General features: G+C 47.1%; 2 protein-coding genes and 1 pseudogene across 5 annotated transcripts; 1 reads left to right on the top strand and 2 right to left on the bottom strand.

Annotated features, from left to right (window-relative positions):
* Positions 1-16775: 16775 nt before the first annotated feature.
* Positions 16776-22612, bottom strand: LOC134374047 (sialic acid-binding Ig-like lectin 8). 3 transcript variants are annotated; one of them, XM_063092225.1, is made up of 7 exons: positions 22174-22612; positions 21705-21983; positions 21430-21477; positions 20290-20559; positions 19510-19606; positions 19032-19128; positions 16776-16967 (listed from the first exon to the last, which is right to left on the bottom strand). In XM_063092225.1, exons 1-7 carry the CDS (start codon positions 22610-22612, stop codon positions 16776-16778), a joined length of 1422 nt encoding a protein of 473 aa, XP_062948295.1. The 3 variants fall into 3 exon arrangements, with proteins under 3 accessions (XP_062948295.1, XP_062948296.1, XP_062948297.1); XM_063092226.1 differs by having other exon boundaries at positions 19510-19600; positions 20302-20559; XM_063092227.1 differs by lacking the exon at positions 21705-21983.
* Positions 22613-36784: 14172 nt separating this feature from the next.
* On the bottom strand, positions 36785-59337 carry LOC134371854 (sialic acid-binding Ig-like lectin 12; annotated as a pseudogene).
* On the top strand, positions 57675-65295 carry CTU1 (cytosolic thiouridylase subunit 1). 2 transcript variants are annotated; one of them, XM_063092230.1, is made up of 3 exons: positions 57675-57728; positions 60940-61468; positions 64674-65295. In XM_063092230.1, exons 2-3 carry the CDS (start codon positions 60961-60963, stop codon positions 65216-65218), a joined length of 1053 nt encoding a protein of 350 aa, XP_062948300.1. In that variant the 5' UTR covers positions 57675-57728; positions 60940-60960; the 3' UTR covers positions 65219-65295. The 2 variants fall into 2 exon arrangements, with proteins under 2 accessions (XP_062948300.1, XP_062948299.1); XM_063092229.1 differs by having other exon boundaries at positions 57680-57728; positions 60935-61468.
* Positions 65296-70719: the final 5424 nt, after the last annotated feature.

Below are 70719 nucleotides of genomic sequence, written 5' to 3'. Positions count from 1 at the left end.
TGTGCACAGCTCAACTCCCTCCATCGACTCCACCTGCACGGAGCACACGCCCCCTCTGCTCGGAACCCACAGCACTACTCCTAATGGTGAATTTTAGGAATAGTCTAACGCTCCAACAAGGGAACTGGTTATATTAATTTTGGTTCAGACATGTAATAGCATGCCCTGCAGCCATTCAAAATGGCCCTGTGGAAGAATATTTGTGATGTGGGGAAATACACTGTTGAGGGAAAGAACAGCCAGTTGTAAAAAGAGGCAACGCAATTTTGAACTCGGGTGAGGCACTGCGTGGGAAAACCAAGCAAAACGGAAGCGGGGCATCCACTGAAAATTTGTAGGCCTTGTTTTTGTTGTGCTTTTCCATATTTCCTGGTTTTTGCAACAGTGAGCTTGTTTGTGTGTGTTTTAAGCTAACCAGCACAAAATAATGTGAATAAATATAAAATAAGAAAAATAAATAATAAACTAAAAGCAACATAAAACTATAAAGAGGGCTGGCCGATTAGCTCAGTTGGTTAGAACGCAGCCTTGTAACATCAAGGTCATGGGTTCAGATCCCTGTACCACCAGCCACCAAAACAAAAACAAAACCGTAAAGATAAGGACTCCCAAGAGCCCCTCCTCCCCAGGGCCCCAGACACCCTGCTCGTCAGAGTTCATCGGGAGGAGAAAACACGGTGCTGAAAGGATTGCAGAGACAGAGACCAGCAGCTGCTGCGTCCAGAGAGGCAGGCCTGTGAAGAGGTAGAGGATGCTGCCAAGTCTCTGGAAAGACCTCCCATTCTAGAAGACCTGAGGCAGCTCATGGACTTTTCCGGACAAAGATGCAGCCTCTGGAGGGGCCCCTCCTGTGGGTAAGAGAGCTGACCTTGTTTTTCAGGAATGAAGGAAGGGCAGCCGGGGAGCACAGGTGGGAATGGAACTAGAAACATCCCGATCCAGGGACACAGCCAGAAACTCCCAGGGTAAGGGTGGAGGAGAGGTGGAGAAAGGACCCTCACCAGGACTTTCATGAGCTCACACACCTGGGCACACCTCACCCATAGACACAGACCCCACAGACATAGCATTACACTCTCTCAGGCATAGGTGCACACAGCATTCATTTCCATCCACTCTCACCTTCCTGCAACCATCTCCCCTGGGGCACCCCATCTACCCTGATCCACTCCCCCACCTGTCAGGTCAGATTTCTTCCCAACTCCTTATTTTCCCCAGAACCCTCCCTGCCACTTGACATGCACAGCTATGGTGCGCTGTTGGCAGCCACGTGTACTGTTTTGAACAAATCCAGTGTCCACACCCCAGGGTCTGGAGTCAGGGGTCTCAGGCGTCTTTGCCTCTCCCACACAGCCAAGGCTCGAGGTCCACAGAGCAGTGAACACTTGTCTCTGACTTGGGTGGTAATGAGTTCCCACCCCCTAATTCACCTAATGAATTTAGACACAAAATCAAAGATAGTGTAGACAGTCTCCGCTGTGAGGGGTATTTATCCATCCAGTCACTGCTGAGCGCTCTCTTGTGTTCCACCCTGTGCTTGAGAATACTGGGGACTCAGTGGTGACTAAGACAATTCCAGCCTTGCCCTCCTGGAGCTCACAGTCCAGTGCAGGATATAGATCTGTCACCAGACTCTGATAACCCCAAGTGGTCAGAGCTGGGATAAGATGAGGAAAGCCCAAGAGGCTTGGTCTCACCTGACCCAAGCTGGGAAGGAGGAAACATTGGAGCTAAGAACTGAAGGATAAGTAGAAGTGAAACAGCAAGGAGAATGCAGATAGGGAGGAGTGGGGATCAGTGTGTCAGGAATGAGAAACAGCATGTGCAAAGCCTGGAGTTAGGAGTGAGTGTGGTGCATCAAGAGAGCTATGTGTATGACTGGGGCACACAGTATGGGAGCCATGTCTTTTCATAAATAAATACACACAGTAGCAGTCAGGGCCACTCTACAGGTAGCCTGCCACACACTCGACTACACTGATACAAGAGGAGTCACCAGCAGAGCCTGCATATAGAGGAGGAAATCTTTATTTGCACAGCCAACCCCAGAGTAACAGAAGAAGCAAGTGCTCTACCAGGTGACCAAACATCAACAAAAAAATACTAGAACTATAAACAAATAAGAAGATATGACACCACCGAAGGAGTACAGTAATGCTCAAATATCAGACCCCATAGACCAGGAAACCCTTGAAATGTCTGAAAAGGAATTCCAAGCAATGATGCTAAGAAAACTCAAAGAGATAAGAGAAGACTCAATTAGAGAACACAATGAAACAAGAAAAAATATCCGGAATATTAAGGAGGAAATTTACAAAGAGATTAATACCTTAAAAAAGAATGTAATAGAACTCCTAGAAATGACAGATTCACTCAATGAAATAAAAAACACAACAGAGAGCTTGAGTAACAGGCTACAGCAAGCAGAAGAAAGAATTTCAGATCTCAAAGACGGTCTTTTCAAAAAACCCAGGTGGACAAAAAAAAAAAAAAAAAGGAAAAAAAGAATTAAAAATAATGAAAAAAATCTAAGAGAGCTAGAAGACAACCTCAAGCGCTCAAACATCCAAATCATGGGTATCCCAGAAGGGGAGGACATAGGAAAAGGCATTGAAAACCTATTCAAGGAAGTAATAACAGAAAACTTCCCAGGTGTAGGAAGAGATGCAGACCTTCAGATCTAGGAAGCCCACAGATCCCCAAACAGATTCAATCCAAAAAGATCCTCTCCAAGACATATTATAGCCAAATTTGAAAAGCTCCAAGACAAAGAGAGAATTCTAAAAGCAGCAACAGAAAAGTGTCACATCACCTATAAGTCATCAGACTTATCAACTGAAACCCTACAGGTCAGAAGAAAGTGCGATGATATATTCAAATTACTACAAGAAAAAAATTGCCAGCCAAGAATTCTATACCCAGCATGGCTCACCTTCAGAAATGAGGGGAAAAGAGTGTTTTCCAGACAAACAAAACTTGTGAGAGCTCACCATCACAGCACCAGCCCTGCAAGAAATTCTCAGGGGAGTCCTGCATCTAGAATTTGAACAATGATAATCATCATCACAGATACACAAGAAAGAGCAAAACTCACCATTAAAACAAAAATGCAAATGAGAGAGAGAAAGAAGCTAAATCATGCCACCCCAAATTTCCAACTAACATTGAAGACGAGAAATAAAAGGGGAAGAAGTGAAGAAAAGATATTTAATATATCTAAACAAAAGCAATAAAATGATAGGAGTAAAACAATACCTGTCAATAACAACCCTAAATGTAAATAGATTAAATTCCCCATTCAAAAGACTCAGACTGACCGATTGGATTGAAAAGCTAGACCCGAGTATATGCTGTCTTCAAAAGACTCACCTCACCTGTAAAGAAACACACAGATTAAAAGTGAAGGAATGTAAAAACATATGCCACACAAATGGAAACCAAAAATGAGCAGGAGTAGAGTAGCTATCCTTATACTGGATAAAATGGACTTTAAACCAAAAACCATAAAAAGAGACAAAGAAGACAACTATATAATGATAAAAGGATCTATCCAGCTAGAAGACATAACAATCATAAATATGTATGTTCCTAACACTGGAGCACCCAGATATATAAAGCAAACAATCTTAGACCTAAAGAAAGAAATGGACCCTGATACAATAACAGTGGGTGACCTGAACACCCCTCTCTCAGCATGGGACAGGTCTTCCAGGCAACAAATCAACAAAGACTCAGCCTGTAACTTTTCTGCATTGGTTTAAGTTTAACCATTGGTAAGAAATAAACCTAAAATCTCTTCTAAAAAAAAAAAATCAACAAAGAGACACAGGATCTAAACTACATATTAGACCAAATGGACTTGACCAATATCTACAGAACATTTCATCCAACAACTACAGAATATACATTCTTCTCATCAGCACATGGAACATTCTCCAGGAGAGACTACATGTTAGGTCACAAATCTAGTTTCAGAGCAAATTTTTAAAAAATTGAAATCACTCAAAGTATCTTTTCAGACGACAATGGACTAAAACTGGAAATCAATAACAAGCAAAATGCTGGACATTATACAAATGCATGGAAATTAAACAATAGGCTCCTGAACGATCTATGGGTCTAAGAAGACATTAAATGAGAAATCAAAAAATTTCTTGAAACTAATGAAAATAAAGATACATCATACCAAAACCTGTGGGATATTGCAAAAGCAGTACTAAGAGGGAAGTTTATTGCAATAAATGCTTACATTGAAAGAATAGAAAGACTTCAAATAAATGACCAAACATTACACCTCAAAGAACTAGAAAAACAACAATCCAATCCTTAAAAAGTAGTAGATTGAAAGAAATAATTAAGACTAGAGCAGAACTAAATGAAAGAGACCCCAAAAATGATACAAAAGATAAATGAAATAAAAAGTTGGTTTTTTTGAGATGATAAATAAAATAGACAAACCATTAGCTAGCTTAACAAAAAAAAAGAGAGAGAGAGAGAGAGAGAAGAAAAGACCCAAATAATGAAAATCAGAAATAAAAAGGGAGACACTACAACCAATACCACAAAAATATGAAGACTCATTAGAGACTATTATAAACAACTGTATGCCAAAAATATGAAAACCTGGAGGAAATGAATAAATTTCTGGACACATACAAACTACCCAGACTGGATCAAGAAGAAATATAAAACCTGAACAGACCAATAACAAGCAACAAGATTGAAGCAGTAATCAGCAATCTTCTAACAAAGAAGAGTCCAGGACTGTATGGCTTTACAGCTAAATTCTATCAAACCATTAAAGAGGAATTAGTACCAATTCTCTGCAAACTACTCCAAAAAACTGAAACAGAAGCAATTCTCCCAAACTCATTCTATGAGGCCAGCATCACCCTAATACCAAAACCAGACAAAGATACAACAAAAAAAGAAAATTACAGGCCAATATCTCTGAAGAACATGGATGGAAAAATCCTCAATATTAAAATATTAGCCATACAGCAACACACCAAAAAAATTATACATCACGATAATGGGAGATTCATCCCAAGGATGGTTCAAAATATGAAAGTCAATAACTGTGATACATCACACCAACAAAATCAAGGACAAAAGCTATGTGATTATCTCAATTGGTGCAGAAAAAGCATTTGACCAAATACAATATCCTTCATGATAGACTCTCAACAAATTAGGTATAAAAGGAAAGCATCTCCACACAATAAAAACTATCTATGACAAGCCCACTGCCAATATCATCCTGAATGGAGAAAAACTGAAGGCTCTTCCCTTAAGAACAGGAACAAGACAAGTATGCCCACTCTCACCACTTCTATTTAACATAGTACTGGAGGTGCTAGCCAGAGCAATCAGGCAAGAGAAAGAAATAAAGAGCATCAGATTGGAAAAGATGAAGTCAAACTATCCCTATTTGAAGATGACATAATAATATATATAGAAACATAAAGACTCTGTAAAAAAAACTCTTAGCACTGGTTAATAATTTCAGTAACGTTGCAGGATACAAAATCAGCACCCCCAAATTAGTTGCATTTAAATTCTCCAATAATGAACTAACAGAAAGAGAAGTCAAGAAAGTAAGCCTATTTACAATTGTCATACACACAAAAAAAATACCTAAGAATCAATTTAACCAAGGATGTGAAAGATTTCTACAATGAGAACTACAAAACCACTATTGAAAGAAATTAAAGAAGACACAAAAAGATGGCAAAACATTCCATGCTCTTGGATTGGAAGAATTAACATTGTGAAAATGGCCATACTACCCAAAGCAATCTACAGGTTCAATGCAATCCTCATCAAACTACCAATCATGATATTCTTCACAGAAATGGAAAAAACAACCTTAATATTCATATGGAACAACAAAAGACCCCAAATAGCCAAAGGAATCCTGAGCGCAAAAAAAAAAAAAGAGCCAGAGGCATAACACTACCTGACTTCAAATTTTACTACAAAGCTGTAGTAACCAAAACAGCATGGTACTGGCATAAAAATCAACACTCAGACCAGTGGAGCAGCATAGAGAACCCAGAAATCACGCCACAGACTTACAGCCAATTGATATTTGACAAGGGCAACAAAAACATACACTGGGGAAAAGACAGCCTCTTCTATAAGTAGTGCTGGGCAAATTGGATATCCATATGCAAAAGAATAAGATCAGAGATGCACCTCTCACCACATGCCAAAATCAACTCAAAATGGATTAAAGACTTAAGTATAAGACCTAAAACTGTAAAACTACGAGGGGAAAATATAGGAGAAACACTTCAGGAACTAGGCCTGGATACAGACTTTATGAACAAGAGCCCCAAAACACAAGCAACAACAACAACAAATAAACAAATGGGACTATATCAAACTAAAAAGCTTCTGTATAACAAAGGAAACAATCAAAAGAGCAAAACGGTAACTTTGCTACAGAGCAGGAGAAAATTTTTACAATTATACATAAGATGAGGGATTAATATCCAGAATATACAAGGAACTCAAGCAATTATACAGTAAAAAAACCAAATAACCCAATTAAAAATTGGGCAAAGGAGCTCAATAGACATTTTTCTCAGGAAGACATATAAATAGCCAACAGGTACATGAAAAATGCTCAATATCACTAATCATCAGGGAAATGCAAATTATTTTTTAAAATATTTTATTTTATTTTATTTTGTCGAAATACAATGTGGTTGATTATTGTGGCCAATTACCGAAACTTCCCTCCCTCCTCCCTTCTCCCCCTCCCTCCCAACAATGTCCTTTCTGTTCGCTTGTCGTATCAATTTCAAGGAATTGCAATTGTTATATCTTCTTCCCCCTCCCCCCCAGTTTTGTGTGGTGTGTGTGTGTGTGTGTGTGTCTGTCTGTGTGTGTGTATTTATTTATTTTTAGCTCCCACCAATAAGTGAGAACATGTGATATTTCTCTTTCTGTGCCTGACTTGTTTCACTTCATATAATTCTCTCTAGGTCCATCCATGTCATTGCAAATGGCAGCATTTCATTCTTTCTTATAGCTGAGTAGTATTCCATTGTGTAGATGTACCACATTTTCCATATCCACTCATCTGATGATGGATATTTGGGCTGGTTCCAACTCTTGGCTATTGTAAAGAGTGCTGTGATGAACATTGGGAAACAGGTATACTTCGACTTGATGATTTCCATTCCTCTGTGTATATTCCCAGCAGTGGGATAGCTGGGTCATATGGTAGATCTATCTGCAATTGTTTGAGGAACCTCCATACCATTTTCCATAGAGGCTGCACCATTTTACAGTCCCACCAACGATGTATGAGAGTTCCTTTTACTCTGCAACCTCGCCAGCATTTATCGTTCAGAGTCTTTTGGATTTTAGCCATCCTAACTGGGGTTAGATGGTATCTCAGTGTGGTTTTGATTTGCATTTCCTGAATGCTGAGTGATGTTGAGCATTTTTCCATATGTCTGTTGGCCATTTGTATATCTTCCTTAGAGAAATGCCTATTTAGCTCTTTTGCCCATTATTTAATTGGGTTGCTTGTTATTTTTCTTGTAAAATTGTTTGAGTTCCTTGTATGTTCTGGATATTAATCCTTTATCAGATGTATATTTTGCAAATATTTTCTCCCACTCTGTCTGTTGTCTTTTAACTCTGTTAATTGTTTCTTTTGCTGTGCAGAAGCTCTTTAGTTGGATATAATCCCATTAGTTTATTTTTCCTTTGGTTGCCTGTGCTTTTGGGGTCATATTCATGAAGTCTGTGTCCAATCCTACTTCCTGAAGTGTTTCTCCCATGTTTTCTTTAAGAAGTTTTATTGTTCCAGGTTGTATATTTAATTCTTTAATCCATTTTGAGTTGACTTTAGTGTATGGTGAAAGGTATGGGTCTAGTTTCATTCTCCTGCATATTGATATCCAGTTCTTCCAGCACAATTTGCTGAAGAGGCAGTCTCTTCCCTGGTGTATAGGCTTGGTGCCTTTGTCAAAGAACAGATGGCTGTAGGTGTGTGGGTTGATTTCTGGATTCTCCATTCTATTCCATTGATCAGTATGTCTGTTTTTATGCCAGTACCATACTGTTTTGGTTATTATAGCTTTGTAGTATAGTTTAAAGTCAGGTAGTGTTATGCCTCCAGCTTTATTTTTTTTGCTCAGCGTTGCTTTGGCTATGTGTGGTCTTTTGTCATTCCATATAAATGTCTGGATAGTTCTTTCCATTTCTGAGAAAAATGTCATTGGAATTTTGATGGGGATTGCATTGAATTTGTATATCACTTTGGGTAGAATGGACATTTTCACTATGTTGATTCTTCCAATCCAAGAGCATGGGATATCTTTCCATCTTCCTGTATCCTTTCTAATTTCTCTCAGCAGTGGTTTGTAGTTCTCATTATAGAGATTTTTCACATCCTTGTTTAACTCAATTCCTAAGTATTTTATTTTTTGGTGCCTATTGTAAATGGGCAGGCTTTCTTGATTTCCCTTTCAGCATGTTCACTATTGGAGAATAGAAATGCTACTGATTTTTGTGTGTTAATTTGTATGCTGTTTCTGTACTTAAATCATTTATCAACTCCAAGAGATTTTTGGAGAGACTTTAGGCTGTTCGATATATAGGATCATGTCATCTGCAAACAGGGACAGTTTGACTTCATCTTTTCCAATCTGGATGCCATTTATTTCCTTCTCTTCTCTGATTGCTCTGGCTAGTACTTCCAACACTATGTTAAATAGGAGTGGTGAGAGTGGGCATCCTTGTCTAGTTCCTGTTCTTAAAGGAATAGCTTTCAGCTTTTCCCCATTCAGGAAGATATTGGCAGTGGGTTTATCATAAATGGCTTTAATTATGTTGAGGTAATTTCCATCTATACCTAACTTATAGAGGGTCTTTGTCATGAATAAATGTTGAATTTTATCAAATGCTTTTTCAGCATCTATAGAGATGACCATACAGTCCTTGTGTTTGATTTTATTAATATGGTGTATCACATTTATTGATTTCCATATGTTGAACCAACCTTGCATCCCTGGGATGAATCCCACTTGATCGTGGTGAATAATTTTATGTATGTGTTGTTATATTCTGTCTGCTAGTATTTTAGTGAGGATTTTTGCATCTATATTCATCAAGGATATCGGCCTGTAGTTTTCTTTTTTGATTGTATCTTTACCTGGTTTGGGCATCAGGATGATGTTTGCTTCATAGAATGAGTCTGGGAGATTTGCGTCTGTTTCGATCTTTTGGAATCATTTGAAAAGAATTGCTGTCAATTCCTTTTTGAATGTTTGGTAAAATTCTGCTATGAATCAATCTGGTCCTGGGCTATTCTTTGTTGGGAGCCTTTTGATAACAGTCTCCTTTATTGTTATTGGTCTGTTCAGATTTTCTACGTCTTCATGGCTCAGTTTTGGGAGCTTGTGTGTGTCCAGAAACTTGTCCATTTCCTCCAGATTTTCAAATTTGTTGGCGTATCATTGTTTATAGTAGTCTCGAATGATTCCTTGTATTTCAGATGAATCAGTTGTAATATCACCTTTTTTGTTTCTAATTTTTGTTATTTGAATCTTCTCTCTTCTTTTTTTTTTTTTTTTTTTTTTTTGTTAGCCATGGTCATGGTTTGTCAATTTTATTTATCTTTTCAAAAAACCAACTTTTTGATTCGTTGATCTTTTGTATTGTTTTTTGGGTTTCAATTTCATTAAGTTCTGCTCTGATCTTAATGATTTCTTTCCATCTGCTAACTTTAGGTTTGGATTGTTCTTGTTTTTCTAGTTCTTTAAGGTGAAGTGTTAGGTTGTTCACTTGCCATCTTTCCATTCTTTTGAAGTGAGCATTTAATGCAATAAATTTCCCCCTTCGTACTGTTTTTGCAGTATCCCACAGGTTTTGGTATGATGTATCATTATTTTCATTAGTTTCAATAAATTTTTTGATTTCCTGTTTGATTTCTTCTTCTTGGACCCATATGTCATTAAGTAGAATGCTGTTTAATTTCCATGTGTTTGTATAGTTTCCACTATTTCGTTTCTTATTGATTTCTAATTTTAATCCATTGTGGTCTGAGAAAATACATGGGATAATTCCAATTATTTTGAATTTGTTGAGACTTGATTTGTGACCTAATATGTGATCTATCCTGGAGAATGATCCATATGCTGATGAGAAGAATGAATATTCTGAGGTCATTGGATGGAATGTTCTGTAGATATGTACCAAGTCCAATTGGTCTAGAGTATTGTTTAGATCTTGTGTTTCTCTGCTGATTCTTTGCCTAGATGATCTGTCCAATATTGACAGTGGGGTGTTCAGGTCCCCTGCTATTATTGTATTAGTGTCTATTTCCTTCTTTAGGTCTAATAGAGTTTGTTTTATAAATCTGGCTGCTCCAACATTGGGTGCGTACATATTTATGATTGTTATGTCTTCTTGATGGATCAATCCTTTTAAAATTACATAGTGTCCCTCATTGTCTCTTTTTATGGTTTTTAATTTATAGTCTATTTTATCAGATATAAGAATAGCTACTCCAGCATGTTTTTCTTTTCTGTTTGCATGGTAAATCTTCTTCCATCCTTTTACTCTTAGTGTATGTGAGTCTTTATGGGTGAGGTGGGTCTCTTGAAGGCAGCATATTGTTGGTTCCTCCTTTTTAATCCAGTCAGCCAGTCTGTGTCTTTTGATGGGGAATTTAAGCCTTTTACATTAAGAGTTGTTATTGAAAGGTGTTGATTTATTCCTAGCATCTTATTGGTTGTTTGGTTGTCTTAGGTCTCTTTTGTTCCTTGCTTTCTGATTTACTGTTTGTTTTCTGTGTTTGTTGGTTCCTTAGGTTGTAGATAGCATTTTTGTTTGTTTGTTTTCTCTTCATGAATGCCATTTTTATTATACTAGTGGGTTTAGATTTTTCTTGGATTTTTACGGCAGTGGTAGTTATTTCTCAGGAACCAAACCCAGTACTCCTTTGAGAATTTCTTGTAAGGGTGTTCGTGTGGTGGTGAACTCCTGCAGTTTTTGTTTGTCTGAGAAATATACTATTTGCCCTTCATTTCAGAAGAATAGCCTTGCAGGGTAGAGTATTCTTGGCTGACAATCTCTGTCTTTTAGTATTTTGAATATATCATCACATTCCTTTCTGGCTTTTAGGGTTTGTGATGAAAAGTCTGATGTTAGCCTGATTGGGGCTCCCTTATAGGTGATTTGATGCTTCTCTCTTGCAGCTTTTAAGATTCTCTCTTTGTCTCTGAGTTTTGCCAATTTGTCTATAACATGTCTTGGAGAAGACCTTTTTGGGTTGAATATGTTTGGAGATCATTGAGTTTCCTGGATCTGAAGATCTGTGACTTTTCCTATACCCAGGAAGTTTTCTGCCACTATTTTGTTGAATATGTTTTCAATGGAATCTCCATTTTCCTCCCCTTCTGGAATACCCATGACTTGGATATTCGATCACTTAAGGTTGTCTGATATCTCTCTCAGATTTTCTTCAATGCCTTTGATTCATTTTTCTTTTTCTTTTGTCTGCCTGTGTTATTTCAAACAGCCCATCTTCAAGTTCAGAGGTTCTCTCTTCAACTTCTGCAAGCCTGCTTGTTAAACTCTCCTTTGTGTTTTTTATTTCGCTGAATGAATTCTTCAGTTCGGCAAGCTCTGCTACATTTTTTTTCAGGGTGCTGATTTCCTTGTACATTTCTTCTTTCAGGTCCTGTATACTTTTCCTCATTTCATCACATTGTCTAGCTGAGTTTTCTTGTATCTCCCTTAGTTTCCTTAGAATTATCACTTGAAATTCCTTGTCAGACATTTCAAGGGCTTCTTGTTCTATAGGATCTAGTGCTTGAAAGTTATTACCCTTTGGTGGTGTACTTTCTTGATTTTTCATATTTCTGGTATCTTTTCTTTGATGTTTATTCATCGTGGCAGGGGGTTTCACAGTCCACAGGTTTGACACTATTGTCTGACTAAGATGTTGCTGGTGTTGCCAATTTGGTATGGCTACCTCAGTGTCTGCTCAGTTGGCCTCTAGTGCCTTGCATGTGTGGTTGCCTTGGGTCTTGGGCCTCTCTGGGGAGCCACTTCTCTAATCAGCATGGACTTGGCCAGGCAGCTGGGTCACGGGGCAGTACTGCAGGGTGTGTGGTCTCTGCCGAGCTTCCACCTCCCCTGCTGGACATCTCCCTGTTCCGTGTGCACTGGGCCGGGCTGCTGGGATGCATGGAGGCACCGCAGAGTGTGTGGTCTCTGTGGAGCTTCCGCCTCCCCTGCTGGACGTCTCTCTGCTCCATACACACTGGGCCAGACTGCTGGATCACGTGGCAGTGGTGTGGTCTCTGCGGAGTTTCCACCTCCCCTGCTGGACATCTCCCCACTCCACATGCACTGGGCCGGGCTGCTGGGTCACGCGCGGTGGTGTGGTCCCCATGGAGCTCCCACCTCCCCTGCCAGATGTCCCCCTGCTCGATGCACACTGGGCCGGGCTGGGTATGGAGCCAGGTGGCAGCAGTGAAGCCTACCTGCTGGATCATGCGGTGGTGGCTCCACAGGGTGTGTGGTTTCTGCGGAGCCTCCGCCTCCCTTGCTGGATGTCTTCCCACTCCGTGCGTACTGGTCCAGACTGGGAATGGAGTTAGGTGGTGGCAGTGAAGCCTATCTGCTAGATCGCATGACAGCAGCCCCTCAGGGCATGTGGTCTCCATGGAGCTTCCACCTCCCCCACTGGATGTCTCCCCATTCTGTACGCACTTGATGTTATGTTTTTATAGTTGTAAATCAGTTGATTTGTGGGAGAGAGTGATGCTGGGGCCCGTCTATTCTGCCAGAGTTTCTGAGGCTGGGAAGTCCAAAGTCCATCTGGTGGTGGCAACAGTGACCCAGGGGTCAGCAGCAGAGACATGGGAGCAAAATAGTCCCAGTGGCCACTTGCCTCTTGCAGCTAGAGTCTTCTCTGGTGCCCAAAGCTTTCCAGTTTTTGCCAGTGACTAAATTAGGCTCTTGGATTCCAAAGTCACAGAAACGAACCATGTACCCAGCAGTAAAGCAAGCCACGCTTTATTAAAAGAGTAGATAGACTTATCGGAAATGCAAATTAAAACCACATTGAGATATCGTCTCACCCCAGTCAGACTAGCTATAATCAAAAAGATGGAGAATAACAAATGCTGACAAGGATGTGGAGAGAAGGGAACGCTCCCACACTGTTGGTGGGACTGTACAACCACTATGGAAAACAGTATGGAGGTTTCTCAAACAACTACAGATAGACCTACCATATGATCCAGCAATCCCACTTCTGGGTATATGCCCAAAGGAATGGAAGTCATCATGTTGAAGCAATACCTGCACTCCCATGTTCAACGCAGCTCTATTTACAATAGTCAAGATATGGAACCAACCTAAATGTCCATTGATGGATGACTGGATAAGGAAAATATGGTATATATACACCATGAAATACTACTCTGTCATGAAAAAGAATGAAATTCTGCCATTGGCAACAACATGGATGAGCTTGGAGAAACTTATATTGAGTGAAATGAGCCAAGCACAAAGGAATAAGTAACGCATGTGCTCACTCATATGTGGCAGCAAAGAGAGAAAGAAGAAAGGAAAGGAAAACCACAGTGGTGCATTAAACTTACAGAGGGAGAGAGCAGACCTAGGGTTGCAGAGTGGGGTGGAGGAGGGAGGTCAGGGATTAATTGGGTGAGAGACAATGTTAATAATCACAACTTGTGGTGATGGGCATGCTTCTAGCATTGCCCTGGCCATCACGTTTTGGGCACAAGTGATGACGGTCAGCTTTGTACTCCATGAATTTTCATAACCAATAAAAAAATTAAAATGTAAAAAAAAGAAAGAAAGACCACACTGGCGAAGGATGATTCCTAGTGGAAAATGCTTTCAACTTGTTACTAAGTTAGAAATGTATAATGCAAAGCTGCAACTGATAGAATCAGGGCTATGAAAAATATAGATTAATGGATTTATAGATATAATATGTACAGTATGTATATATGTATTTTCTACAGTTTTATGTGTATATATACAGCTGTAAAAATTGTGGGAAATGTTAAATATTAACTATTTCTATTTTAATTTCCTTCTTTATGCATTAGTATATGTTCTAAAGTGTTTTTTTTTTCTCACAAAGTGCCTAAATTGATTTTATAATAAAAATCAATAGTTAAAACAATATGAAGTTAGTTCAGAGTCCATAATTCCACTTCTGGAACTTTTTTCTAAGCTGTCTTCATAAATGTTCCCCAAAATACCTAAACAATTTTGTTCACCAGCTTGGTACTTACAATAAACAATAAAAAGAAATAAAGAGGTTGGAGAGAGGGGGAGAGAGAGAGAAGAGTAGGGAGAAAAATAGAGAAGGGGCAGAAAAGGGAGAGGAGAAGGAGAGGAGAGAGGAGAAAAAGAATCTATGGAAGTGTGAATTTCAAGCCTAGCCGGTGTGATAGTCACTGCTCTTAGGATCTACTTGACTGGCTGACACCCTTCTCATAGGACTGTTGTGAGAAAGCAGTGAGTAACTGTTCATAAAGCAGTTCAGACAGTGCCTGGCACAAGTTAGATGCACCTCCTCGGCCCACTGATTAAGACCCCCTTTGTGACATTGGGGCCGGCTGCCTGGATTCATCCCAGGCCCTCCACTTGCTGGCCTGAATGGCTTTGAGCAGCTCACTTGAGCCTGCTCTGTGATGCAGAATAGAGCCGACCCTCTCAAGAGTCACTACGAGGACTGAAGGAGAAAGGGCAGGAAAAGGATCTGACACACAGTAAGTCCCACACAGCTGTATTGGCCTCTCATAGCTGCCATAAAAAATTAGCACAACCAAGGTGGCGGCAACGCATTCTCTCACAGTTCTGAAGGTCAAATGTCCAAAATCAAGGTGTTGACAGAGCCATGCTTCCTTGGAAGCCTCTAGGAAGGAATTCTCCCACGCCTCTTCTAGCTTGTGGTGGTTGCTGGCAATTGTCGGCATTCCGTGGGGTAGGGCAGGGTGACTCCAATCTCTGCCTTTGTTGTCACACGGCCTTCTTACCCCTATGTGTCTCTGTGTCCAAATTTCCCTCTTTACAGTACGACACTAGTTACTGGATTTAGGGCCCACCCTTATCTGGTGTGACCCCATATTAACTCGAGTATATCTGCAAAGACCCTATTTCCAGATAAAGTCACATTCACAGGTATTGAGAGTGTGAATTTCAACATCTCTCTTTGGCAGACAAGATTCAACCCACAACAGCAGGTGCTAATGATCGGGAATATTGGACCCTCTGATGTTTCCCAATGTCCATCTTCACCCCTACAACCCTCTTGAGCTGCTGGGTGCCTGCTGGACACTAGTCTCCGCAGGGACATCCTGGAGGCCCTTAAGCACCAAACGTGTGCGTCTGACCTCATTGATTTCATCACGATCCTGCCATCAACACCCAAGAGAAATGAAAACATACCTTGACACAGTCTTGTACCTATGTCCACAGCAGCCGTATTTATAACAATGAGTAAATAAACTGACATACTCATACAATGGAATCCTGCTCAGCAGTAATAGGAACAGAACGCTGACACCCGTGATAGTGAAGATGAATCTCCAAAAACACAATGCTTAGTGAAAAAGAGACATAGACACAAGAAAAAGATTGTTCGATGTCAATTATATAAAGCTCAATGACATGGGAAAGTCATCTTTGGTGACAGGAATCAGGAAGTGGTGGCTCAGAGTTGAGAATTGACTGGAAACGGGCATCAGAATCTTTCTAGAGTGATGGAAAATTTCTATATCCTTGATTGGGATGTTGGTTACACAGGTGTACGCATTTGGCAAAACTCTGAATTGGATACTTAAGATCTATGTATTTCATTGTAGATAAATTTTACCTCAATTGATAATAAAAAGCTACTTTTAAATGTCAAGAAAAAACAAACAACTTGGAATTTTAAAAAACGACTGTATTTTTTAAATGTGGGGGAAAACATACAAATAAATAGAAATCTGTCCAAAAGGAAGGTCAAGGGTCCCCAGCCTTCATCTCCTCAACTGCACCTGTCTTGTCCCTGAGACCCTGAGCCATTTAATGACCCCTCTTCAGTAAAAATCAGAGTCCCTCCAAGAATAACATTTCCTGCAAACATATGGCCAAGGGCTGCCCAGTCTGCTGTTCACTTGACTCATTGTTGGATGAGAAAAGACACCCAGAAACAGAAGGGGTTTCAACTCCAGTCCTGTCCTCAGTCACTGAGTGACCCTGAGACAGACATAGTGACCTTTCAATACATGGATACACTCTGGGATCATCACGTCAGGCCATTTACCATACGTATCACCTCAAATATTTATCATGTCTTTGTGGTGAGAACATTTAAAATTCCCTTTACCTGTTTTTGAACTACAAAATACATTTTTCTGTCGCTTGCAGCAGCATAGATGAACCTAGAGGGCAGTATGTTAAGAAACATGATCCAGGCACAGAGAGGCAAATACCATAGGACCTCACTTCTGTGTGGAAGCTAAAAACGTCGAACTCATAGAAGTAGACGGTAGAATGGCGGTTACAGAGGCTTAGCAGGAGGGTGGACACAGAAGGGGAGATGCTTGTCAATGGGTACCAAGTTTCATTTAGACAGGAGGAATCAATTCTGTGTCCTGTTGCACAGCACAGTGGCCTAGGCAGCTTCTAACTCTACAGGAACCGGCCTCTGACTTTTCCTTCGCCCCAGAGGGCCGCCATCCCTGAAGCCAGGGCCACGTCTCTGCAGTTTCTCATTTGTGGACCTTGATCTCTGAGTACTCACTGCTGGTGGCCTCCTGTCTCTCTGGGTCTCTCGGCTTCATCCCCTCAAAGCTGAGGGATGCATAATGGATCTCGTTATCCCCTTCTGAGGAGGGGGCGGCCACCGCTGGGGACAGCTGGAACCGGGGGCTGTCATACTCCTGGGATTCAGTCAGGAAACCCTAAGTGGGCACAGAGAGAAGAAAAACAGACTAGGACAGTACAGACAGGATAAGGCAGACAGAATTCATGTGGGGAGACCCATGAATTCCTTTATCCATTCTTCCCACACACGCTCTTGTTGAAATCTCCCTCATTCATGATTTCCTCAAATGTTTAATATTCAGTGAACACCTTGTTGGTGTTTACTAATCTCATTAACTTCCCACCACAACCCCAAGAGGAAGATATTATTATTTTCTCTATTTTATAGATATGAAAACTAAGGTTGAAACAGGCTACTAGCATGCCTGAATTCCCTGGTAAAGCCGTAATTCAACACAGTTCTTTCTGACCCCCAAAATCTGGTGTCCTACCGAGGCTTCCTGTGTGTACGGTCATAAGCTGGGTTGTGGAAATATTGCGGTGGGCACAATAGACATGGGGCCTGGCTTCTTTCAGCTCACTCTTTAATTAAGGGAGATGGCAATAAATGACTTGTCAAACAAGTAAATATCTAATTGGGAATTATGATATGATGGGCAGGAGCAGAGTAAGTGAGAGAGAAGTAAAGGACCTTGATTCAGATATGGCACCTGTCCTTGGAAAGATCACAGATTGGGGGAGGAGAGGTTGGGGGGAGGCCAGACAAAGAAATTATATCCCTCTGATAAAAGAAACTCATCCCCCAAAAATGTCCACTCCCTAATCGCATGAAACCTGTAAATATGTTACCTTACATAGAAAAAAATAAATGGACTTTGCAGATGAAATTAAGGTTATTGAGATGGGGAGATGATCTGGGATTATTCGGGTGGTTCTAATGTAATAGCAAATGTTTTTACAAGTGAAAGAAGGGCAGAGAGAGATTGGAAGATACTCCCCTGATGGCTTTGCAGGTAGAAGAAGGGACCTTGAACCAAGGAATGCAGGCACCTTCTAGAGGCCGGAAAAGGCAAGAACTTGCATTCTCACCTGCAGCCTCCAGAAGGAACCAGCCCCGCCTGCCAAAACCTTGCAGTGAAACCCATTTTGGATTTGTGAGCTCCAGAACTGTAAGATGATACATTTATGTTATTTGAAGCCACTACGTGTGCAGTCATTTGTTACAGCAGCAATAGGAAACTAACACAGACTGGCACGATGGAGAGTGAGAGAGGGAGGCATCTCCACTCATGTCAGCCCTTCTCGGCTGCTTCCGAACAGCAGATGCCTCCACAGAATTGTCAGTGATTTCGTTCCTCCCTTTCTTTCTTGACTAATCAAATTGAGATTCACACACACACACACACACACACACACACACACACCACTTCTTAGCACTGCTATGATCAACACACCAGTGATCTCCACTTGGCTAAACACAAAAGAGCACGGTTCAGTCTTCACCTTCCCGGACCTTGCAGCAGCAGAGGACTCAGCTGCACACCTTCCCTAAACGGAAGACTTTCTTCACTTAAGTACAGGTCATGACACTTTCCTGGGTCCATCCACCTCCTTGGCAGACCCTCTGCTAGTTGCTACACATCTCTCTGACCTCCAAATATTAGAGCACCCAGAGGCTCATTTCTTCTTTAACTTTGTCAGAAATATTTACTATCTGGCTCTTTATGAAAAAAGTTTGCTCTAGACAAGGGTGGGGGCAAACGTATGTTCAAATGCACAGGAACTGGACAGAGATGGCTTTCAGATATCACTCTAACCAGGGAAGGAGGGGAGAGGCAGGGAGGTGACATGGTCCAAGAACTAGATCCTGAGGCCTCAGCAATGACGGGATCAAGATGCAGGGGACTAAGAACTGATGGTAGCTCTTCTTAGGGAGGGAAATGAACAAGACATGGTGATTGGGGGGCTGCAGAACAAAAGAGGAAAGAGAATAAGAAGTAACTCCTCCCCCATACGTGATCTGGGAGAAAGTAGGGGAGAGGGGACTATCATGCTGTCAGCAAATAGGGAGTCCAGCAGAAGAGGCTGGCTTGGACATAAGGAGAGTGACTTTGGCCATGCCCAAGGTAGAAGTCCTGGAGGCCATCCTGTTGGAGGTGTCCAGAGTAGATGCTGGATGTAGAGATGCCCACATCACTCACCAGAGAGGCTGAGCCCCTGACAGCATTTGCATCCTCCTTGTCTGTATCCCCCGTGCTAGCTGCTGGCCTTGCCAATTTCTTCCTGCAGGACCGCACCCTGAGTGAAAAGACCAGAGAGCCTTTTGGTCTGGCCAGATCTGGGTACAGTGGGCAAACTGGCCCCCTGCCCCCTGCTTTCTCTTAAGGGTCTGAATGGGTCAACAAGGTGGAAGAGGGATAGTTCAGTCTCAGAGACTCAAACTCAAAACCCAGAGATTGAGAACCCCAGCTTCCCCCTCCAGGACAGAGGGTCCAGAGGTTGGAAACAGATTCAAAGCCCCACAAACATGGGCACATGTGGAATTCTCCCCCGTGTGCAGTGACCTCCTTCTTGCCCTTGCTTCAAGCTCTTGACCCATCCAGGTCCCTCCAGCTCTAGGTTCAGGGATTTTGTCTCCTGCTCTTCCCTTCCCCCACCCTCCCCAGGATCAAAGCTCACGTGATGAAGATGATGCAAAAGGACAGGAAGAGCACGGCCATAGCACCAGCTGCCGCAACTGCCCCCAGCATCACTCCTGATGCGAGCAGAGCTTGGCCTGGGAACAGATTGAGGTTGTTTTAATGATTCACCTTCTGGAAGCCTTCTCTCCCCTCGCACTCCCCATAGGGCCCTAGACCCCTGTTTTCCCACCCTGCTTTCTGTTGCAGAGAACAGGGAAGGGCAGAGAACAGGGAGAGGGAGAGCGGGGCAGGACGACGGTGAGGAGAGCCAGGCATGCAAGTGCTGGGTTACAGCCTGTTTTTAAATTTTTGATACTTTGCTTTGCATTTTTTCTCATTTTTTAGAAACATTATCGCATCACCATATTATTTCTCTTCCTTGCTAAGTTGTTTTTTTTGTTTGTTTGTTTGTTTGTTTGTTTTGTTTTTTTGACTTCTTAAGTTTTGTGCCCAAGGAGAGTGACTCACTTGCCTCACCCTAGTGCCAGTCCTGCAAAGCAAGGACCTTGTCTCAGCAAACCCAACTGTCCAAGCCCCAGACCCTTCTCTCCATGACCTGCTACCTCCCCCAGGGCTTCTCCCACTCAGCCCTACCTCACCTCACACCCTGGTCCTGCAGGAAAACAGTGATGCTCTGGGCCACAGGATAATTCTAAGGTTCACAGGTGAGAACAGATCAGAGCTGAGCTCCACTTTAAAGCTCAGAGGCTGCTGGCTGGACTGTGACCAGGCGTAGGGGCAGCTACTGTTTTCCTCCTCCAGCCCCTCCCTCATCCACCCCAGCACTCACTCTGCAGGGAAAGGCTCAGGGAGACATGCTGGGAGCCCAGAGGGTTCTGAGCATGGCAGGTGAATTCTCCTTCATCCCTCAGGTGCACTCCAGGAATCTCTAGCACCGCAGGGCTCAAGGGCTGCAAGGGGCACATAGTCAGGCTCCCCCTCGTCCAGCTCAGCCTGGCAGGGGGGTTACTGTCAACAGCACAGACCAGGTGCAGAGATTCGCCCTCCTGGAGGGACAGAGATGAGCCATTCTCCAGGGCTGTGGATGCTGAATAGAAAGAGACAGAGGATTAAAATGACAAAGAGGTCAAGAGAGAGGGAAGGGGTACAGAAGGAGTCCAGATGAGGGGCACAGACATGAAGACACAGCCCAAAGTGCAGAAAAACAAACACTTTTATTCCTCACTGGCAGGAGTGTAAACTTGTCCACCATCAATGCAGAACAACTTGTCCTATCTCTAAAATTTAGAAAGAATATATGAACCCACTATATTTTGCTTTTAGGAACTTATCCCACAGCTGTACACACACTCTTCTGATTTTCCACTCATAGAAGTTGCACACGGATTCAGAATCCACCCGTGCAGTGGCACACCGCACAGTCATAGAGTGGACTGAGGGCAGTCTGTACTGCTGATCCCCAGTGACCTCTTAGATCCTTTAGGTAAACAAACCAAGACTCAGAGCAGCCTATGCAGACACTAGTCACTTCTAGGGGGAAGGATGGACATCTGAGGATAGACTCTGCTCTGCATTTTGAACTTTTGCTCATGTGACTATGTCACCAAAATATCAAAAGTACTTAGATCAAAACTATTGTGGAAATAAAAAGACAAGGCTGGAGGAATATTCAGGAAATGGATGAGAAGGAGCCTCAGAGGTGGGTTCTGCTATTTGAATGTTTTTTTGTCATTGTGGGGCTGAGGGCTGTGTGTGCAGGAGTCCGAGGGGAGTGAGGGGTGGATGGGGACAGATGCTTAAAGTAGCCATGAGGACTGAGGATGGGAGGGGACAGTGGGTTCACCAACAAGGGGGTCTCTCCTCACCGGGTGAGTCCAGGATGAGGAGAGACCCAGGCTTGCCCTGATCTGGAAGAGACCCTGCTCCCCACAGCCCCAGGGAGGGGGCTCCTGCCTACCTGTGCCATCTCCTCGGGAGGCAGTTACAGTCAAGTTCTGGGGAGAGTCTGAACAGAAAGACACGGCAGATCTCATCAGTGGTGAGGGCTGGGTGGACATTGGCCCCTGTCCCCAGGAGTTGCATAAATGGGGAAGGGTAGAGGCAGCATCCTCCTGACCCCCCCTCCAGCCCAGATCCCAGGACCCAGCACCCAGAGTTCAGTCCAGGACCCCTCATCTTGTTACCCTCAGCGACTCCCCATCAAAGACCCGGGGGTCCTAGCCCAGCTCTCACAGGACACGTTGAGACTGATGGTTCTTGTTGTGGTCACACTGGCCCCAGGCAAGGTCACCTGACAGGTGAGGTTGGTGCCGTGGTCCTGGGGCTTCGGGATGAAGGTGAGCATCGAGGAGCCGTTGATGGTGAGGCCTGAAGGGGACACAGAGTCCCCCATCCAGGAGAATGTAGGAAGTGTCCCCTGCTCACAGGCCCAGGGTGCAGAGCAGATCAGGTTCCTGGGGTGGCCAGACTCCAAGGTCACCGGGATGACAATGTTGGGCACATGGGTCAGGGCTGGTAAGAAGAGGGGGACATGCAGGATCAGGAGGGAGGGTTCGAGATGTGGCCCTGAGAGAAACTCAGGCTCTGGCCCAGCTCCTCCCCAAACTCTACACCCTTTACTCCTGACCCCCTCCCAGGCCAAGGGTCCCATCCCAGCCCTGCCCTGTGGCCCCTGTGGCCTCTCCGGAAGCCTGTTCCTTACCTGTCACATTCACAGAGAGCTTGTTGGACATGTAGCTCCATTTCATATTTCCTCTCTCCACCCTAAAGAAGTATGTCCCTGTGTCCCTCCTCCTGGCATCTCTGATGCTCAAGGAGCAGTTTTGGGTCTGTGGGTCCCCGAGGAGATGGAATCGGCCCTGGGTTTCCCTTTGCTCTTTTTGCTTTGGGTCGTTTGTGGCTACTGGAAGATCCCGGTTTGTGTTGGCTCCATCCCTGAACCAGTAGCCGCGAGCTGGCTCAGAGTCAGTCCCGCTGTCCTGGGGGTAGAAAACACTGCAGGGCACAAAGATACACAGGCCCTCCTCCACCATCACCAAACTCTGTACTTGCAGCCTGTAATCACTCCAGTAATAATTCCAGTCCTCTCCCTCCACACCCTCTGTCCCCCAGAGCAGAGGCAGCAGCAGCAGCTGCAGCATGTCTGGGGTTGGAGGTCCCACGTGGGAAGATCAGTTTCTCAGGGTTCTCTCGGGAACTAGGAGCTGCAAGACTTAGAGGTGGCCCCACAGGAAGACGGGGTGAGGTCAGAACAGTGACTCTCCTCAGCGGAGGAACTTCAGACCCAGGCACTGTCAGGGCCGGGTCAGCCTTGTAACCAACTACCCACCATCCCCACGGCCACCCCTGGGGACTCTGAGGCCAGAGAAAGTGAAATGCTCCCAAATTCACACCCCATGTAGGTCCTAACCCCCATCTTCTGCCTCCCTGTTCATGTCCTTCCTTTGGTTGACATTTTCTGCAAGGTGAAAATATGTTCATTCTAACCAGACATCTGAGTCACCCGTAGTCTGTCCATGTTTATGGAGGTGAGGGGTGGGACTCAGGGACATGAGAGATGGGGAGCCCAGGGTGGGTGAGCAGGCAGCCTCTCCTCCCTCCCTCAGCAACCACATAGTAGGCACCCCCTCTCTGCACAGCCAGGCCAACACAGCAGACCTGGATGCTGTCCCCAAGGAGGCACTATCCAGTGGGGAAACAATAAGTCTCTGGACATCTGGGGTTCCCCGTGACAGAAGCTTCAATGGGGGATGCACATGCAGGGTGAGGAGGTCACTTTCCACACATGTTGGAGGTTTAGTCTCAGGGGGACTGAGCAGAATGGACACCAAGGAGGAAGAAAAGAGGACTGTGCATGTTAATACACACCAAGGACACAGATGAGAGCCAGACTCTCAGGAGGCCTGGGAAACTGAGGCTGTCATTATGGTACAGTGGGACTTGATAGGAAAGAACATCAGAATGGAAGGGGCAGGTTTCGAAAGAGTCAGACACTCTCCCTTCCTCCTGACCGCCTGGGGGCCAGGATGTATTTCTTCATTGTGGTTATTTCACATGGTCATACTTCTCCTTGTTGTTCCCGCACATCTGCTCCCAGGAATCCGGGTGAAGAGGAAACATGGAGTGAGGACACCAGCCTTGGGGTTGTTCCCCTAAGTGATGGTCAGGATTTCATGGGAGAAGAAACTGTGTGGCTGGGGGTGGGAGGAAGTGGTGGGAATCCTGAGAACTGGAGCCTCTTCAGACCGTTGTGGAGCGAACGCACATAGGGGTTCAAGACCGGCGTCAGCGTTGTAGCTTTATAGCTCTTTATTTTAGTGTTGCAGCTCTTTGTTCAGTGTTACAGAGCTTTATTGCTTGCAAGCAAGGAGGGCACTGGAGGGCAGGAAACTCCCAAGCCAGTGTCTCCCAAAACAAAAGAAACGACCCACTTATATAGCCTAAATTACACCCCCTTCTTTCTCCTGTGTTCTCATTCAAGTCCTCTTATGTAAATGAGGGATGCTGTCCTGCTAATTTGGATTGGCTGTTTATGGGACACCGTCTGTTGGTCACTTTAGGAGCCTAATTTGCCTCTGGCCCCTGGGGGAGGGTGTGAGGCTGTGTTATCTCACAGAAGGTGGGCCCAAGAGGCCAGCAGGGTAATGGCAGGGGCCAGAGTTTCCAGTGGAGCATAGAGTTTCTAAAACAGTTTCTCAAGTGGAAAAGGGAAAGGCTCAACAATTAAAAATGCTTAGGGTCTCCTGCAATGCAGACCTGTGTCAGTTTTTCTTAAAGCATTTTTCTGGAAAAATATAGATAAAAGTGCCTACAAAAGTATGGTGCAGAGATTTATCACAAAATGAACATCCTCCAACAAATAAAACATGACGAGCACCCCAGGACCACTCTCTTCTCTTCCCTTCCTATCTGACCCACAAACTTCCTTCCTGAAGGACCCCCAGCCTGACTTTAATGCAAAATTGTCTCCTAGAGTTTCTTTGTAGTTTTATCATCTGAACACGCTGCCTTGAATTCTATGCTTTGCAGATGCTTTCTTGAAGACTTTGCATACATATAATACTATGGTTTGTTTTCTTCCATTGAACTTCATGGATCTCCCCATCCCACATTATCCCCTGCATGGCCCATGAAATGTCGTAGAGTCAGCTGGCTGTGATAACAGAGAAGAAAAGATGCAGGGTTTGAGCATGCATAGCCACTCCGCCCCCATCACCAATTCCTGCATTTTCAGAGAGTTCTTGCAGCCCCATCTGCCTCCTGAGGAACAGGATCTTTCCCAATTGCTCTGTCCAAGTAGGGGCAGTTGCAGCCTCTTAATAGTCAGAAGGGCTGGCCCATGACCTGTCTGTTCTTTTCAGTTCACAATTTGCAAAGAAAAGCAAAAGAATAGAAAGGAAAGATAAGGGAAAGCCACAGAGACTCTAACTGTGTGCAAAAGAGGAACTTATGACTCACTTATGACCCAGGATAGCTGGGAGCCTCTCTAGCCTCAATTCTCCAATTTGCAGAATACATCTAGGTCCAGAGTGGCAAGTACCATAGACTGAATGTTTGCATTTCTCCAAAATTTATGTTGAAATCCTAACCCCCAAAGTGATGGTATTAGGAGGTGGAGTTCTTTAGGAAGTGATTAGATCACGAGGGCAGAGCCCTAATGAAGGGGATTAATGCCCTTACACAAGAGACCCAAGGGAGCTTGTTTGCCTCTTCCACAATGTTAGGACACAGTGAGAAGACACAACCTATGAAAAGCAGGCCTTCATCAGACACTGAATTTGCTGGTGGCTTGACTTCAGGCTTCCCAGTTTCTAGGACTGTAAGAAATAAATTTCTGTTGTTTATTTATTTATTTATTTTGTCTTTTTCGTGACCGGCACTCAGCCAGTGAGTGCACCGGCCATTCCTATATAGGATCCAAACCCGTGGCGGGAGAGTCGCTGTGCTCCCAGCGCCACACTCTCCCGAGTGCACCACGGGCTCGGCCCAATTTCTGTTGTTTATAATCCCAGCTTTTTTAATTCTGTTATTGCAGCTCAAATGTACTAAGCAAATGAACTGCCCAAATCACACAGGTGCCCTGTCTTATGCTCTATTTTCTGCACAGGGAGCCATTCCATCAATTTTGTCTGCCCGGGTCTGACTGGGCTAAGAGTGGAGAAGTTTATTGAAAGGACGAGTCGACACCAGTTGACGATCCACGGGAGAGAGCCCCTTTATTAGGCAGCACACACACATATATATAGGGCTTTAAGGGGAAAGCTGATTGGCTTAAAATACAATCCCTACTTAGCATACCGCATGGGGTTTGGGGGGAGCTGATTGGTGTGTAATTCGCGCCGGCAGGAAGGAGAATACGGAAGAGAAGGGCAACCAGCGCCATGATGGGGTGTGGCCGAGAAGGGCTTATGTGATCCGGGTGTGATCCCTTGGGGCATTTGGGTTCTTACATTCCTCCCTTTTTCTTGTTTTAGGAAAGGGGACGTTGAAGTCATCGAGCTACTTCCTGCTGAACTGGGGCATTGTGGGGGGGGCAAAGGGAGGAAGGTACATAAATACCCATTATGAAACCCCAAAGGAGGGTGGAGAAACAAGTAATTTCAAAAGGGGAAAAGTCCATAAACGTTCCTTGAAGCCACAAGTCGAATATGCACCGGTTCCATTGTTCGTAGTTGGAGACTGGAGGGAGCAGCCAGGCGTGGGTGGCGAGGGCGTGTAGGATGCGTTCCCTCTGTAAGGTGGTGTCTCTTGAGCATTGGCTGAGGCGCTCACAAGATGAGGCGGGGGGTTCATCGGTATCTAGAAGCTGGTAGTTTCTAAGCAAAAGCTGGTTAAAGGCCTGATTAGAGATTTTTCCCACTTGGGCTTGAAGAAACCTAATGATGCAGGGCAAGAAAAGGCAGGTTATGAGGATAATGATTAGAGGTCCCAAAATGGGCCAAATCCAAGTTAGGATAGGGTTTAAGATAAAAGAAGAAAAGGGGTTAGAACTGGATGTGGTTCGTAGGCTGGAAGCCAAGTTGGTGAGTTTGATGATGTTTGTTTCTACTAGACCGGATTCATTGATATAATAACAGCATTCTTCCCCAAGGAAGATGCAAGTACCTCCTTTTTCTGCAGTGAGGAGGTCTAGTGCTCTATGGTTTTGGAGGGTGACCTGAGCTAAAGAGGTGATCTGTCTCTGTAGAGAGGAAAGAGATTGGGCAGTGGAAGTCAGAGCCCCTTCAAGTTTAGCATTGATGTCTTTGACCGCCCATAAACTGTGTCCTAAGGCTTCTCCTGACAGGCCGGCTCCGACCGCTGATGTTGTTAGGGAAATACCGACCATGATTGGGAGGAAGGCGGCCCTTTTTTGTCTTGAGGGGGGATGAAGAAGATGGAACAGTTCTGAATTGGAGTACAGAGTGAGTTGAGGGACGATGGTGATGAGAAGGCATGGGACAGTAAGATTAGGCAGGATGGAGGTAGAGAGGGTTCCGTTGCACCAGAAGAAAGAGCCTGGTGGGCGACGGTGTGGTTATGAATGGTTGTGTTAAGATTACAATAAGACGGGGGAGAAGTTAGGGAGGAAGAGCTTCCGATGAGACAGTGACGGGGCAACAGAGTATTGTTGTCTTTGTCGTCAGGCTCCCAGAGAGGGACGCCCGGAAGGTTAAGGTGTTCTGGTGGTGGGGAGGAGGTAGCATTGACAGGAAGGGAAGCATTTAAGGGGACGGCCGCCAGGAGCGGTCGCATGAGAGAGGTGCAAAGAAAACAATTTTCAGGAGAGAGAGCCGGCGAGGTGTGGTTGAGAAAGATGAGTGCTTCAGAAATGATTTGTTGCCAGGTGTAAATGGATTACCTGGCAGGGCAAGTTTAGCAGCGGTCGGAGTGCAAAGGATGACAGGACATGGGCCTTCCCACTTAGGGGTTAGGGGCGTTTTGGGTTCCCGGGAAGTGTAGAATACTAATTGGCCTGGGCTGAGTGAAAGGTTATTTTTGGAAAGTGACGGATCTGGAAGTAGCCAGTCCTGGTGCTTCCATAATTCTGTGCGAAGGTGGGAGAGCAAAGGTAAAGCCATGGCGGGTGGTATGGGTCCTTCAGTTGCTGTGATCCCCGGGGGTAGGAGGGGCCTACCATACATGACTTCAAAAGGGGAAAGATTGGAGGGCCTCTTTAGGAGAGCTCTGGCCTTGAGTAGAGTGAGAGGTAGAAGACGGACCCAATCAAGGTGTAATTCCAGAGACAATTTAGTTAGTATGGTTCTCTCTACCTTTCCAGATGCCTGAGGTCGGTAAGGGCAATGTAGGTGCCAGGGGAGAGAGAGTGACTGGGAGAGTTTTTGTATTATCTGGGCGGTAAATTCAGGTCCATTGTCAGATTGAATGGAAGTGGGCATCCCAAATCGTGGGATGATTTGGGAAAGGAGAGTCTGGGCTATGGTGGAGGCCTTTTTATTGGATGTTGGGAATTCCTCTACCCATCCTGAAAAGGTATCAACAAACACCAAGAGGTATTTTAGGCGCTGGACAGAAGGCATGTGCGTAAAATCGACTTGCCAGTCGGCCGCGGGTGTGAGACCTCTGGCCTGGTGGGAGGGGTATGGCCCAGGTCTGAGAGGGGTGTAAGGATTGGTACGCTGGCAGATTGTGCATGAGGAGGGGATTTTTTGCAAGAGGGCTTTGTCAGATGGGGTGATTGAGAAGAAGGCTTGTAAAAACTGGGATAAAGCTTGGGGGCTAGAGTGAAACAGGTCATGGAGCAAGCAAAAGAGAGAGGACTTATCATCATTAGGCGGTTGGGGCTGAGAGGGTGTCTGTGAACCTTGGGGGCCGTAAGGAAGAATGGGAAGTTGGTTTTGTGTCTGTGGGTGCCGTGCCGCAGTGCGTGCGGCGAGGTCAGCCTTACAATTCCCGCGAGTGATTGGGGAATCGTCCCTCTGGTGGGATCTGCAATGAATGACTCCTAATTTACAAGGTAAATGGGATGCCTCTATTAATGTGGAGATTAAAGCTGCCATATGGCGGCATGAGAGAGAAGTATATGAAAGACATATTTGGAGTCTGTGTATAAGTTAAGAGTTCTTCCTTCAGCTAGAACGCAGGCTCGCGTGGCGGCGATAAGTTCAGCCTGCTGGTTGGTAGTACCCCTGGGTAAAGGTTGGGCTTCTATAACCAAATCAAGGGAGACTATGGCATAACCTGCGTAATGAGTGTTTCCTTCCTTGAATGAGGATCCATCCGTGAACCATGCGAGATCAGCGTGAGACAGGGGCCCCTCAGTGATGGAAGAGCGGTAAGGTAGGAAATTCTGAAGGCTTTCTACGCAGCTGTGCAAAGGGGTGTTGGGGGAATCTGGTATAGGCAGTAGGGTGGCCAGGTTTAGGGGTGGGCAGGTATTGAAGGATAGGGCAGGATTTTCCAGAAACGAGGATAGGAGGGTTAGGATTCTGGAAGGTGGGAGGGAGTGGAGAGCCTTATAGGTAAAAAGGTCTTTAAGGTGATGTGGTGAGAGAATGGTGAGAGGTGCCCCAAATGTTAATTTGGATGCCTCCTTATGCAGCAACTGCCCCACTGCTAGGGCTCTTAGACAGGGTGCCCAGCCTTGTACAGTGGGGTCTAACTGTTTTGATAGGTATGCTACAGGGGCAAAGGAGGGGCCATAATTCTGTCCTAGGACGCCTAGAGCTTGTCCCGTATTTTCATGAACATAGAGGAAAAAGGGTTTAGTTAGATCAGGGAGATGAAGTGCAGGGGCTGTTAGAAGGGCCTGTAGTGACGGGAGTGGGGGTCAGTCCATGTGAAGGCAAAAATGTCTTGAGTATCGGTTTCCAGGGGTATGGAAAAGAAGGCATCTTTTACGTCCAGAACCAAGAAATGAGTACAGCGAGTATGGGAGTATTGAAAGGGGAGCGAGTGGGACGGAGATACCCCTTTTTTAATAGGTCCTGAATGATGGGGCTTAACCCGAGGAGGGCTGTTGTGGTTAATGGATACTGAGCCTGACAAATATATTTGGAGGGGTCTTTTAGTTTTATGTGTACAGGGGAACACTGGGCTAGAGCGGGGCTGGCAGTGTCCCAAACTGTGGGGTTAACAGGGTGAGTTAAGATGGGTAAGGACTTCTTTGGAGGGGTGGAATTAGTAGGATCTTGGGCTTGAACTAGCGCTAGGAGGAAGGAAATGGGGGAAGAGGAAGAGGACAGGGGCAAAGTAATGGAGACTTGAAGCCGTGATAGAATGTCCCGACCCAACAAGGGGACGGGGCATTGTGGCATGACTAGGAAGGAATGGGAGAAAACGGATTGAGAGCCTTGAAGGCAGCAGGTTAAAAGAGGGGTTTTTTGGGGAAAGATTTGTTTACCTCCTACCCTGACTATAGGAGAGCTGCTAGAGGTGGTGGGGCCTTTATATTCCCTTAAGACCGAAAAGGTGGCTTCAGTGTCCAGGAGGAAAGATATTGTGTGGCCGTCCACAACCATGGATACCCTGGGCTCCTGCTTTGTTATAGAGATGGTCGGGAAGGGCCCAAGGCTCCTTCAGTCCTCCTCAGCGAGGCCCACCATAGGTGGTGTCCATGGTTCGGGGGACTGTGGGGCAGTTGGTCCCTCACCCCTTCGGGCAAGGGGGCAATCAGATCCCCAATGTCCCTTCTTTTTGCATTTTGGACAAGGAGTGGTGGGTGGCCTGGGGGTTGGGCAAGCCTTTGCCCAATGCCCTTCCTTTCCACATTTAAAGCAGGCTCCAGGTGGAGGCTTAGAGGTGGAGGCTGTGGGAGGGCGCCCAGGGGGTTTAATAAGCTGGGCCAACATCTGGAAGTTGGCGTGGTCGGCCTTTTGTTTTTGACGTTCTTCTTCCTCCTCCTGATTATGAAAAACTTTGAAGGCCCCTGACAGGATTTCGGTCTGAGGGGTTGCAGGACCCTGCTCTAATTTTTTAAGTTTAGTTTTAATGTTGGGGTAGGATTGGGCCAGGAAATAGGTCATAAGGACATGCCGGCCGTCTTCTGAGTTGGGGTCTAAGTTAGTGTATTGTTGAAATGCCTGAGTTAATCTACTGAGGAACTCGGAGGGATTTTCCTCCTTTTTTTGGACAATTTCTTGAATTTTTTGGAAATTGACGACCTTGCGAGCCGATTTTTTGAGGCCAATTATTAAGCAAGAGGCAAAATGGTATCGAGCCTGGATTCCCTGGGTTGTGTTATAATCCCAATTAGGTTCCTGTTCTGGGACTGCTTGGGGGCCTGGCGGGTGATCTGGATTGGTACGATGGGTGTCAGTGGCATGGGTTTGGGCTGTATCCCAGACCCTGTGGTGTTCCTCAGGGAGGAGGGTATTGTCTAGGAGCATGAAGATGTCATGATGTGTGAGGCTGTAGGCCTGCAGGATCCATTGGAATTCTTTAATGTAGGTGGTAGGGTCTGTAGAGAAAGAGCCTAGTCTTTTTTCTAATTCTGCTGGAGGTGCAGAAGGTGACGCGGATGATGGAGGAAGAGGAGCGGATGCTGGAGGCACTGGGGGAGGAGGAGATCAGTAGGGTGGGAGTTCATCAGCAGGGTCGAAGGTGGAAGGATCGAGGGGTGACTGTGAAGAGGGTTTACAAGCTAAAAGGACTTGAGAGGGAGCACAGGAGGAGCAGAGGGTGGGGTTCTGAGCCAAGAGGCGAAAAGCCTCCACGTAGGGGATCTCCTTCCATGTTTTTAGGCACTGGCAGTAGTTAAAGAGGTCTCGTAGAATGTTAGGATCTAGTGTGCCCTCAGGGGCCATGTGTTTTGATTATCTAAAGGATAATAAGGCCAATCTTGTGTACAGAATTTGGTGAGGAGTTTGGGCTCAATATCCGGCCTGAGGGAAAGGTTCATGAGGTTTTTCAGAAGGCATTGAAGTGGAGAGTCCCCTAGGGAGGAGGAGGAAGCGCCCATTCTGGTCTCTTAATGGGAATTTAGACAGAAATCGGACAGAGATTAGTGATAAGACAGATCCTTCGGCCGGTTGGGAAAAGCGGGATCCTAGAGGGCGTCCCCAGTAGGTCACATCAGTCCCAGCAGGTTCAGGTATGAACCAGGAGGAGAGAAGGGAGGTGTGGGTTGTCACTCAGACCTTCACTTCTCTAGGGCAAAAGCCCAGTGCCTGAAGGAACCTAGCGCTAGGAATTTCTGGTCGGGTCCCAGACCCGGGAAGTGGAGAGAGACGGAAATCGGACAGAGATTAGAAGAGAGTGGTGGACAAGAGGGTGAAAGAGAGAAGGAGAGAACAGAATGGGGCTTTTAACCTCCAAAAATGAAAGTAAAAGTTTACCGGGGCTTTGGAACCTGTTATAGTTTGGGAATTTATGGTGGTCGTGAAGACCGTGGTGGGGTGGGTATGGGTGTTAGGGGCTACCGGACGATCTAGACTCCCTGTGGTAGCCTGAAAAGGGCCGGTGGCCTTTAGAAAAGGGGGCTTACCTAATGATGAGCCGGTGGTGAGTGGAAGAAGCCAGCGCCGAAAACAATGGACGAGGGTGGACCGTCAGTGGTGAGCAGTGGAAGGGAGGCCTGACGGGATGGAGTTCCCGAGGGGCGGCTCGAAAGGTGCTGCCGCTGTGATCTGAAAAGTGTTACAGCTCAAGGGAGCCCCGAGGGGCGGCTCGAAAAGTGTTGCCGCTGCGATCCGAAAAGTGTCGCCGCTCGAGAGAAGCTCCGTCCCGGGTTTCGGCACCAAATGAAAGGAAGAGTTGACACCAGGTGATGATCCACCAGAGAGAGCCCGTTTATTAGGCGGCACACACACATATATAGGGCTTTAAGGGGAAAGCTGATTGGCTTAAAATACAATCCCTACTTAGCATACCGCATGGGGTTTGGGGGGAGCTGATTGGTGTGTAATTCGCGCCGGTGGGATGGAGAATACGGAAGAGAAGGGCAACCAGCGCCATGATGGGGTGTGGCCGAGAAGGGCTTATGTGATCGGGGTGTGATCCCTTGGGGCATTCGGGTCCCTACACTTATTGTAAATTGAGAAGAAAGAATTGTCAAATTGCTCCCATGAGAGGAGGAAATAGATTTCTTTCATTCATGCATGCATTCATTTATTCATTCATTCATTCAGTAGCCATGTAAGAGCATCCATGCTGTGCTTAAGGTTTCAGAAAATGGGTGCATAGATAGTTCCAGTTCTTTCCTTGGAGAACAGCAACATCTAAATGGCAGACAGGGAAGTCACCTGACAATTCCTGTGCCATAGGATAGGTGGCTGTGATAAGGGAAGTACAGACTAGCGATGGGGTGGGGGGGACGAGGAATCTCGCTCTTCTGGGAGGTGAATTCTCGGGAAGAAATGGACAGAGAAGACATGGTAGCGACTTCCAGGCAGTCATGACTGATGTGAATTCCACAGGATACACTGGTACTCTGGGAATTCCTGGACTCTCAAATATTGTGTTCCCAACCCCTTACATTCTCCCACTACGCTGGAAGCCCTTAGCAAGCTCCCAACTTCTGTGCTCTGTATGTGACAAACCTCACCTCTGCCCCAGCAGGGGTCTGGGCACCCCACATAGGGGGCACTCCTTCTACCCAGGACAGACTGGCTCCTGGGGATCCCTAGGCAAGGGCCATGGTTCTGTCAGTGGTGCTGAGGCAGATTGAGTCCTGACTTTGGAGACGTCCTCAGCTCGATGGAGGGTCCTAATCACACAGACCAGGGGCCCTAGGTGTGGAGTCAGAGGGTCAACATGTCAGATGTGCTGGGGAGAGCCCAGGTCAACCTGGGAGGACGCACTCTGGAGAGGGCGGATCCCTGTTTCTCATCATTTTTCTTCTGTCCATCTTCAGGAATATCCTACGGACAATGCCAGGCTGTTGTCACTGGTCCAAGGTCAGGGAACAAGATGGCTCTGTGCTGCCCCTCTCCACACATGCTCTCATTTTAAGCTTCCAACATTCCTGACAGAGAATGGTAACGCCCTCATCAGACAGAGATGGGAGCTGGCACACAGACAAGTGAGTAGCTGCCGAAACTGGTCTCCAAAGACAACTCCAAACTATTCCACCTCTTCGACATGCAGGGCACACCACGCATTCATTACAAGATGGAGTTTATCATGATTACCTCCTTTTCTTAAATCTATATTGAGCCCATAACTGCTTTGATCAATAGAATGTGGAAGACAAACTGTTCCGAGACTGCTATGGCTCAGACATTAAAGAGGCAGCTTCTGCTCCTGCCGTGTGGATTCCTGGGCTTCTGTGCAAGCCATCTGGGGCACTCTGATGGAGGGAGTCACTATGTGGAAGACTGTTGAGATGCTGGACATCTGGCCCTGGTACAAGCCACCATCTCAAGGCAACTGCCTGAAAGAACCCAAAGCAAAATGAGTAGTGAAATGGCCCAGCTGGACCCCAGACAATTCATAGTACCACAAGATATAGTAAAATGATTGTTTTGGTCACTGAGTTTGGGGGTGGTTTGATGTACCCTGAATACATAACTCAAACAGGAGCCCACAAAAATCAAAGCTAGTAGGGAAAAAGTAAAGTTGGAGGTTTACTTGTCTGAGTGTTCTGCATACTGTACTTAAAGGATTACTTTGAAGTGGTAATTTGAAGACTTTCATGAAGATACCTGTGGAGGCTTTATACTCCATCAGCTTAGCTAGGCTGAACTACACTTCCCAGAATCCCCTTCCCTTTTTTGCTTCCAGGTTAAAGTTGACCACAAGAGGAGGAAGGAGCTGAAGCTGCACCCACAAGGCTCTGAGGGTCAATGGTGGGCCAGGTGCTATTGCAGCTCTCGCACATTGCTGCTGAGCTGTTGGCTCACCTTGGTGGTGTGGTGTAATAGCTGCTGAACTGTAGGACAGCAGGGAAAGTGCTGTGGACGACAACTAGCTTGGCTTCAGGGAGCAGGGACCATTGAGTCCTGGCCAAGGATGGTGACACAAGTGGACACAGATGTCCTAGAAAGTTTTAGTGACATGCAAAGGTTCCAGAAAAATGGCCCCATATCAACTCTCCTAGTGACAGGAAAATGAAGCGATATGTAAGTGTCCAACAACTGGGGACTGCATAAATGAGGCACAGCACACACTGAGCTAATCTTTCACACTGTTAGAAACCAGACTGGAAAAGGATGCTCCCTGGTGCAGAAAATGCTGGCAACTTGATATTAAATTAGAAACGTACGATGCAGAGCTGCATCTGATAGGATCGTGGTTATGAAAAAGTATAGTTAAATACTGCATTAAAATGTTATTTATCTCAATTACTGAGATATTTGGCACCCCCATAAATTTTGTATCCAAAGCAAGTGCCTCACTCACCTCATCCTATTTTCAGCCATGAAATGAGTGGTGCACGAGGGGCCAGAGTGTGCAGGGCTGCAGGCTGAGGGGTTTGAGATTTATTCTGTAGTCCAGGGGTCAGCAACTACAGTCCATGGGCCACATCTGGCCCACTACCTGTATTTGTAAATAAAGTTTTACTGGAACGTAGCCATAGTCATCATTTATGTATGCTCTATGGCTGCTCTTATACTACAACAGCAGAGCTGAGTAGCAACATCAGAAACTGTATAGCTCACAGAGCCAAAAATGTTTACTATCTGGCCTTTGCGTAAAAAGTCTGCTGGTCTCTGATCTAGACAAGGGGGAGCAAACAGCTGTTCAAATGCAGCAGAACTGGACAGTGATGGCTTTTGGATGATCACTTTGGGTAGGCCAGGGGAGGCAAGAGGCAGGGAGGTGAGGGTCCCATAAAGAGATCCTGAGGCCTCAGCAATGACAGGGGCCAAGATGCAGGGTGGTAAGGGGGAACTGATGCTGGCTGTTCTTAGGGGAAAAATAGATAAGACATGGTGAATTTCTGGCTGTGGAAGAATTAAATGAGGACAGAGAGAAAGTATCTTCTGCTCCATGCCTGAACTGGGAGAAAGCAGGAGGTGCTGTGCTGTCAGCAAGAAGAGGAATCGAGCAGGAGAGGCTGCTTTAGCGGTAGGAGGAGGAGATGAGGAGAGCGGCTGTGGCCATGCTGAGCAGAGCAATCCTAGGGCCATACTGTGGATGTGTCCAGGCAGGATGATGGATGTGGAGATGCCCACGTCACTCACCTGAGAGGCTGAGCCCCTGACAGTATTTATATCCTCCTTGGCCATATCCCCCATGCCAGCTGCTGCCTTGCCAATTTCTTCCTATAGGACCTTACTCTGAGTGAAGAGACCGGAGAGCCTTTCAGTCTGGCTATATCCGGGTGCAGTGTGCAGCAGGTGCATCCCCTCTGATTTCTATTAAGGGGCTAGAGATCCCAACCTTCAGAACACAGGCTGCCTGCTCATGGAATGTGGGGCCAGAGGTTTATGACAACTCGGATCCCCGCAAACCTGGGAGCATGTAATTCTCACCTGCGTGCAGTGACATCCTTGCCCTTGCTTCAAGCTCTAGACCCATCCAGGACCCTTCACCTCTGGGCTCAGGGATTCTGTGGCCAGCCTGCTCTTTCTCAGCCCCATGGCTTTCCCTCTTTCCCCAGGGTAAATGCTTACATAATGAAGATGATGCAGAAGGACAGGAAGGGCAGGGTTGCAGCTCGAGCTGCCCTGACTGCCCCCAGCGTCACTCCTGAGCTCTCCCAGAACTTTGCCTGTAGAGAGATTGGGGTTGTTTTGCCTATGCATCTCCCACATCTCGGTCTCCTCTCCTCCCTCACCTGTAGTGCCCTAGAATTCTGCTTTCCCGGCCCCTTCCCAAGACATAAGAACAGGGACTTGAAGTGAGGAGGGGAAGACCGGAGGGCGGTGGGGAGAGGCAGGGCTGGACTAGGGTGAGGCAAGTGAGGCATACAACTACTGGGTGCAAACTGTCTTTATTTAACAATTTGATATTTTGTTCATCTTGAAACTTATTTTACATTCATTTATTTTTAATTATTGCATGGCAATATTATTTCATTTGATTGCTGAGGTTATAGAGTTTGGGGTTTGTTTTTTTCATTTGTTTGTTGTGTTGTGTGTTTTCTTTTTGTTTTGGGGGGTTTTTTGTTTTGTTTTGTTTTGTTTGGTATCTCTGTACATTTTGTGCCCCAGACTAGTGCCTTGCTTACCTCATCCTAGAGCTGGCCCTGCAAAGCAAGGACCTTGTCTCCCCAAACACTCCTGTCCAGGCCCCAGCCCCTCTCTCCATGACCCACCACATCCCTGGGGCTTCTCCCTCCCAGCCCTATCCCACCCCACACCCCTGGCCCTGCAGGAAGAAGACAATGCTTTGGGTCTCAGGGAAATTCCAGGCCTAACAGCTGAGCTCCCTTTTGAAGCTCAGGGGCTGCTGGGGGCAGCTGCTTTTCTCCTCCTCCAGCCCCTCCCTCACCCACCCCAGCACTCACTCTGCATGGCGAGGCTCAGGGAGACATGCTGGGAGCCCAGAGGGTTCTGAGCACAGCAGGTGAATTCTCCTTCATCCCAGAGTTGCACTCCAGGCAGCTTCAGCACCCCAAGGTTCAAGGGCTATGAGGGGCACAAGGTCCGTCTCCCCCAGGACCAACTCAGCCTAGCAGGGGTGTTGCTGACAACAGCACAAACCAGGTGCAGAGATTTGCCCTTCAGGAATGAAAGCGATGAGCCATTCTCCAGGGCTGTGGATGCTGTAGAAGAAGAAACAGAGGGTCAAAGTGACAAAGAGATCAAGAGAAAGAGGAAGGACACAGAAAGAGACCAAATGGTGGAGAAAGACATGCATACACTAAAGTATAGGAAAACCAAGCTTTCACCCCTCATTGTTAAAAATATAAACTTGCGCAATCTCGATGAAGAACAACTTGATCATATCTTTTAAAATTAGAAAGAACACATGACCCAGCCATATTTTACTTTTAGCAGTTTATCTCACAGACATACACACACAGTTGTGGAATGAGAGTCAAGATTATTCATTGCAGTGTTTCTATAAGTAGAATAAAATAACGCCATAACTTCCCATTCATAGAAGTTGCATAGAAAAATCAGAATTCATTCATACAATGGAATACCACACAGTACAGAAGAGAATGAGGAAAGTCTGGACTGCTGATATCCAGTGACCTCTCAGATCCTGCAGGTGAACGAACCAAAGCTCAGAGCAACCTACAGAAACAGTGGTTGCTTCCAGTGAGGAGGACTGTGAATCTATGCATTTTGAATTTTTAGACATGTGATTATACCAGCTGTGCGAAGTACGTAAATCATAACTATTATGGCTAGAGGAGTGTTCAGGAGATGGCCGATAAGAAGCCTTGAAGAGCTAGTTCTACTGTTCGAATATTTTCCTGTCATCATTGTAGATCCAAGAGGGGTGAGTGTGCAGGAGTCCAAGGAGGGCGAGGGGTGGATGGGGACAGATGCTCAAAGCAGCCAAAGGGGACATGGATGGGAATGGACCACTGGGTTCACCAACCAGGGGGTCTCTGGTAACCAGGTGAGTCCAGGATGAGGAGGGAGCCAGCCTTGCCCTGAGCTGGAAGAGGCCCCGCTCCTCACAGCCCTAGGGAGGGGCCAATGCCTACCTGTGCCATCTCCTCTGGAAACAGTGACAGTCAAGTTCTGGGGAGAATCTGGGCAGAAAGATGAAGATCCCCTCAGTGGTGAGGGCTGGGTGGACATTGGCCTCTGTCCTCAGAAGCTGCATAAATGGGGGAGGGTAGAGGCAGCGTCCTCCTGACCCACTCCCAGTCCAGATCCTGGGACCCAGGCTCTTATCCCCCAATTCCCCCTGCTCTCAAGATCCCCCAGTCAGAGACCAGGTGTCCTGGCCCAGCTCTCACAGGAGACATTGAGATGGACAGTGCTCACAGCGGTCATATTAGCCCCATGCAAGGTCACCTGGCAGGTGAGGTTGGTGCTGTGGTCCTGGGGCTTTGAGATGAGAGTGAGCACTGAGGAAAGAGTGATGGTGGGATCCAGGGGGGATGTGTGGAGAAACTCATACAGGAAAACATGGGAGGTATCCCTGGCATGCAGGTCCAAGGTGCAGAGCAGGTCAGGTTCCTGGGGTGGCCGGACTCCAGCATCTCTAGGATGTGTCGGTCAGGGCTAATGAGAAGGGGGGACATACAGGATCAGGAGGGAGGGTCTGAGGTGTGGCCCTGAGAGAAGCTCAGGCTCTGGTCCAGCTCCTCCCCTGAGCTCAACATGCTTTATCCCCAAACCCCTTCCAGGATGGGGTCTCAGCCCAACCCTGCCCTGCAGCCCCCATGACGTTTCCCTGTGACCTCCCTTGGAGCCTGTTTCTGACCCATCACACACACACAAAGCCTGTTAGATTTGTAATTCAACTTTAAATTTCCTCTCTCCACCCAAAAAAAGTATGTCCTTTCATCCCTCCTCCTGGCATCTCCGATGCTCAGGAAACAATTGCTGGTCCAGGAGTCCCTGAGGAGATGGAATCGGCCCTGGGTTTCCTCCCGCACTTTTAGGTCTGGGTGGTTTGTGCCACTGGAACATCTCGGCCTGCTTTGGGCCCTTCCTAGAACCAGTAGCCATGAGCAGGGGTAGAGTCAGTCCAGCCACCCCGGGGGGTAGAAGACACTGCTGGGCATATAGACACACAGACCCTCCTGCATCGTCACCATTGTCTGTACTTGCAGCCTGAAATCCTTCCTGTCCTCTCTCTGGACCTTCATCCCCTCCCTCCACCTGAGCAGGGTGTGTGGGTTTGGAGGTCCCAGGACCTGCCTGGGAAAGTCTGTTCCTCAGGGTCCTTCTCTCAGGAACTAAGAGCTGCAAGACTTAAAAGGGTGAGGTCATAACAGTGACACTCCTCAAGGGAGGAACTTCAGACCCAGACACTGTCAGGGCTGGGTCAACCCTTGGAGACTAACCAGCCGAACCCCATGTCCACTCCTGGGGACACTGAGGCCATAGAGAATGAGAAACTCTCCCAAATTCACACTCCATGCGGATACCAACCTCCATCTCCTGCCTCCTTGTGGATGCCCCTCCCCTCGGGTGACATTTTCTGAAAGGTGAAAATGGGTGCCATCTGGCCAGATGCCTGAGTCACAGGCTGTCCATGTGTGTGAAGGTGAGGGATGGGACTCAGGGACATAAGAGATGGAAGATCCCAGGGCAGGGGAGCAGGCAGCCTCTGCTCCATCCCTCAGCAAGCATGTGGTGGGTACCCGCTCTCTGCACAGCAGACCCAGATTTGTCCCTGAAGAGTCACCGTTCCGTGGAGAAACAATAAGTCCCTGGATGTATGGAGCTCCCCATGACCAAAGCTTCAATGGGGTTGTACAGGCAGAGTAGGGAGTTCACTTTTCACCCAGGGGGAGGTTTAGTTTCAGGTGGACTGAGCAGAATGGACACCAAGGAAGTAGAGAAGAGGACTGTGCATGTTAGTACACACCAAGGACACAGATGAGAGCCAGACTCTCAGGAGGCCTGGGAGACTGAGGCTGTCATTATGGTACAGTGGGACTTGATAGGAAAGAACATCAGAATGGAAGGGGCAGGTTTCGAAAGAGTCAGACACTCTCCCTTCCTCCTGACCGCCTGGGGACCAGGATGTATTTCTTCATTGTGGTTATTTCACATGGTCATACTTCTCCTTGTTGCTCCAGAGCATGAGAATCTGCCAGCCCCTCAGGCTTTGCTCCTGCAGGTTCTGCTCCCAAGGGTCCAAGTGAACAGGAGACATGGAGCGAGGACACCAGCCTCGGAGTTGTCCCCCTCAGGGATGGTCAGGACTTCATGGGAAAAGAAATGTGCACCTAAGTTCAACAGAAGATCACTTTAACTGTGTGGCTGGAGGCTGGGAGGAAGTGGTGGGGATCCTGGGAGCTGAAGCCTCCTTAGACCCATGTCAGTTGTTCTCTAAACATTTTTGGGGGGAAAATATAGGACATATAGATAAAAGTTCCCTAAAAGAATGACTCAGTGATTTACCACAAAAATAAATACCCTCCCAGAAATAGAACATGGTGAGCACCCAGGAACACCCCTTTTTTCTCCCTTCCTATTGACCCCACCAAACCCACTCTTTAAGGATCCCCTAGCTTCACATCAATGACAATTGTCTCCTTGTTTTTCTTTGTAGCTTTATCATCTGAGCACTCTGCCTTGATTTCTGTGCTTTGCACATGCTTTTCTGAGGACTTTGTAGGCAGATAAAATCACAGACTAATTTCTTCCACTCAACTTCTCGGATCTCCCCATCCCATATTATCCTCTTTTTCCTCTATTTCCTATAACATGGAGTAGAGAGCACACCTGAGGCCCTAAAGCAGGAGCCATGGGCCAACCACCTGGATGCAGGCCAGAAACAGAGCACACCCAGAGTCCTAAGGCAGGAGCTGAGGGCAGCATCACCAGGAGCACACCAGAAAGAACACTTCCACTCAGGTGGCCCACCACAGCCACCACCATGGCTGCAGCTGCCACAAAAGCAGCAGATGCCACTGCAGCAGACACAACTACCATGTAGGCAGTCTACCAACTACATTGACACAAGGAGAGTCACCAACAGAGACTGGAAAAAGAAGAGGACGTCTCTCTCCTCAAAGCCCACTCCAGAGTAATAGAAGGAGCATCTGCTCTACCAGATGACCAGACGTAAATGTAGAGATGCCAGAAATACGAAAATCCAAGAAAATAGGACACCACCAAAAGAATACAGTAATTCCCAAATATTAGACCCTACAGTGCAGGAAACCCTTGAAATGACTGGAAAGGAATCCTGAACAACAATCTTAAGGAAACTTACTGAAACAGGAGAAGACTCAAACAACACAATGAAACAAGAAAAAAAAAAATCCAGAATATGAAGGAGGAAATTTACAAAGAGATTAATACCTTAAAAAAGAATGTAGCATTTTAATATAGGTGCTGACAAGTATAAATTTTCCTCTAAGCACTGCATGAGCCCTGCATCCTATAAATTTTAATATGCTGCACTTTGATTTTTATCTCAAAGTATTCTCTAATTTCCCTGTGATATTTCTTTTTACCCACTGTTTATTTAGGAGAGTGTTGTTTACTTGCCACACATTTGTGAATTTTCTAAATTTCCTCCTGTTATTGTGGTCAGAGAACATATTATCTATGATCTTAGTTTTTAAATGTATTAAGACTTGTTTTGTGGCCAAAAATAAAAAATAAATAACTTAAAAAAAAATATGCAGTAGAGCCAGCCGGCTATGATAACTGAGAAGAAAAGTGGCAGGGTTTGAGCACATATTGCTTCCCTCATCACCAATTCCTGCATTTTCAGCTGGTATCTCATCCTCCAGCTCCTTCCCCCTCATGGCACCCCCATTCTTGCCCAATCAGTAGGGTCAGTTGCAGCATCTCAATGGTCAGACTTGCCCACAGTCCCCAGTTTTCAAAACAAAACAGAAGAATGGGAAGGAAAGACACAAAGAAGCCACAGAGAATCTAACAATGTGCAAAAGAGAAACTTATGACCCGCAGTCCAAGAGAGCTAGGAAGCTCTCTAGCTTTACTTCCTCAATTTGCAGAAAACACCAATGCCCAGAGTCACAAGTGCTATGATCAGAATATTTGTCGATTTCCCTCCAACATTCATATGTTGAAATCCCAACCCCTAAGGTGATGGAGGTTAGGTTCTTTAGGAGGTGATTACATTATGAGGGTAGAGCCCTCATGAATAGGATCAGTGCCCCTATAAAAGGGGCCTGAGGGAGCTTGTTTGCCCCTTCCACCAAGTAAGTACCATGTAAGAACACAAGGAAAGGGCACCATCTGTGAGAAAGAAAGCCCTTATGAGACTCCAGATCTGCTAGTGCCTAGATTTTGAACTTCCCAGCCTCCAGAACTGTGAAAATAAATTTCTTTTGCTTATAAGATGCCCGGTTTATGGTATTTTCTTAAAGCTGCCAAGAATGTACCAAGACAGCAAGTGAATTTCCCAAATTACATATACCATACACTATGTGACCCTTCTACCTTTGAGGGACATTTAGGTTATTTCCAGTTTGGAGCTATCATGAAAAGCACTGCTGTGAACATGTCTTTTGATATATATATGCACTTTTGCTGGCTATATTTTTTTATAGACTGAAAGTTTTTAAATAATCCTAACTCAAAACAGTGTGATGGAAGATGGTAAGCTCTAGCAACTCTCTGATCCAGCCCCAGTGATACGTAAGGCTTCTTCTCTGGAATTCTTTTCATTAATTTTAGCCAGGTCTGTCCTCTTATATGAGTGAGCCTATGTGCATACCAGGGGGTCTCACTGAAAATTCTCAGGGTTATCTCAGTCCATCTTTTTTCCCCCAGAGTCCTGCTTCTGGAGAATTGGTAAGTTTCAGGATCAGCAGATTTTCAGTGCCACACTGCAACTTTTAGCTTCTTTCCTGCTTGACCCCATTTAGAAATGTACTGTGTTTTATTTTATTCATTTCCTGGTTTGGGTGTTGCTGGTAAAATGTTGGTTCCCTTTATTTAAATTTCATGTGTTTGTTTAATACTGAGAGACTAGGCACTTCTAGCCTCAGAATAAGTTGACACCAGGACCTTACTATTCAAGGGGTAAGAAACCAGCACACTGAACCCACATCTTGTACCAGGACCTGTATGTGGTGCCTTGAATGTGCCCTAACATACCTGTGAACTCGGGCTTATTGTTCCTCACTTTACAAAGCAGACAACTGAGGTGCAGAGAGGTAAAGTGCATTTCCAATTTTCACCCTCTTAGTAGCGGAGAAACCAGGATTAAATCCAAATTTCTCCTATTCTATATCCTGTATTTTTCCCTAACTAAAGAATTCCCTTGAAATCATTTTACAATATATTAACTAGAGATACATTTACTCTATAAGAGCAAGTGTTTGAAGCATCCCTCTTCCAGAGAGGTCTTGGACTCTAGAACCAGGCCAAGAAGTACTGGGAAATTCCTCATTGGATCTGTCCTCTGCATACTTGGTGTTGATGGTACTGTCCCTCGGCCTCCAATCCTTCACTTGTGGTATCCAAGAGAATTTCACTGGAGCTCCTGAATTGATTATGGCTTGATCAGGAAGGTTTGTGAGCAGAAATCCAACTGTGGGAGTGATATAGTTTGGGTATGATTGGCCCTCCAAATCTCACGTTGAAATCTGATCCCCAATGTGGCAGTGTTGGGAGGTTTTTGGGTCATAAGGGTGGATCCTTCCCGAATAGATTAATGCTCTCCCTGGGAGATAGGAGGTCATGAATGAGTTCTCTCTCTATTAGTTCCCATAAGAGCCAGTTATCAAAAAGAGCCTAGCACCTTCCTCCATCTCCATCTTGCTTCCTCACCTGCCATGTGATCTCTTTGCACCTGCTGACTACCCTGTCACCTTCCAGCAGGAGTGGAAGAAGCCCGAGGCATACGCCACATGCAGCTGCCCCAGAATCATGAGCCCCTTTTTCCAACTTCCTCAAACAAAGCATGAAGTGAGAAAATGCAGAATTGTGAAATGTGGGTAGTGGGGTTTTTCTATTCATTACTTTCTCTTGGTTTTCTAATTGGGAACCCACCAAATGCTCCAGATTTATGTACTGATATGTTGACCACAAGTGTCAGAATCTTTAGCCTATCCTGGCAAAGGAGAATTGTATGAGAGAATTCTGAGGTTTTCCACATCATAAGTAAGAGCAGAAGGACAGTTGGGAAGGACAGTCTTCCATGAGTCTCTCATGTTCCTGCACGACTCGCTGGGTATGTCCAAAACATAGTGCTCCGACTGCTCTTTGCCTTGCCCAGTTCTCAGGTTGTGTTTTCAGGCAGCAACCTTGAGGGATGAGGTGATGTCTCATACCAGGACAAAGGGCAGGCTCATAAACTGCTTGCTATAACAGAACTAAATTCTCCAACTTGCCTGTCTTTGCCTCCTGGAGACCTATCAACCTGAGTCAGAGGTTTCTCTGAGCCTTATCCTACCAACAAAATTTACTGCACTTCTCTGGTAGCCAAAACAGGCCCAATTCCTGTTCCCATGGGTTCACCATTTAGCAGGGTGAGGAGCATTGAAAATGCCATTATAAACAACAACAGGGCAGTCAAGAAAGAGCTGGGGTCCTAACGTACACCTGGGCTAGAGACAGAGATTTTGCAGGCAACAACATCATGTTTTAAATTTCAAAAATATTTATCGAGAGCTTATTATGTGCCAAGTACTATTCTTGATGAACAAAATGAACAAAAATGCCTTAACCCAATATCACAGACCGGCAAAGACTTTCCCTGGGAATGAGCAAAGAGGAAGCATTGCCCAGAGTTAAAGAGCTGGGCCCAGACAGATAAACGAGGAGGGCAAATCTGGGAGCCTGTTTCCTCCCTCTCCAGGACCAGGGTACCATGTGACAAGTGTTCAGATGTTGGTCATGCAGAGCAGACACTTGGCTAAATAACCACAGAGGTATCAAGGCATGATGACAATGAAGGAATAGACGAGAGCCAAGTCTTGCAGAGCTCAAATGTCAGACTAAGGGTTTGGACTTTTTCTTGAGGGCACTTGGGAGCCATGGAAGGGTTTAAAACAGGGGAGAAACAGGGTCTTGGTGTGAGAAAGTATCCCCTTCAGGTGCTATGAGGAAGAGGGCAGGGGAGAGGAGGTGAGGGAAAGCCAAGATGCCAGAGAGGAGACCAGGAGGATGGTTTGAGCAAAAGAGGAAGAAGATGAAACCTGATCTGAGGCAGAGGCCATGGGAACGATGGAATGAGAAGTGAAGTGAGCCATTTTTAGGAAGATTCATTGACTCATGAGGTGTGGCAGGTGATAGGGAGATAGCTATATGACTTCCAAGATCCTAATTTGGATGATGATGGAAGTTCCATCACCAAGAGGTGGGAAACACGCTTGTCTGAGACTCAGAGCAGATGGATGGACAGAAAGGTGTGAGACGCATCAGAGGAGAACCGTGAGAAATGTGCCAAGAGAAGAGAGGGTGCGTGTTGCAGCTGTGGAAACTCACTAATAAAGGGCTCCTGGTGGGTGAGGAGGACAAAAGATAAGGCCAGAGATGCAAAAGGAGCCTTCAGAGAGTGCTGCCAGGGAAGGAGGGAGCAACAGCCAGAGAGAATGAGGGTGTTTCTTCATTCCTGACCTCTGACATGAGTTTGGTGGCATGCCATGTCCTACCATTGCCCTTTCACCAGAATATGCTGTCAGCCAGCTTCTGGAAAGCATCTACAATTGAAAGATTTGGCCAACAATGATGGACATAAAGAAGGAAATGGAAGCAAAATCATTCCTGCTCCATGATAGTTACCAGGACCCAGGCACAAAGCACCCAAAGCTTTGACTGCTCCCCATCTCGTTTCTTCTGCCCTCAGAGAGCCAGGAGTCTTTCCATCTCTCACATGAAATATCGGACAAGAGCATTCTCTCTATGGTAACACCAATTATGTGGAGTTTGCCCAAGTGGTGAACCCAGTGATTCCAAGGTTACAGGGTGAAGATGAACACTGAGCCATATGAACTGCTTGGACCTAGGAATATGAGGGTGGCCCCATCTGTGGGAAGGTGGAGGAGGGAGCCCTGTTAGAGGGCCCTGACATGGTACAGGTAGGGTTCCTGGGGTAGCCAGATGCTAAAGACCATAGTATGTAACTGCCAAGTGTCTGAGTCAGGGCTGAGGAAGAGACAGAGTGCCCTGGGTAATAGAAAGAGAAACCAGGGTGGAATCTTCAGAGTGGTCTCTGTCTCAGGCTCTGAACTATATGACGTCTGGATCCTACAGGGGGACAAGATAAGATAGATTCCATCTAAGGCCCACCCACCTCCTCTCCTTTTGGCTCAAGATCCTACATATCTTCCAAGATCTTCTCCCTACCCCCACTTGCCATAATGAAAATCAGAGTTGTCCTGTCCCTTAAACAATTCTGGGACCCCATATACTGTAATCCTTTTCTCAAAACACATAAAGTCACATGTTATACTTCTTGCTGTGCAACAGCGATGCAAAAAAGGATTAATCAAAGCAGCATGAATGCAATGAGAAGCCCGAAGGGACCGCACCTCAGCAACTCCTCTGTTAGAAGGAGAAACTGGGTACAGCCCTGATTCAAAGCCAGTTTCTGTTTTTTATTGTAAAGACAAGGAAGTTTCACAAGAAAAACCAGTTGATTCAATCATTTCAAAAGGACACAAAGACATGGGCAATGTCGCAAAAGTTATCTATGGCTAAGTATAGCTTAAACAATGGAAACTAGTAACATCATTTAAATCTAAGTATAGTTGTCTCTAAAGTTTGCATCAACAAACGGCTTGCCCATAGCAAACATTTTTTCACATTTTTCCCTACAGCAATTCTTTAAAATCTCTTGACAAGATTGGTATGTCAACCACCTGTTAGCAATAAAATCATTAGAGTATACAATCCCATACCTGGACAATGGTTAGAGTTGATTAGATGGGCTGTTGCCCACTAGCTGTGGGCTTTTGCCCCCTGGCCAAGGACTTTTGTCTCATACATGCATTGCCTAAAAACCCTATACTAAAAATCAACTGAGAATCAACATATACTTCATTAGAATTGATTAGATAGGCTTTTGCCCACTGGCTATGGACTTTTGTCCCTGAATTGAGGACTTTTGTCCCATACATGCATTACCTAAAAACTCTATTCTAAAAATCCAATGAGAATCAAGATTCCTGACCCTCTACAGTCACAGACCTACCTGATTACATACAGCAATGACAGAGAGACAAGAGCTGTGGAGCTCAAGTCAGGGAGTGCGAACTCCACCTGGAGGAGTCTGGGAAGATTCAGCATGAGAGAACTTTGATCTCTGTCATAAAGGATGAGAAGATTTCTGGATGAGAAGGCTGTCCCAGGCAGCAGGATGTGCACATGAAAAACCCAGAATCATCAAAACTCTCAGCATGGACAGTGTATTAATTATCTACTGCTATGTAACAAATTACCCCAAAACTCAGTGGCTTACAATAAAATATTTATTATCTCAGTTTCTCGGGTCTGAAATAGAATGCAGCTTTTTGTGTTCTATGGCTTAGAGACTCTCACAGGCTGTAATCAAGATGTCAACTGAGGCTGTAGTCATTTCAAGGCTAGAGGGAAAGGATCCACTTCTAATTTCATTTTGCACTTCAGTTCCTCACTGGTTGTTGGATTGAGGACACCCTCAGTTCCTTGAAACATGGGTTTCTTCATAAAGCAGTTCACAACGTGACCTCTGGCTTCATCAAGGGAAGAAAGCAAGAGAGAGCAAGGAAGAGAACAAGGCAAAACTCATTTGTAATGTGATCTTGGAAGTAACATTTTTTACCTTTACTGTATTTTGTTCTACCCACACTCAAGGGGAGGAGATTACACAAGGGCATGAATACTGGAAGGTGCAGATCATTGCCGTCCTAGAAAGCTGCCTACCATAGTCAGGAATAAACAATAATGATTTGTCCCTGGTTAGAAGGCAGGCACTGTGGAAGGATGACCAAAAAAACATTTTTTAAAAAAGAGAGAGAGAGAAAGAACCCAACATTCTTAAGGGCTGTGATCATGCAGAATACTGAAAAGCAACCTGGAGAATCAAGAGAGGAAGCAAGTGTGAGAATCCAAGGGAGCGAGAATGTAGCCCGAACTAGGACAACAACCATAAGAATGGAAATTAGGGCCATGTGAGAAACATTAGTAAGACAGCAAAAGAAATAATTAGACAAATACTAAATGCTGGGCATTCTTTCAGACCACTGACCATTCTCTTCCATTAAAAAAAAAAAATTCAACATCATGAGGAAAAACAAAGTGGGGGCTATTCTGGTTATAACAAGATATAGGAAAACATAACAATCAAATGCAATATGTGGACTTCTACCCTTGGTAGGATGTAAAAAGTCATGGCAAGAAAACACTCCAATGCAACTCTCAGGGGACTTTTCTGAGGTGAGTCAACAATATCCAACTAGTTCTAAGTCTGAACTTGCCCAGATTTGGGGCTTGCCCAGGCAGACACCCTCTTCTGTAGGAAAGAAAAATCAACAGGGCTTTTAGCATTCTGGGATGGCTGATGTGACATATTGGAAAAACAAGGAGGCTCAGATGCATGCCCAGTTTAAAAGGCAGTTCAAATTTCTTGCAGTCTCTTGGGGTTTAGGAGACAGAGTCTTGCTTCCAGCACCTCTTTCTCAACATGGTTAGTGTAAGACCCGTGCACCATGCACAAATCCCACACATTGGGATGGCTCACCTCACAAAGACCACGAGATAGAGACCATTGAAATAAACATGAGGTTTTATTATTCCAGCATGCTGGGGTCACTTTGTCTCCAGGACAAAAGCGGCCCCCAGTTTACAATACAAGCACCTTTTATACGTTTTTCCTGAACAGATCTTTATGACAGGATGAGCTGTTGGTTATCTGTGGCACCCTTGGATTTATGGGCAGACTTTAGCAGGTTGGCACCCTGATAGATCTAGATCTGTGGTGCCTTTAGATTTACAGGTGGGCTTTAGCAGGCTGGTACCCCCGATAAAGAATGGGCACTTCTCTCAATCGTATATCTTCCCTAGGGCCTGGCCAGGAGGCTCTTAGATAAGGTACTAGTCAGTTCCTGGAACCGGGCGGGGGGCCATTCCCTTCTTGGAATGTTTAGTGTACTTGGGCCCGCCTGCCCTTTGTAAGGTCTCTTTAGAAGCTGCTTAATAGCCCCTTAGAAGCTGCTTTTACATCTTAATAGCCCCTTAGAAGCTGCTTTACTTAGAATGTCATTAGCAAGCATTTGTCACAAAACTGTGTATACTAAAGTTTATATTTTTCTACAATCCCTACAATTCCACTAAAGTTTATATTTTTCTACAATCCCCTACAGTTATCAGATTTTGAATCCATCAGTGTGACTGGAGGGAGTTGTTTTTAATTAATTGTGATTGTCAATGTTCCTGAACCTCTTAGTCCTAAGTGGACTCTGGATCAGGCCAAGAGAAAGGACAATGCTAATTGTGAGCACATGGAGGTCTCTGTCTAAAAATAAAACCCAGAGACTCCAGGTCTAGGATGGGAAATGTTATTCTGAGTTCAAGAGGAGTGGGGCAAACTATGTTTGTGAGGTCAGAAGTCAGGAAGGGGGCTAGGATTGGACTGTGGGACGGAAGAGTTGAGGGGGGGACGTAAACACCAGAGCTGGGTTTGTGCCCGGGACTCTGCCTCATTGAGAACAGACCTGGGTGCCAACCCTGGAAGGGAAACATAGGTCTGAGCACAGGGTAACCAGTGGTGGATTGACCCTTGGGTGTGATGCCCAGTGGGATGGTGGAAATCCGTTCTTGGCCTCGTAGGTGTGAAAGCAGAAGCTAGCACACAGGTGATAGGTCCAGGTGAAGCCAGCTCTCAGGAGCGCTCCCACGTGCAGGGCAGGATCAGGGGCCAGGAGGCTCCTGCTCCTCAGACACAGGGACAGGGACATGAGACAACTGGGGAGGGTGAGGAGAGGACGAGGGGGAATGAGAAGAAAGGAAAAGAAAGAGGAGGAGGAGGTAAAAGTGAAATAGGTGGCAAAGGAGGAAGAGGAAAAGGAAAAGAAGAAGAAAAATGAGGAAGAGAAGAAGGGAGAGAAGAGGAGGAGGGGAGAGAGAAAAAAAGTAGGAGGAGGAGGTGGAGGAGGAAGAGGAGAGAAGGAGGAGCAGAGAGAAAGGAGGAGGAACAGGAAAGAGTGGGGCCCGTGTCCCCCGGGCTTCAGCACTGCACACTAGACCCTTCTCAGAACCCAGGTGCCCCAGCCCCACCCTTCAACTTACTCGGAACAGAAAGGCTTGAAGGAACATGTTATGAGTCCAGTGAATGCCAGGCTTAGCAGAATTCTTTGGGATTTTTTAAAAGATAGTTTTATTGAGGTGTAATTGGCATGAAGTAAATTGCATATATTTAAAGTGTAAATTTCGTGGAGTTTTCCAATATGTATCCACCACAAAGCCACCATCACAATCAAGATAATGAACATATCCATTGCTTCCCAAAAGCTTCCTCATACCCCTTGCTAGTCCCTCCCTTCTTCTTCCACCTCCCCCCAACCCCAGGCAACCACTGATCTGTCACTGATCTGTGATTTCTGTCACAGTACGTTGCTTTGAATTTTCTGGGATTTCATATAAATCACACATACAGTATGGGCTTTTTGTCTGGGTTCTTTCACTCAGCATGATTATTTTGAGATTCATTCATATTGTAGCATGAATCAGCACTTTGTTCCTTTTCTTTATTGCTAAATACTGTTCCACTGATGGATATATACAACTTCACCTGTGGTTGGACGTATGGGTTGTTTTCAGTTTGGGCTATTACATAGAAAGCTGCTATAAACATTCATGTACAAATATTTGTGTGCACATATGCTTTTCTTTCTCCTGAGTAAATACTTATGAGTGGGATTGATAGGTCATATGGTAGGTGAATTTTCTTTTAAGAAACTAGCAAACTGTTGTCGAAGGCAGTTGTGCCATTTTACATTCCCACCAGGCGTGTTCAAGAGTCCCAGTTGCTCCATGACCTCTCCAACACTTGGTATGGCCAGACTTCTTCATGTTAGGCATTCTACTGTAGCGGTATATTTTTGTGGTATATTTTATATTTCCCTAATGATTAATGTTTTCATATACTTCTTTACTATCAGTGAAGTGTATGTTCAAATCTTGGGTCCATTTTGTATGCAGTTATTTATTTCTTATTGAGTTTTGAGTGTGTGTGTGTGTGTGTGTGTGTGTGTGTGTGTGTGTGTGTGTGTGTGCGCGCGCGCGCGCAGAGGTAGAGAGAGAGAGAGAGAGAGAGAGAGAGAGAATATATGAGAATATATTCTGTAAATCCTTTATCAGATATGTGATTTGCAAATATTTTCTCCCAGTCCATGGGTTGGGCAGGTGAATTATTCACCTCCACCTCCGATTTACATCAAAGCAGCTGCAGGCTCTCATGTTTGAGGATTAGGAGGCATTCTGGGTTGGGTCTCAGCTCAGCCAGCAGGAGTGTTGCTCGCTACTGATTCGGAGCAGCCATGGGCCTGGATCTCCACAGTGGGAATAGGTGAGATGTCTCCCAGGATTTGAGGCCTTTGGCGGGATGCAGAGAGAGAAGTGAAAGGCTGACAGGCCCTATCCCTCTCTTTTTCCCAACCAGCCCAGGCTGCTTCACCTCCCTCTTCTGGGGCCCACACTGGCTCACTCAATATGAGGTCAAAAGCTGAGCCCTCTACACCCCAAGGAGGAGACAGCAGAACTGAGGCAATCTGGGGAGACCCAGACATTCATTTGGACCTGCCTGGGCTGTGTCTCCTCACAGGAGCCCATCAGCTTGGGACACAGACAATATCCTGGAGCCTCCTCTAGCCAACAAAGTTTACTGAACATTGCTGTGGGCACCAAAGCAGACCTACTGTCTGGTGGGGAGATGCAAAAGCAGACAAGGAAGCAGTTGGGAGAGAGCTGGACTTAGGCCAAATCTGGACTGCGTGAGTGCACTGCAGCAGGGGAGAAAACACACAAAGAGGCAAAAACCTCTTTCCTCAGCTTCAGACAGTAGGTGAACTCTCTTCATGCCACAATTCTATCCAGGGCATCTTCCTTTTTTTTCTTTTTTCACTTTCAAGCACTTTATTATTATTATTATTATTATTATTATTATTATTATTATTATTATTATTTATTGTGGTAAAATACACATAACATAAAACTTACCATCTGAACCATTTTTTTATATTATTTTTTCTAATTTATTTTTTAAAATTTATTTTATTTATTGAATCAAAATTGATTATACATATTTTGGGAGTTCAACATTGAGATATGTTAATCAATATTACTAGCCTATATACTGTTACAAATCGTAATAATTCCTTATGCCCCTTGTCCAACCTCTCCCCCTCCCCCTCTCCCTCCCTCTCCCCCCTCTAATTACCCTAGATTTCTTCTCTCCTTCGGAAAGAAAAATGGTTACTCTGTTAATTTGTTGCCTAGATGCTCTGTCCAATGCTGAGAGGTGTGATCAGGTCCCCCAATATTATCATAGAGCAGATGCTTCTGTCACTCTGAAATGGGCTTTGTGGAGAGAGACATCCTCTTCTTTTCTTTAGTCTCTGCTGGTGACTCTCCTTGTGTCAATGCACTCCAGTGGTTGACAGACCATCTGTGTGGTGGTTGTAGCATCTAGCCGCTTTCACACCAGCCATGGTTATTGTGGTGGGCCACCCACACGGAGATGATGTTTGTGGCATGCTCCTTGGTGCTAGCACAGAGTGCCTGGTTGTGGGAGGGGGGTCCAGTCACCTTCTCCATGCCACAGGTCCCCAGGCGGGTCCCAAGGTGCTGGCGTGGTGTGCCTGGTTATGGGAGGGTGGTCCAGTCCCCTTCTCCATACCCCAGGTTCCCAGGTAGGCCCTGAGGCACTGGCACAGTGTGCCTGGTTGTGGGAGGGGGATCCAGTCCCCTTCTCCACACCTCGGGTCCCTGGGTGGGCCCCAAGACGCTGGTGGTATGCCTGGACCGGGACTAATTTTTTGTCCTTTGCTTGCTTCTAAAATAGGGGAACTTCCTGTAGGAACCAGTACTTGAGCTGTGTGGTTAAATGGCTGCTTTGCTGCTGTTTCCCTAGGGAAGGCTTTTTGTGCAGCTCAGGGTTTAATGGTTGACCTTATAGGTACTTCCAACTCTCCAGAGACCTGGTGGATCTGTGTTCTGTAGAATCTCTGATCTGGGCCTGAGTTTTTTCATCGAACTGCACCCCATGCAATTCTGCATTCCTGACTTGTGCTGACTGGAGGTGGATCAGCTGACCTTGCTGTGTCCCAGTGTTCCCCCAGTGGGCCCATCTCCCCCACCGCCCATGCTCCAAACACTTCCCATGGGACAGGCCCTGCACCTGTCCCTTGTGGTGACTCACCAGCCTCTGAGTGGCTCCCTTTTTTCAGTTGTTGTGGCTCTTCACTCCTGTGTGGGTCCACGGGAACCCTATTAGTGGTCTTGCAGTCCTGGGGGCCACCACGGCCCTCTTCTCCCCTGCTGCCTCCAAGTAACTCCATCCAAAGGGCCCAGCTGCGGCTTCGGCTGGCTCCTGCTCCATGCACTCATTAGCTCCAGTGTTAGAGCAGCCGCAGCCTGAAACACTCAAAGCAGTTTTTTCTTTCTCTCACACGGTTTCTCCCACCTTCATGAACTCCGTAGGTCTCTCCTCCTCTTCCCCTGACCTCCAGTGGCCCCAGCTTGGCTGATGTCACATTTTTATAGTTGTAAATTGATTGACTTGTGGGAGAGAGTGACGCTAGGGACTGTTTATTCCACCATCTTCACCAGAACTCTCCAGGGCACCTTCCAACCCCACATGTCTGAGCACTGGGAAGGGTGGAATCAAGTGCTCAATGACAGGGACCAGATGCACGGACCAGCCCTTAGAGGTGCAGGATACTGCTGCACGGATCAGCCTTCAGGGCTGGAAAGAGACAGAGACCAGGCAGGGCTGAGCCAGGCCATCGTCTCTTCTTCCAGATAGTGATCACTCAGCATGGCAGCTAAGTGACCCCACAGAAGGCAAGGCATGTTGAGGCCGGAAAGGTGGACAGAAATCAGATCACACAGGGCCTTCAGTACAGTCTGAGGAGGTTTGACTTTACCCTGATGGCAATTAGAAGCCACGGAAGGGTTCTGAGAAGAGGAGAGACAAGATTAGATCTGAGGCCTGTGCAAGAAGATTCAGGAGTGAGGGAGATCAGAGGAAGGGAGGCCAAAGAAGAGGCTCAGGTGAGAATCCAGGCAACAAAGGCTGAGGGCTGAGCTGGGGCAGGGGCCATGGGGATGAAGGGAAAGATTTGAGAAATTTTAAACAAGTGAAATTTGCAAGACTCACTGAACCACGAGGTGTGGTGGGTGAGAGGAGGCAGCCAGAATGATCGAGGAGCTGAGGGAGGGAAGTGCCTTCACCAAAGGCTAACTGTGCAGGTCTGGGTCTCAGGATGTGACTGAGATATACAGAAAGGTGAGGAGACGTCAGGGCAGAGATGGAAGTTGCAGCCGCGAGAGTGAATGAGCTCACCTGGGGAGCTTGCACAGAAAGGACACAGCTGTGGTGAACAAGGATCCTGGGAAATTGATTGACATAGTTTAGCTAGAGACATATGACCAGAGAGGGTAGGTTTTGTAGGCAGGGCAAAGACAATCAAGGAAGTAGGTGGAGCCCAAAGCGGTCATTTATTTGTCAATGAAGAGGCCAGTGGTACCCATAGAGAAATTGTTAGGGGAAAGAAAGGGAAAAAACTAAACAGCGGGGTCTGACAGATGAGGGGGCTTCTCATGGCTGACCTCACCTCTTTTCCCATCTGTCCCTGGGATCCCAGACACCCCACTCCTATCCCAGCCCCAGAATGGAGAAAAGGGAAGCTCTGTGCACCCTGACTTAGAATGAGGTCCCAGACAGTTTGCAGAATAGAGTCTGCCTCTGCGGAGGGGAACTAGGTGGCAGGGATGGGGATGCGGAGGTGACCACTGTAGATTCTGTTCTACCTTTTCTGGTTTTATAAGCACTTAAGTGCATAACCTTTTTAGATAACATAAAAGAAAACAAAACACATCCCGTACTTTCCTACCACTAGACTTTTCTTTGCTCAGGCTATTTCTTGACTAAAAGACCACTCCAGCCCTCAAATTCTAGATTTCCTTTAAGGTGTATCTACAACCCACACCTCCAGGAGGAAGCACAGGTTGGAGACGAAGGAACCGGGCTTTTGAGCAGAGATCAGCAAACTAGCTCACGGGCCACATGTGGCCTGCTGTTTTCACATGGCCCTCCAGCTACTGATGCAGGGACCAGTCCTCAGAAATGTTCTATGATGCTTGTAAATGACCAACCATTGACACTTTTAAATGGCTGGAAAAAATCAAAAGAACAGGATTTCCTAACACATGAAAAATACATGGAATTCAAATTTGTGTCCATTAATAAAGTTTTATTGGAATATAGCCACCCTCACTTTTTACATCATATCTATGTCATCCCTACAACAGCAGAGTTGTCACAGAGACCCTATGGTCCACAAAGCCCTTATAAACTTTGATATTTGTTATCTGGCCCTGTACTGGAAAAGTTTGCTACCCCTGCTGTAGAGTCAGGCAGTCTGGGGAAGTGGCTTATTACCGAGCCTTACGTTTTTCATCTTTTAAGTAGGAATTATAGTAGTACCCACTTCATGTGTAACATGTAATATTAACATTATGAGAATTACATGAGGTGAGAATAATCACCATTCGTTGAGCATGTTCTATGTGCCAGGCACTGTTCTAAATTCTTCATAGGTGTTGTTAATTCAATTTGACTTCACATAAGCCCTATGAGGCAGGCATTGCTATTATCCATCCCCATTTTACAGATGAGCAAACTAAGACCATGCATGTAAAGTGCTAAGCACAGCGCCTGACACATAGTAACCCCTGTTGAATTTTTTTTTTTTTTTTTTTTTTTTTTCCTGATGCCCTGGCTGGCAGTGATTGAAATTGAGCTCCCAGGCTGGCCCGTGACTCACTTGAGAGAGTGTGGTGCTGATAGTACCAAGGCCACGGGTTCGGATCTATATATAGGGATGGCTGGTTAGCTCACTTGGGAGAGCGTGGTGCTGACAACACCAAGGGTAAGGATCCCCTTACCGGTCATCTTTTTTAAAAAAAAGAAATTGAGCTCCCAAGGTTCCTAACACTTCCATGTCAAGCTTTATCACTCCACATTGAATGTGCTCCTGTCTCCCCCACCAGGAGTGGGGCTCAGAGGACAGTGACCAGGTCTGATTCATTTGCCTCACCAGAACGTAGCACACGGCCAGCCTGGCACAAGATCTAAGGAAACGAATTCAACAAATAAACCAAAGAGCATAGATGAACAGAAGTGGTACATGATGACGCTTAATGGTGACCTCATGGAGGTCATCTAATCTGAAACAAAGGCATCATGGTTCCCCTGTCATGGGCTACACACTGCATGTGGGTTCTCTCTCAGGTCATCACGCACCATAGACCCACACACTCTGGGGCTCTGCACATCTCAGTCTTTGGATCTCTGAGGCTCTGGTCCCTTCATCTTGAGGAACTTTGAACTCCAGTTTTGTGGGGACCTGGGTTTGGGGACCCTAGGTCTCAAGGGCTTCAGTTTCAGTCCTAGATCTCATGGTCCTCAGAGATCTGAGTTTTTGGACTCCTTGGGCCTTAAAATTTGAGTCTCCAGGGCTTTCAAGGTCTTTGGCCTTTGAGGGACAGGTGGAAGATTCTCCATATCACTGTGTCTTGGGAAGAGGGGGGTCTCTAGGGCCCTGGTTCACTCAGCTTCTTGGGTCCCAAGGGGTCTAAATCTTTAAACCCCTTTGTCTCAGGTGTGTCTCTGAGCCTCTAGGCTCCTGGGTTGGGGAAAAAGGTCCTCGACGCTTTGGACCCCTCCGTCTAAAGAGTCTGGGTCTCCAGGCCCCTGAGTAACTGGAACTCTGGGTCTCCATGACCCTGGGCCCAGGAAGTACTGGCTCTCAGAGGTCTGAGCTTTTGGATCCCTGTCTCAGAAGTCGGGGTCTCTAGGGTCTCTAGACTTCTGTCACCTGTCTTCCGTTCTCAAGCTCCACCTCTAGCTCCACGTGAAAGTAGTGGGCACCCGTTTCACGGCCCGACGTCTGCTCAGTGGACCTCAATCGCACCCACTACCCAGAGCCAAGAGCACATCCAGAGACCCCCAAAATCGCTGACAGCTGATACACACGGTCAGAGACCCTCAGCCCGCACCCGGCTCCCTCCTCAATTCGACCTGCGCAAGCGCACCGCTACGACCCCTGCAGGGCTCGCACAGACCCATTCCAAGCCCCTATCCTCGGAATCTCTACCCTGCGCATGCGCTACCTCCCGCTTTTTACATTTGCGACCAACCCGTGCACACCCACCTTCAATTCCCACCCGCAATCCCACCTTAAAGGGTAGAAAGTATATGGTCTGTAATCCCTTTAAACGCCTATAATAGTCCCACAAAACCAGGAAATCAAACTGCGGCCACTTCGCCTGTCCAGCATACTGCGCGGTGACAGCGCACTGCCGCAGGAACAACAGTACGCGCAGTGCCGCAGCGCCCCGCGTCCGTGCGCAGGCGCACACAGGGAACGGGGCGGTGCATTTTGGGAGAGGTAGGCGGAGTGGAAGAAGGGGCCGCAAGGGCTCCTGGGAGCTGTAAGCCAGCCACAGTCGCTTCCGGAGGAGCTGCTGCGTGCGGTCCCAGGAGACGTAAGCAAGACAGCCCCAAAGCCTTGTGGGAGTCGTAGTCTCGGAGCCACTTCCGTGCCGGGCTTCCGCGTGGTAGGCAACGTTTGGGCGTCCAGCACAGCGTTCTGCCCAGGTGAGTATTTCCTCCCGCGGCGGCTCGGCGCGTAGGCGCCGGCTCCTGTTGCGATCCCATGGGAGGGTTGAGGGTCTCTCTGGGGATGGTGACACTCGCCTCTGTGATTTCCCAACGCCTATGTTCCAGAGGCCTTCTGGCCAAGATCCTCTCCACTTTGGACACTGCGGTCCGGCCTGTGGCTTGCCAGGCCTTCACCAGGTCGGGATAAGACCATCTGACTGCCCCCACCCTCAGCTGGGTACGTCTGGGAGGCCCCTACTCTAGAACCTCTGTCCCAATAGAAAGATATCACACTATTCATCCTTCTCACAGGGCTGCAATCTGGAGGCATCCGTGAGGTCCGTGGCCTGTCTTCTGTGTGCATTTACTATTCTCCATCCTACAGATATTTACTAAGCACCGATTCTGCAAGACGGCGGGGGGCGGGGGGGAGGAGTGGACGAGGCAACCCTGTCCCTGCCTTTGGGAGCTAAGTGGGAGAGACAGGCCTGTGACCAGTGACAGCCAGTCAGGATCAGAGCTGAGATGCAGACATATAAGCAGTTCAGAGCCCAGTGGAGGCAGCTGGCCCAGTCTGGGGTTCATAAAGTCTTTGAGGGGCAGACGCTTAACAGATACTTCAAACCTAACCTGTTCAAATGGAATTCCTGGTTTTCTCCCCAAACCTGTAATCCCAGTCTTCTCCCCTCACTAAATGGCCCAACCATCCTCCCAAGTGCTCAGGCCAAAACCTCAAAGTTATCCTTCATTCCTTTTTTTATCATCCCACTCCCCACTCCAATCCAAGTCTTGTGCAAGTCCTATGGACCCCACCTTCAAAAAACAGATCCAAAATGCCATTTCTTCCCACCTCCACTGGCACAACCCCTGTCCAGTCCACCATCGTCTCTCACCGAGTACCTCCACAGATTACTCACTGGCCTCCTGGTTTCCACCTTTACCCCCGACAGTCTTCTCCACACAGTAGCCAGAGGAATCCTTTTAAAACCTTCAGATCATATCCCCCCTCTGCTCAAAACCCTCCCATGGCTCTCATCTTTTACCATGAACAAAACTAAAATTCCACATCATGGCCTAAGAGGCTCTGCCAATTTGTACAACTTCATCTCCTGCCAGGGTCTTTCTCTCTCAGGATGTGGACCCCGCAGGCCATGTGACTATAGATTTAGGGGATGAAGAGAAATGAGGTGACTTTTTGTTCCTGGCCTGCAGAAGTGCTGGGTGGAGGTGGTGGCTGCTCTCAGGAAACAGCTGGGCAAGAACAAGTTCCTGCATTGTGAGGAAAAAACAGGCTGCTTAGGCACTGGGAGTCTGAGGGTCTGAAAGGTACCCATCAGGGATCCCCAGTGAGGCATTTGGAGAACCAGCCTGAATGGCCATCTGGATATCATGATTCAGAGCCACCCACAAGGAGATGGGAAGCTAGGTACTGGGTAGAACCTGAGGACATGAAGAGGCCTCCTCAAAAGAGACTGAACAAAAGAAGAAAATCCAGAAGGGTAAAGGGAAGATTGAGTGAAAAGCCCAGAGGGAAAAGATTTCAAGGGGCACTGCTCAGCTGTGACAGATGTGCCTGGTCACCGTACATGGGTCCTGAGGGCTGCATGTTGGGCTCAGTGACTTCCTGACTTTCCAGAGTACACTTGGTAGAGGGAGAAGCCAGTGCAAACACCTGAAAGCAGGAGTGTTCCTGGGGTGTTTTGAGAGTAGAGGCCAGCATGGCCAATAGAGTGGGAAGAGGCAAGGTCAGAGAAAAAAGGAGAGGGACTGCGTAGGGCCTCACAGGCCATTAGCGTTTACTAAAGTGAGACAAGAGCCATGGGGGGATGTTGAGAAGATACTGGGCAGGATCTTGCTGGCTGTTAAGAGAGTGTGTACAGGAGGGGAGGTGGAGGCAGGGAGGCCAGTGAGGGACCTCCTGCAAAAGTCCAGGAGAGAGATGTCTCAGACTGGGGTGGCAGCTGTGGAGAGCGTGACAAGTGTTGGCTTCTGGATCTGTTTTGAAGCTACAGGCAAATAGGATTTGCTGTGTTCGGTTTGGGCACCTGGAGTTTGAGGTTTGAAGATGCCCCAATGGGGCATGTGGAGAGGATTTGACACTGTGGTCAGGGCTTGACATTGTGATCTAGAGCCATCTACAGGAAGAGTGACAAGAGTGGCAAAAGAGCAGTCCAGGGTCCTGGGTTCCTGTGCAACTAACTGGAAGGACGGAACTGCCTTTTACTGCAGGAGAAGCCCGTTTGGTTAGAAGAATCAGAAATGTGGGTTTTGAGATGCTTGTTAGACATCTGAGTGGCAGTGGTTCCTGCCCTCATGGAAGTTACAGGCCATAAATATACAGTCACATAAGATACTTCCACATATTGTAGTAAATTCTAGAAGGAGCATGATCTGCTCTGAGTGGTAAAGAGGCTACTGTGGTAGTCCAGACTGGAGATGATGGTGGTTTGGGGACAGGGGACTGAGACTGGTGAGTTTTCATGAGCTCATCAGGCAGGTGGAACCAAGGAGGTTGTGGCTGGAGGGCTGGAGTCCTGGCTGGGTGAGAAGGGATGAGGAGGCAGGAAAGGGGAGAACAGAAAGGAGTCAAGAGTGGGCTGATCTATGTCTTGATGAGGCCACAGAAGCTTGTGGGGGATTCTGACACCAGAGCAGGGTTCAATCCTGAAGGTCCACACACCCCACCCCAAAACAGGTGCAACCCCAGCTGGTCTCCTTAGAGGTGGGATCAGACCGCCTCTGTGTCTCCCCGGAGGAGGTGATCCCTCTGCCTTCCAGGGACCCATTACTGGAAACAGTATCCCACTCCCCAAAGTGAAATCCAGTTGGTCTTTATGGTTTATCCACCTTTCCCCGAACAGAGCTGCAGTCCCCTGGCCTCCCTCTGTCCTTAGAGTCTCTGACCCCTCCCCTCCCAAGCTCGCTGAACAGGCCTGGAGGCCTAGGTCGATGATATCCACTTTGTCCGTCTAATAAGGGCTTTAGCAAGGGTGGCCGCCTTGGAGGCTGTGTGATTAATATACACCCCCATCCCTTTGGACAGGACACAACCTTATGCCGGAATTCATGTATAACCCGCCCAGTCCTCAGCTCCGGAAGAAGCTACTCCACCCACACACAGCTCTCTGTCTATTCCGTGCGGGGCGCTATCCGGGCAGCCTCCCCATATTCGGAATCCATGTGTAACCTCCCCTCTCTCCCAGTCCAGGAGAAGCCAACCCATCCCGTGATGCCCGCCCCGCCATGCTCTTCCTGCCATGCGGCACGTGCCGCCCTCCGCCGTCCAAGCTCGGGGTGCGCGCTGTGTGGCCCCTGCTTCTGCGCCGCCTTCGAGGCCGAGGTGCTCCACACGGTGCTCGCTGGCCGCCTGCTGCCGCCCGGCGCCGTGGTGGCCGTGGGCGCCTCGGGAGGCAAGGACTCCACCGTGCTGGCGCACGTGCTGCGCGAGCTCACGCCCCGCCTGGGCATCTCGCTGTGCCTGGTGGCCGTAGACGAGGGCATCGGCGGCTACCGGGACGCGGCGCTGGCGGCCGTGCGGCGCCAGGCTGCGCGCTGGGAGCTACCGCTCACCATCGTGGCCTACGCAGACCTCTTCGGGGGCTGGACGATGGACGCCGTGGCCCGCAGCACGGCCGGCTCTGGCCGCAGCCGCTCCTGCTGCACCTTCTGCGGGGTGCTGCGACGCCGAGCGCTGGAGGAAGGGGCGCGCCTCGTGGGAGCCACGCACATTGTGACGGGTGAGCACAGGCGCCGCAACAGGAGCGGTGGGTGGGAGGGACCGAGGCCCGTGCGTCGGCGAGGGGTGGGCCCTGAAAGGGGACTGAGGCACATGGCCAAGATGTGGTAAAGAAGACCATGGGCATGACCTAAGGGGAGGGTCCAAGTAAAGAAACAGGGAAATGCGCATGCGCCAGTTTGGGGCCTGCCCTTAGTGAAGGGTCCCGCGTTTGGGAGAGGCTGGGGCCAGGCAGAGCCTTACAAAGGCCTGGGTCTTGGCCACCATCTTGGTCTACGTAGATTGACAAAGGGCTGAGGGCTAAGATAAAAGTTAGTCTATGGGGATTAGATCTTTAGTTCTTTACTTATTTTTAATTGTTTCTAACATTCTTAGATTCTCATGGTTCACCTTTCATAATCCATCTCTGTCTCTGGAAAGTATCTCCACCACTTAACTTCTTTTCTTTGTTGGCCTCTCTCTGCTGTAACTCTTCTGTACTGTCACTCATCCATTCCTTCAACAAACAGCTGCTGATTTTCTACTACACGCTAGAATCAAACTGTGACCATAGCAGACTTTTAACCTCTCTGTACTTCTACTTTCTCATCCCTAAAATAGTAATATTAATAGTACCTAGTTCGTGGACTTATGACATATTAGATTAGATAGTAGGAGTAAAATGTATATATGTGTGTGTGTGTGTGATATTTTCATATAGGAGTAAAGTATATATATGTAATCTATATTATAATTATATTACATTCAAAATATATAGAATATATATTACTTTTTTTAACATGCACTATTATCATCATCAGGCAAGGACTGAGAATACGGTTTTGCACAAGTCCCTGCCTTTGCACTGTTCTCAAATATAAAATTATGAATCATAAATGTTACTGAAGAAAGTTACATGGATATGTGTGCAAAAAGAGGGCCTTATGACATGGAGGGAGGGGGTCAGGGAAGTCTTTCGAGATCTAATGGCTCAAGGTGAAGGGGGTAAGGACTTGGGGGAGGTTGTTCCGGGCAGAGGAAACAGGTCAGTTTGAGATGCTCCAAGAAGTCCATTGTGGCTGGAGGCCAGAGAACAAGGGGAGATGAGTCTGGAGAGGGGGACAAGTTCAAGCCTTACCCTTTGGGCAGTGCGGGAACCCGCGAAAGTGACATGAAGAGAGTTTCACTTTGAAAAAGCTCACCCTGGCTATGATGAGGAACCTGGGTTGGAGGGGCAAGGACAGAGCCAAGGAGACCATTTAGGAGGGAGACAGCTATGGTCGTCTAGGTGAGAGATGATGGTTGTAGGAAACAGGAAGAAGAGAATCAACATATTTGAGAGGTATGAAGGCAAAAATACCTGTGGCTCTCTCTCTTCCTTCACCATGCTAGGGCATGGCCTCTGGGGAAGGCAGCCTGAGCTTCCTTCACTGGTGCGGCCCTTCCCTTATTGTGTAACCTTGGACAGATCCCTGGATCTCTCTGAGCTTCAGCTTTCTCTGGTGGAAAACGGGGAGAATAATCCTTTCCACACGAAAGCAGTCTGTATGGAACAATGAGACATTGCCTTGGGTTTTAAAATTAGTTTGTTAGGATCACTTATTAATTGTGCTTGTAAAAATAATGAAGGCTTCCAGAAAAATCCCTCACTTGTAAGGTGGTTTTTACCCTTTGTTTATGCGCTCTATTTTCAAAGGCATATTGTAATAATTATGGTAATGATTATTACAGAATCAGGAAGCTCTTAATTGGGTTTGTAATGACAAGGTGTGGGACAAATCCAGTCTCCTGTGATTAATGGGTTTACAACTTCAACTCAACAGACAAAACTATTGGACAATAAACGTTTAACCAGATGTAGTTTCCAGTAGCAAACATCCCTGGTCTCAAGGTCACAGGCCTTGGCAGGCCACTGGAAGGTAACTATTACTACAAACAAAATTGTAGCAAAGTTTTTGGTGGGTTTTACCATATAGACCAGGGTTTCTCAACATCAGCAGTACTGATATTTGAAGCCAGATAATTTTGGGGGGGCTGTCCTGGGCATTGTAGGATTTTAGCAGCATCCCTGGCCTCTACCCACTAGATGCTACTAGCATCCCCCATCCCCCCGTGCCCCCACACCCATACATTGCCAAATGCCTCTGGAGGGTGGGAGGGCAAAATCAACCCTGCTGAGAACCACTGGTAGAGACTCAAGTAGAACTTGACAAGATACAGAATACATATAGATTTAGCTTCACTTTTATAGTGACTGGTGTGTAAATACTTCTCCCTGTTCTTTCTAAGCAAATATAACACAAAAACACTGCAATCTGTGTTGTCAGATGCACTGTGTCAAGAACTATTAGTTTTCTATGGCTGCTGTAACAAATTACTACAAATTTCATGACATGAAACAACACAAATTTATTGTCTTGCAGTTCTGGAGGTTAGAAGTCTGGCAAGGTTCTCACAAGGGAGAATCCATTGCCTTGCCTTTTCTAGCTTCTAGAAGCCTCCTGCATTCCCTGGCTAGTGGCCCCTCCCTCCGTCTTCAAAGCCAGCAATGGCAGGTCGAATCCTTCTCAGTTGACATCACTCTGACCTTGTTTCTGTCCTCACATCTCCAATTCTGACTCTTCTGCTTTGTGATTACATTGGGCCCACCTGGGTAATCCACTCTGCTCTCCCTATTTTAAAGTCAGCTGATTGGCAACCCTAACTCAACATGTAACCTTAATTCCCCTTTGCCATGTAACCAAATATATTCACAGGTTCACGGGCTTAGGACATGGATACCCTGGGGAATTGGGGAGAGTAGCCTTCCTACCCCACCAGCTCGCTTGAGAATCTCCATTGAATGCCATTTTGCCTTTTGTGTAGTTTGAATTAGTTTAACTGAGGTTGATCAGGTATTTGCAGCATAAAGCATTTTTACTCCCTGTGGGAAAGGGTAACTAGCACTAGGTCTGGTATGCAGTAGGTGGGTGGCAAACGAGGGTACCCCAAAGTTGCTCCGGGGGAACTTGTGTGTTTCCCTATCGTTTCTTGCTGTGTACACCCGGGATCTCCTGGTCCTGGCTGCCCCACAGTACAGTACCTGGGGATCTCCATGACCCTAGCCCCTCGCTCCCACCCGCTCCCCATCTCTACCTGGGTGTTGGGTGCCCTGGGAAGAAGGGGGGGGTCCATGACCTGCAGGCCCCCCGCACCCCACCTCACCTGCTCCCATCTCTCCCGTTCAGGACACAACGCTGACGACATGGCCGAGACTGTGCTCATGAACTTCCTGCGGGGCGACGTGGGGCGGCTGGCCCGGGGCGGGGGCCTGGGCTCCCCGGGCGAGGGGGGCGCCCTGCCGCGCTGCCGCCCGCTGCAGTTCGCCTCGCAGAAGGAGGTGGTGCTGTACGCGCACTTTCGTCGCCTCGACTACTTCTCCGAGGAGTGCGTCTACGCGCCCGAGGCCTTCCGCGGCCACGCCCGCGACCTGCTCAAGCGCCTGGAGGCGGCGCGGCCCTCGGCGGTGCTGGACCTCGTGCACTCGGCAGAGCGCCTGGCGCTGGCCCCGGCCGCGCGGCCCCCGCCCCCCGGCGCCTGCTCCCGCTGCGGGGCGCTGGCCAGCCGCGCGCTCTGCCAGGCCTGCGCCCTCCTGGAAGGCCTGAACCGCGGCCGGCCCCGCCTGGCCATCGGCAAGGGACGCCGGGGGCTGGACGAGGAGGGGCCGCAGGGGGCGCCCTGGGATCGGGATCGGGCCCGGCTGCCCGCCTCTGAATCTATCCCCACCTTCTAGTGACTCCGGGTCTCCAGCTGAGATCCCCCAGAGGGGACTGCCTGTAAATAACACTGTGAATAAACCCGTTACCTTGCCCGGGGCCTTCCATGTGGGATTGGGAGGGCAACGGGGAACCAGTGACCTGGAACTCTGTGGAAGCTGGGGCACCAGACGTGTGGGTCTGGTTCTGAGGCAGGAGGGGACTGGGAGCCTGGAGCCCTGGGTCTGAAAGAGGAGGAGGCCAGGACTGGTTCTGGGGACCCCAGATGGACAGGAGGAGGGGCCTCGGGCTGAGCCGCTGAGTCTCGGGGAAGAGAGGCCTGGGGACCCAGATGCTGTGTCTGAGGGAGGCGGGGGCCAGGACTAGGTCTGGGGAAGGTGGGGCTGGTGACCCCAGACAGCTGGGTCTGGAGGAGGATGGAGCTGGGGACCCCAGACTTCTGGGTTTGAGGGAGAAGGGGACTGAGAGCCTGGACTCCTGGGTCTGAGGGGGGAGGGAGCTGAACAACCCTCCACTCCAGAGAGTGGGGATTAGGGGGCTGCTTGCTGAGCACCCTTGCCAGGTCTGAGCATGCTCAGGATAGTCCTAACCCTCCTTGATCACCTTGGGCCAGATGTTTCCTGTTTGCTTGCCATGTGATAAGCAAAGTCACATGACTTGACATGCAAAGTCATTCACAGTTACCATCATGATGCTTCCCTTCCAGTGCTGTGTACAGCAGACACTCACTACACCATCTCGTCTCATCCCACCACGACCTCACTGGCTGCCTGGGCCTCAGTAAATGCTGGAAAGGACAAAACCCAGGGCTGGCTCCAGAGCTCTCCAAGATTGTGACATGCCCCTCCCCCATCCATCCCTCCCTTTATCTCCTGGGGTCTCGTAGGTTAGGAGGGGCTGGGTGGGCACCCCAAACCTTGGGCTCTGGAGGCAGAGCTGAGTGAGCCTGGGTCAGTGACTTAACCTGTCTGATCTTCCATGTCTTCCTCTGAAAATGGAATCAACACCCACTCCTCCCCCATCAAAGCACTATTGGGAGGGAATGGAAGATCAGAGAGTGGAGTGGAGAGAGGTCAAGGTACTCAGTGAATAGTATCAGACTTGGTTATTCATATTAAGGTTTGGCCAGCAGAGGGCTTTGGGTTTCAGGGTTGATGCCGCACAGGTACAGGAAGGTGCGAGGCCCTGAAGCTTCCTGGGGAGACTTGGTTTTCTCAGTCCTTACTCCAAGCTTTACTTGATGGGCTCCTAGTCAGGAATGCTTTCCCTTGCCGATCGTCCTGCTCAAATCCTCCAGGATCCTCCTAGAAGCCTTCCACATTTCTCATCTTTGGTCTCACCCAGCCCAGGGCATAAGATAATTCCAAACCACAGCCTCTTTGTCCTGTCCTCACTGTGTAGCCATCCAGACTCTTCGGGTTTCATTTCTGTTAATTATGCATTCAGCAAACGTTCATTGAGCACCCTCTTTGTGTCAGGCACTCCTCTAAGTGCTAGGAATACCACAGGGAACAAAGACAAAAGCCCCTGCCCTCATGAAGTTCACAGCCTGGGAGGAAGGGACAATAAGCAAATAAATATATAACGTCAGGAAGATAAATGCTACAAATTTTTAAAAAATAAAAAGAGGAACACAGGAAGAGCTAGTTTTTATAAAAGTCAGGGAAGGGCAGGCCTCTGAGGAGATGGCATTTGAGCAGAGACCCACATAAAGCAAAAGAATGAATCACGAAGCCATCTTGGGGACAAGCTTTCCAGGTGGAGGGAACTGTCAATGCAAAAGCCTAGAGGTGGAAATAAGCTTGGCAAGTCCCTGAAACAGCAAGGAGTCCAATTTGTCCAGAGCAGAGTAGTCGAGAAGAATAGCAAGAGATGAAATGAGCCAGGGGTGGGTCATGCATGATCTGAGGAGGTGAGAAGGACTTGGATTTTATTCTAAGAGGAGTTAAGTCATTGGAGGGCTTTGGGCAGGGAATGGATCCAATTCCCATTCTCTAGAAATTACTCCATCTGCTGTGAGGAGAATGAACTGTAGAGGGCGCAAAATGATCAAGATGGATTATACGGATGAGTCTTGTGTGCCAGGCACTGCCAAGCACTCCTTCATGTGCTCAGTGATGTGAGAAATGGATTTTCATACCCAATTTTAAGAAGGACTAACTTGTGGCCCCAAAAGGTGAGGTAACTTGCCCAAGGTCACACAGCAGCAAATCAGGAAACAAGCTGGGGCTTGACCCTTTTGCTCTGCCACCTGCTGAAGGGGACCTAGGTTCTTGTTGCAGGTGTGCCTCTGATCCACTCTGTGGCTTTGGGCAAGGGACCTTTTCCCTTCTATTTAATAAAATTTCTCCCTCCACACAAGGAGGTGGGCGGTTGGTTAGATTTCTGTTGTGGTTTAAAGCAGCACTATCCAATAGAAATATAATATGAGCCATTTGTGTAATTTTAAATTTTCTAGTAGTCGTGTTTTTAAAGGGGAGGAAGAGGACAGGTGAAATCTTAATAATATATTTTGTTTGGCTCACTATCTATAAAATATTATAATTTTAACATGTAATCAATATTTAAAAACTTCAATGAGACATTTTATATTATTTTTCTTTCATACTGCATTTCCGAATGTAAGTGTGAAGTTACACTGGCAGCCGCTCTCAGTTCAGAGTCACCGCAGTTCAGTCACCACATGTAACACTTGGCTGCCCTACCCGACAGCTCAGGGACACAGCGTGCATTCTAGAGCCAGGCTGCCTGAGTTCAAAACCAAGTCTGCCCCTCAGGCTGTATGACCTTCGGCAGGTCCCTCATCTGTACGAAGAGGGGAGGAATCGTACTTACACCCTATGGTTATTATTAGTAAATAGGCATCAGTGCTTCTTAAAAGGTCTCCTAGTGGTTAGTGAGCACCCCTAGGTGCTTGCTTTTAGACTGTTTCCTGCCTTCCTCCTGGGGACTTCTGAAGAGCCGGGGAAGGTGCTGTTCTCAATCATGGCCACAAGGTGTCACTGTGACCACACCTGTGCCTCAAGTGGCCATTGACAGCAAAGCCAGGTCTCCTTCCTCTGCCCAGACAGGGAGCTCAGCCAGTTCCCATTCCCTCAGGTCTCTGAGCAAGTCCTCAAGGGCGAAGAGACACAAGTTGGCAGAGGCCTTAAGGTCCCATATAAACATAGGAAATCTTTTTTGATCTCAAGACCCCTGTGTTCATTCACTTAACAAATATTTATTGAGCACTTAATTTGTGACAGCAGAGAACAAAAAAAATCTTCCCCCGTGGGAGAAAAAAAAAAACAAGAAGAATAAGTAGCACAGCATATATAGTATGTTGGATGGTGATAAACAGGAGGATGGGGAGCATGTCACATAGAAGTGGTGTATAGAGGAGGCCTGAAGAAGGTGGTATTCAAGCAAAGACCTGTACAGGCGAGGCAGAGAGCTCTGCAGATCAGTGGAAAGAGAGTTCCTCAAGGGACAGTTAGTGAAAACTCTCTGAGGTTGGAGGAAAGAGGAGAGAGGTAAGAGGGACAGGGCTCAGCTTTGGTTTTGAGTGAGGTGGGAGCCATGGAGGTTTTTGAGCAGAGGAGTGACAATGATCATCCCTTTGTTCACACAGCAAACATGTTCTGACACCTCCTAGGAGCCAGGCCCTGCATAGGGTGGTGGGTAACAGAGCTGAGGCAGCGCCAGGCCCGGGCCTCAGTGGGCTCCCTGCCTGGTGGGGGAGGAGGGCACAGACACTGGCAAGTCAAGACCCAGAGGTATATGTGTCATCGTGAGGTTAGGGAGGACATAGGGAGGCCCAGAAGAGGGGCATCTAACTCATCACGGAATGCTTCCTGAAGGAGGTAGTGTTTAACCAAGACCCAGGAGATGAGTAAGAATGAGCACAGGAAAATGTGACACAAGGGCAAATGCAGCAGGCTGAAGAAGAGCGGGCACAAAGGCCTGCGGGCACAGGAGCACTGGATGCCTGCAAGAAATTGCTACTCTTTACGCAGGAAGGGGGCAGGGGAGGCAGTTCTCCCCCTGGCGAGGGTCAGAATGCTGCACTAAATGGACATTCACTGAGGGTGATGGGGAGCTAGGAAGGGTTTGGAGCAGACAGGGCTAGCTCTGAGTATCAGAAAGATCCCTCTGGGGTCATGTCTGGGGAAGACTGGAGAGGGGGAACCTAAAGTTCAGGGAAGACTGAAGCGGGGCAAACTTATAAGCCAGAAGGCCAGAGAGAAGGCTGGGGCAAAGGTCCAGGAATGGATCTGGTAGCCAAAATGGAGACAGTGGCAAGGGCATTGGAATGATGGGAACAAATATGAGGGTTGTTTAAGAAGCGCTTACCAGGAGCTGGAAATCCCACTCGACTCTAAGGGTATGTTTCATAAGCATTAAGAGCTCCTACATGAACTCAAAGACAGTGTAAATCCAAGAAAAGTCTCTGCTAAGCAGACTGAACAAAAATAAAGATGTTTGCCACTTAGGCAGACGGCCATAGTAATATAGATTCTTTGCTGAGGGAGGAAGCCACAGTAAATACGGAGGGCAGGAGGAGATGGGTGCTGGGGGGGGGGGGTTGCTGTGGCCTATGGACTTGGTAAATTCAGCCCCTACATAAACACAAGGGGCCCTTTATTTTTATTGCATGTGGCAATAGGTCTGTGAAATTCCAGCATCCCATCCCCTGGGGTCAGAAGCATTCTCCCTCTGCATTGATTTGGAGCCCAATCTCAGAAAGACGGGCTTCCCCATCTCACACATGTTGGATGCAGAAATTGTGCAGAGAATCCAGATTCAAGATAATCCTGCTCACGCAGCCTGTTTTCATAGAGCCCTTGCTGTGTGCCAGGCACTAGACTGGGCACCAGGGAATCAGCAGTGAATGAGACAGACAAGGTCGCTACCTTCACGAAGCCTCAGTTCTAATGAGAGAGATGTTTCTTCCTTCCATGTACATTTACTGAGCACCTACTGTGTGCCAAGTCACAGATGAGGGTAAAGGGGGTGAAAAACCCAGACAGAGTCTGGGTAATCAAAGAGACACATAAGATCAGCTGCACAGGGGCATCCAGTCAGATGGGCTGGGGTTCAAATCCCAGCTTCACCATGCAACGCTGCTCACCATGCTATGTTGAGCAGCTGACCTTATTTCTCTCTGTTTCTTCATCTGTAAAATGGGTGTCATTGTGTGCACCTCATAGGGCTGATGGGAGAGTTGAAACATGGCACACAGAAGGTCCTAGAAAAATTGCCAACCAAGAGCCCATTGGGATCCAGGGGAAGACAGGGGTGCAAGTCCATTTGCACACTCCACAAACATGCATTGTGTGCACACTCATGCCAGACTGTTCTAGGGGATAGGGGTCCATTGGGAAATGAGGCAAATAGAACTCCCCACCCTCACTGACATGAAGACAGATTTGGAGACAAAGTGGCTGTGGTGTTTCACAGCCAGGTGGTCTGGGTTTGAGTCCTGGCACTGCCACTTGCACAAGTTAGTTCTGTCCAAGACCTGTTTTCCTCACCTGTA

The sequence above is a fragment of the Cynocephalus volans genome, chromosome 3 (assembly GCF_027409185.1).
Source record: "Cynocephalus volans isolate mCynVol1 chromosome 3, mCynVol1.pri, whole genome shotgun sequence".
Taxonomy (NCBI): Eukaryota; Metazoa; Chordata; class Mammalia; order Dermoptera; family Cynocephalidae; genus Cynocephalus; species Cynocephalus volans.
This window is presented reverse-complemented; position numbering and strand designations above follow the sequence as displayed.

Bases quoted from the DNA above. Each gene is read 5' to 3' on its own strand.
- LOC134374047 (XM_063092225.1), bottom strand. From the start codon at position 22,612: ATGCTGCAGCTGCTGCTGCTGCCTCTGCTCTGGGGGACAGAGGGTGTG. The intron at 21,984-22,173 runs GTAAGGAACAGG...TCTTCTTACCAG, and splicing joins GCTCTCTGTGAATGTGACAG to CCCTGACCCATGTGCCCAAC. The intron at 16,968-19,031 runs GTGAGTGATGTG...GTGCCCACTTAG, and splicing joins TCAGGGGCTCAGCCTCTCTG to GGTTTCCTGACTGAATCCCA.
- CTU1 (XM_063092230.1), top strand. From the start codon at position 60,961: ATGCCCGCCCCGCCATGCTCTTCCTGCCATGCGGCACGTGCCGCCCTC. The intron at 61,469-64,673 runs GTGAGCACAGGC...TCTCCCGTTCAG, and splicing joins AGCCACGCACATTGTGACGG to GACACAACGCTGACGACATG.